At 54.9% G+C, this 63,810-nt stretch overlaps 2 protein-coding genes and 1 non-coding gene across 6 annotated transcripts; 2 read left to right on the top strand and 1 right to left on the bottom strand.

The window, feature by feature from the left end:
• The first annotated feature begins 7,632 nt into the window (after positions 1-7,632).
• Positions 7,633-7,736, top strand: LOC122478106. Its single transcript, XR_006295864.1, has one exon. It is a non-coding gene; the product is annotated as a U6 spliceosomal RNA (small nuclear RNA).
• Positions 7,737-11,327: 3,591 nt separating this feature from the next.
• Positions 11,328-31,687, bottom strand: ABCD1 (ATP binding cassette subfamily D member 1). The gene is made up of 10 exons (XM_043571456.1): positions 30,286-31,687; positions 27,440-27,620; positions 19,564-19,706; positions 19,300-19,468; positions 18,598-18,692; positions 15,673-15,818; positions 14,960-15,105; positions 13,003-13,087; positions 12,624-12,749; positions 11,328-12,495 (listed from the first exon to the last, which is right to left on the bottom strand). The coding sequence occupies exons 1-10, from the start codon at positions 31,183-31,185 to the stop codon at positions 12,285-12,287; spliced, it is 2,202 nt and encodes a 733-aa protein (XP_043427391.1). The 5' UTR covers positions 31,186-31,687; the 3' UTR covers positions 11,328-12,284.
• Positions 31,688-31,979: 292 nt separating this feature from the next.
• BCAP31 (B cell receptor associated protein 31) lies at positions 31,980-62,038 on the top strand. Of its 4 annotated transcripts, none has more exons than XM_043571435.1 (8): positions 31,980-32,079; positions 33,112-33,247; positions 34,770-34,870; positions 41,360-41,507; positions 58,558-58,693; positions 59,548-59,671; positions 60,470-60,570; positions 61,656-62,038. In XM_043571435.1, exons 2-8 carry the CDS (start codon positions 33,156-33,158, stop codon positions 61,692-61,694), a joined length of 741 nt encoding a protein of 246 aa, XP_043427370.1. In that variant the 5' UTR covers positions 31,980-32,079; positions 33,112-33,155; the 3' UTR covers positions 61,695-62,038. The 4 variants fall into 4 exon arrangements, with proteins under 4 accessions (XP_043427370.1, XP_043427368.1, XP_043427371.1 ...); XM_043571433.1 differs by lacking the exon at positions 31,980-32,079 and adding an exon at positions 32,087-32,121; XM_043571436.1 differs by lacking the exon at positions 31,980-32,079 and adding an exon at positions 32,423-32,546.
• The last annotated feature ends 1,772 nt before the right edge of the window (positions 62,039-63,810 follow it).

The following is a 63,810-nucleotide window of genomic DNA, read 5'->3' as shown; positions in this document are numbered from 1 at the left end:
GGCGCCCCCCTCAGGGGGTGCCGTGCCCCTAAGGCCTCAGGAGGTGTTGGATCGGGGCGCCTGATGGCCTTTGCCCTCTCCGGCGAGCGGGCCCTGCAGACCCCCGGCTTCTCCCAGACCCAGCACGCCCCAAGGCAGCACCCCACAACCCAGCGTCCCTTGCACCCCACGTCCTCGCCAGCCCCAGTTCCTGCCTACCTGGGTGGGCCGCTGGCAGGGGTTGAAGAGCAGCTGGCAGTGCCCGAAGCGCGTCCCCAGCACAGCCCTGGCCTCCCTCCCACAACGCAATCGCGCCCAACCCCACTTCTCCTGGCGGGGCCTGCCTGGGCCGCCCGGCCCCTCCCCGCCCACCCCTGTGACTGCCGGTGCAGGGCAGGGCGTTGCTGCCCTCTGCTGGCCTCAGTGGGCACCTGGCTGGAGCAGGTGAGAGCGGACAGTGCCCTCCCGTTGGGTGGGCAGGCAGGCATTCCGTAGCACCTACCGAGTGCCGGTCTTGGGCCTCGCAGTGGCGCCGTTCAGAGACAAAGCCCACTGCCACCTGATCCAAGGGTGTCTGTCCCGGGCCTGGGGGGGGGGACAGAACTACGTGCCCACTGATGAGGCTCCACTGCTGGAACAGCTCATCTCTGGAGGACACCTCGCGTGGGAGGGAGAGGAGGCAAGTCTACGGGGGCTCAGGGCATCAGGGAGAGCTTCACAGAGGAAGTGAGATTTAAGCTGACCTTGAACCACACGTTTCTGCTACTTCTGATGTCCTCCTGACCATCAGGGCTGCTCTAAGTGTTCTGCGTGTGTGAACTCATTCACCCCTTACCATGACCCCAGAAGGGGTACCCTGATTTTCTACAGTTCACAGGTGGGGAAACTGAGGCATGAGAGGTTAGGAAACTTGCACAAAGTTGCAGGGCTAGTTAATGGCAAGGCTAAGAGTCAACTGTAGGGCCCCTGCACTTAACCAGCAGGCCACGTGGCCCTGAACTATGAACCAAGGCAGGCATTGGGCAGCAGGGGAGATGGGGACTGCCCGATGCCAGGCCTGCAGGTGACATAGGCGCACGTGCCTCCCTGTGCCTGGAGCACAGTTTTCGTCGAACGGGATGCAGAGGTCAGCCAATCAGGGAGAACTTAGACTTACGGCAAAAGTCACCATGACCTTGTAAATAGCTCGGAATTTGGACAAGCGTAAGCTGGTGGCCCTGGGTGGAGAGCGTGGGAGAATGTGGACCAGTGGTGGCTATGGGCACGTGGAGAGGTGGGTATGCTCCAGATGTGCCGGAGGGGGCAGAATCCTGGAGACCTGGTGTTCCATGGGGTGTCGGCAGTGCGGGCAGGAGAATCCGGGGGACCCCTGGGCCCTTTCTGCGGGAAAGTGGCTCCCTGCAGGGCAGAGGTGCAGGTGGAGGGGTGGGCGGTGCAGGGTAGGACGAGAGGACTGAAGGGCCTATGAGGTGAGAGATGGCCGATGAAGTTGTTGGGGTGTTAGTGTGAGAAGCTTGGCTCAAGGGGACTGGGGCACTGGGATGGATGTGTGTCACTAGAGGGGACTTGGAAGCAAGACCAGGAGCATCCAGGCAGGTGAGTGACCCTGAGCCCGAGGGCCCGCGGATGCGGAGCACAGGTGCTCAATATGTTACTGCCTCCCTCTCCGCGCCCTCCCAGGGGGAAGACGTGGTGCCCACAGGGGGCCGGGGAGGGATCTAGGAGCCCCAGGAGGGCCAGGCTGTTGGGGAGGGACAGTGTGTGTGGGGGGGACACAAGGGCAGGGCTCTGAACAGTAAGACTGGAAAGACCGTCCCCCAGCAGCCCCGGAGCCAGCCGGCCCCCCAACCTCCCAACCCTATCCACCCCTCCGCCTCTGCACCTCACACACACGTATGTCCTGACTGACCTCGGGAAAGACATCTTCCATCTCGGCAATGGCAACGTTTTTCCTACCTTTCCACAGAAGAAAATAAACCTGTAGTCGCACGGCACCGCTTTTTGTAAGTTTATTTATTTTTGAGAGAGACAGAGACCACAACCAGGGGAGGGGCAGAGACAGAGGGGCACAGAGGATCCGAAGCTGGCTCCCTGCCCACAGCAGAGAGCCCGACCCGGGGCCCCGAACCCGCCAACCGTGAGATCATGACCTGAGCCGAAGTCGGACGCTCAACCGACTGAGCCATGTCGGCGCCCCGCGCAACACGATTTTGAATAGCTTTGCGCGCATATGGCCTGCAAGGCCATCCGGATCAGGTGGCGGCCCCGAGCCTGAATTTGGTGGCAACCATGGAGGATGTTTCCAGGTTTTGTGCGCTTGAAATCTCCTAGAAAGGGAGCCGTGTGGTGGGCTTCCTTCTGCCCACGACCCCTTCCCCTCACCACGGCCCTGGGGAGATGTATTTGTGCTGATCCTTGCCGATGGCACATTTATCAGCATCCCCTCGAGGGGTGGGGAGGCGGCCGTCGCTGGTCCGAGCGCCCGGTGGTGCCGTGCCCGTCGTCCTGGCACTGACTGCTTTCCCAGTGCCAGGCTCTCCAGACGCTGGCAGGAGGCTCGCCGGGTCACAGGCCATGTGTCACCGCCGTAATTTCCTACTCAGGTATCCTTCCGTCCCTCCGGAATGGGTTTGTTTGCATGTACCTTCTCCTTTTCCACATGGGGGGCTGTCTTCCTTGCCCCCATGTTCAGCCCACCCGGCTCCACTGACTGTCCCAAGCCTATGTGGCCGTGGCTCTCTCTTCTGTCCTTTTGGTTGATTTCTCTACCTCTGTTAAACTTACTAAAGCTTGAAAGCTTTTTTTTCTTCTCTTCCTCCTTTTTCTTCTCCTTCGCTCTCCCCCTCAGTTGGCTGCTCCTTCTTCTCATCATCTTTCAAAATTATCTTGCCTATACTAGACCCTTTAGTTTTCCTTAAAAGTTTAAGAAACAGGGGCATCTGGGTGGCTCAGTCGGTTGAGCGTCCAACTTCGGCTCAGGTCATGGTCTCACAGTTTGTGGGTTCGAGCCCCGCATCGGGCTCTGGGCTGACGGCTCAGAGCCTGGAACCCGCTTCGGACTCTGTGTCTCCCTCACTCTGCCCCTGCCCTGCTTGCACTCTGTCTCTCTCAAAAATAAACATTAAAAAAAAATTTTTTTTTGAGTTTAAGAAACAGTTTGTCAAGTTCCAGGAAAAACTCTGTTGGGATTTTTTTGAAGGGGTAAATAGAGATTTTGTTCCATTTCGAAACCCTTTGGAGACTAGCTACCTCTAAAATTTTGTTTCCCCGTCTATGAACATAGCGTATCTCTATTTAATAAGGTCCTTTAAATACACATTTCCCCAAAGGACATGCGCATCATTTGTTACATGTCTCATACCATGATAAATGCTGTCTTCTTTTTAATTTACCTTCTGATAGCGCTGCTGGTATTACGTCTAGTAATGCTTTTTGGAGTCCTTTTGTGGATTCTGTTTGTTTTCTATTTATACAATCATGTCATCTGCTTAGTGACTACTTTGTTTCTTCTTCTGCAGTCCTTTTTTTTTCCCTCAAAATGTTAATTTGAACTCTAGTTAGTTAACCTATAGTGTCATGTTGGTTTCAGGAGTAGAGCTCAATGATTCATCACTTACATACAATACCCAGTGCTCATCCCAACAAGTGCCCTTGTCAATCCCATCACCCATTTCCCCTCCCCCACACCCCGTCCCTGCAATCAACCCTCAGTTTGTTCCCTATCGTTGAGTCTCTTATGGTTTGTTTCCCTTTCTCTTTTTTTCCTCCCTTCCCATATGTTCACCTGTTTTGTTTCTTAAATTGCACATATGAGTGAAATCATATGGTATTTGTCTTTCTCTGACTGACTTATTTAGCTTAACATTATACTCTCTAGCTCCATGCATGTCATTGCAAATGGCCAGATTTCATTCTTTCTGGTGGCTGAGTAACATTTCATTTCATTGTCTATATGAACCACATCTTCTTTATCCATTCATCCATCGATGGACATCTGGGCTCTTTCCATACTTTGGCTATTGTTGATAGTGCTGCTATAAACATGGGGGTGCGTGTGTCCCTTCGAAACAGCACCCCTGTATCCCGTGGATAAATGCCTAGTGGTGCAATTGTTGGGTCGTAGGGTAGTTCTATTTGTAACTTTTTGAGGAGCCTCCGTACTGTTTTCCAGAGTGGCTGTACCAGTTTTCATTCCCACCAACGGTGCACGACGGTTCCCCTTTCTCCACATCCTTACCAACATCTCTTGTTTCCTGAGTCGTTAACTTTAGCCACTCTGACCTGCATGAGGTGGTATCTCAGTGTGGCTTTGATTCGTATTTCCCTGATGATGAGTGAAGTCGAGCATCTTTTCATGTATCTGTTGGCCATCCGGATGTCTTCTTTGGAAAAGTGCCTATTCATGTCTTCTGCCCATTTCTTCACTGGATTATTTGTTTTTTTGCGGGGGGATGTTGAGTTGGATAAGTTCGTTATAGATTTTGGAGACTAACCCTTTATCTAATGTCATTTGCAAATATCTTCTCCCATTTTCCAGTCCTTTTAACTGTAGTTTCTTTTCTTTTGCTTCCTTCCCTGGATAGTACAACATGGAATCAAAGCAGAAAGAATGTTCTCAGTTTAACCGTTAAGTAGGATGTTTGCAGGCGGTGTTTGCTAGACGCCTTTATGAGAGTAAGGAGACTCCCCTTCAGTCCTAGTTTGCTATGTGTTCAATTCTTATCGAATGCTTTTTCTCAGTGCATTGAGATGGTAACAGGAGTTTCTTCCTCTCACCTGTTAATATGGTGAGTTACAGTAATTGATTCTCTAATGTTAAACCACTTTTACATTTTCTGGGCTAAACTCAACCTTGTCATGGTGTATTCTTTTCATATGTAGTTCGGGATTGGCCTTTCTTCCTTCCTCCCTTTCTCTCTCTCTCCCTTCCTGCCTGTGTTCCTTCTTTCCTTTCTTCCTCTTCTTTCTTTCTTTCTTTCTTTCTTTCTTTCTTTCTTTCTTTCTCTCTCTTTCTTTCTTTCTTTCTTTCTTTCTTTCTTTCTTTCTTTCTTTTGTCTTGTATTATCCTTGTTGAGTTTTGATATAGAGGCATCATAAAATGTGTTGGGAGAGCATTTTGCCTTTTCTGTTCCTTGGGACTATTGATCTGAGAGAGAGTTATTAGTTTCTTGAAGATTTGATAGAATTCATCTATAAACCTTGTTTTTGCAGTCTTTTGCCCCTCTTTCCATACATTTTAACCTTAAGAAATGTTTATTTTATTTTTGAGAGAGAGAGAGAGAATGAGCAGGGGAGGGGCAGAGAGAGGGAGACAGAGAATCCTAAGCAGGCTCTGGACTGTTAGTGCAGAGCCTGTCTGGGGCTCGATCTCACAAACCAGTGAGATCATGAACTGAGCTGCCATTAAGAGTCAGATGCCTAACCAACTGAGTCACCCGGACGCCCCTATCCCTACATTTTAAACTACCTATCCAATTTCTTTAATAATTATGGGACTGTTCAGGTTTTCTTGAGTCAATTTTTTTTATTGTGATAGAAAACTCATAAAGTTTACCATCCGAACCATTCTAGGTGTACAGTTCAGTATGTTAAGTACACTTACATTGTTATGAAACAGATCTCCAGAACTTTCATCTTGCAAAGCCGAAACTCCATACCCATTAAACAACTCTCCTTTTGCCCCCCTCTCCAGCCCTTGGCACCTATCATTTTATTTTCCATTTTTATGAATTTGATCCCTTTAGATTCCTTGTAGAAGTGGAATCATACAGTATTTGTCATTTGTGCCTGGCTTATTTCACTTGGCATAATGTCCTCAAGGTTCATGCGTGCAGTAGCCTATGACAGGATTTCCTTCCTGTTTTAGGAAAGTAGTGTTGCATGGATAGACCACATTTTGTTCACCCATTCATCAGCTGGTGGCTGCTGAGGTTGGCCATTGTGAATAACGCCGCCACGATCATGGATGTACAAAAATCTCTGCTTTCAACTCCTTTGGATATATATCCAGAAGTAGGATTGCGGGATCATGTAGTGGTTCTAGTTTAAATTTTTTCAGGAACCTCCATACTGTTTTCCATGGCGCTTGCACCATTTTATAACTCCCAACAGTGCACACGTTTCCAATTTCTTCACATCCCTGCCGACACCTGATATTTTCCATTCTTTTTCAAGTTTATTCATTATATTTTGAGAGAGAGAGGCAAAGAGAAAGAGAGAGAGAGAGCAGGGAGGGGGCAGAGAGAGAGAGGGAGAGAGAGAATCCCAAGCAGGCTCCATGCTGTGAGCACCAAGCCCGACACTGGGTTCGAACCTGTGGACCGTGAGATCGTGAGTCAAAGAGCCAAGTCAAGAGTGGGTCACTTAGCAGACAGAGCCACCCGGGCTCCCTGAGATCACCAACTGAGCCAAAATCAGGAGTCGGACGCTAAACCGATTGAGCCACCCAGGCGCCCCGGGAGTTTTATAGTCTTAGGTCTTACATTTAGGCCTTTAAGCCATGTTGGATGGGTGTATGTGCACGATGTAAGGTAAGGGTCCAACTTCATTCTTCTGCATGTGGATGTCCGGTTTCCCAGCTCTGTCTGTTGAAGAGATCATCCTTTCCCCCACTGAGTGGTCTTGGCACCCTTTCGAAGATCGTCTGACCTTCTCTGTCAGGATTTATTCTGGGGTCTGTGTTCTGTCCTGTCGGTTTGTCTGTCTTCATGCCACACCACACGATTTCGGTTCCTGTAGCATGTTTTGAAATCAGGAAGTGTGACTCCTCCAACTTTGTGCTTCTTTTTCAGAATTGTTTTGGCTGTTTGGGGTCCCTTGAGAGTCCGTGTGAACTTTTGCATGAGTTTTTCTACTTCGACTTAGTTTTTGATAAACAGTATTTTATTAGGAGCATGCCCCTTTCGTCACAATTTTGCATTCGTTAGGATAAAGTCTTTTGGTTTTATTATTATGAAATTTGGTAGGTCAAAAGCAGATGGAATTGCTTAATATCCAGCTATCTTTGGCTCGTAAAAATGGCAGCTTCATCTTATCCGACGTAATAGATACACAAGAGAACACACCAGTTCTGTGCACTGTGTAGAGAATGACGATAAAGCGCTATGCCTACATCCCCGCCATCCCCTGGAGGACTGCACTCCCAAAGCCTCTGAAGACCCCAAGTACCCTCCTCCTCCCTCAATGGAGGTAACCACGATCCCTCCATGTTTTTCTTTTTTTTTTATGTTTATTTGTTTTTGAGAGAGAGAGAGACAGAGACAGAGACAGAGACAGAGACAGAGCATGAGCGGGCGAGGGGCAGAGAGAGAGAGAGGGAGACACAGAATCCGAAGCAGGCTCCAGGCTCCGAGCTGTCAGCACAGAGCCCGACGCGGGGCTCGAACTCATGATCCGTGAGATTATGACCTGAGCCAAAGTCAGACACCTAACCGACTGAGCCACCCAGGCACCCTTCCTTGTTCTTCTTTATACTTATCCCAAATATGAATTATCCCGAAACAGTATGATTTAGTTTTGTATATTCTGCACTTTCTATAAATGGAATCGTACCAGATGCAATTTTCTGTAACTTGTCACTTTAATCCCATATCACACTTGTGACAGAGTCCAGACTGCTGCACGGGGCTGCGGTTTCCTCACTCTTATTGCCGAGGGCTCGCTGCGGCAGCACATACGCTGAAATTGGCGCGATACAGAGATTAGCATGGTCCCTGAGCAAGGATGGCACTCTTATTGCCGAATAGTTTCCTGTCCTATGACTCTAACATACCGTGTTTATTCTCCTGCTACTGGACACTTGGCTCGTTTCTGGCTTTGGCTTGTTATAAGATGGTTTATTTGTAAACCATCTGGTTTATTTGTAAAAGAGCTTCTCCAGGATGTGCCCAGGGGTGACATCCATAGGTCATACATATGTACATGTTTAAGTCTACTGGATAAGGACAGATCGTTTTCCAGAGTGGCTATACCAGCTCACATAGCACCCCCGCTCCGCGCCGCAGTGTAAGAGTTCCTGCTGCCCCATAGCATCGCCAGTGCCCAGGGCGGTCACACTTTCTAATTTCTGCCAATCGGTGGGAATACAGGGATATTTCACCGTGACTTTAGTTTGCATTTGCGCGGGCCTTCTGTCCTAACTACATCAAGGGTGAAGTCTGGTCTTCTGCAAGAGGTGGGGAGGGGCAGAGAGAGTGGGAGACAAAAGATACGAAGCGGGGTCTGCATTGACAGCAGAGATCCCGAGGTGGGGCTGGAACCCTGGAACAGTGAGATCATGACCTGAGCTGAAGTCAGGTGGTTAACTGACTGCGCCACCCAGGTGCCCCTTTATTTTATTTTTAAAAAATATTTATTTATCGAGAGAGAGAGAGAGAGAGAGAGAGAGAGAGAGAGAGAATCCGAAGCAAGCCCCGCGCTGTCAGTGCAGAGCCCAACTTGGGGCTCGATCTCACCATCCACAAGATCAAGGACTGAGCCGAAATCAAGAGGCTGACGCTTAACCGACTGAGACACCCAGGCCCCTGCAGCTTCTTTATGTGTGTGTGTGTGTGTGTGTGTGTGTGTGAGAGAGAGAGAGTGTGTTTAAGATCAAGCAGCTTCCTATACAGATTTTCCATCAATCCCCCCCACCCCCGACCGAGCATGCACACATATTTTCTTCTGAGAGATCTCATGCCTCCAGGTCTTGCGCAAACCAGCCCCTGCTCCTGGCTGCCTTTTCCTGTGGTTTTAAAACTTTGCTCTGGTCTCCTGAATCACCTGTTACTCCCCCACCTGTCCTCCAGCTTCTAAAACATCCTTGGTAGGCACCCATCCCATTTTCTGTGGTGAGTTCATTCCTTTCCACCTTGGTCATCCCCTTGGTGTCATTTGCACCAGATTTGTCGAGCCAGGACTCCCCAGGTGCTCACGCTCCCTCATAACTTCTCTCCTTCCGTTCTGGCCAGAGACTTGTTTACTTTACGAGTTTCAGAGAACACACTTTGCGTTTTATTGATCTTTTTTCCATTTCATTAATTTCTGCTGTCTCCGTGATTTCCTTTGGTCTGCTTTCTTAGCGTTTATTCTACCGTGGTTTTTCTAGCTTCCTGAGTTGTGCTCATCTTAAGCTCTTTAAGGCTATACATTTCCTCCTAAGCACTGCTCGAGCTATACATCCCGTAAGTTTTCATACATAGTGTTTTTGCTGTTGCTCACTTCCGTTTTTAGAATTTCATTATAATTCTTCTTGCGCCAGTCAGTTAGGTGGAAGTGTATTTTAAAATTTACATTTGTACATTAAAATTTCCAAATATATGAGAGGACTTAGTTGTGTTACAGACTTAGGATTTTATTCTCTCACAGTTTGAGAACGTCATTTGTACAATACCAATTCTTTTAGTATTTGTTGCAGCTCGTTTTGTGGCCTGGGACGTGATGAGTTTTAGTAAACGTTCAAGGTGAACTTGACAAGAATGTGTAGTCTCTAGTTTTGCGATGTCCATTAATGAAACGTGTTCAATTTTTCCTATAGTGTTACAAGTTCTTTCTTTAATGTTTGTTTATTTTTGAGAGAGAGAGAGAGAGAGAGAGAGAGAGAGAGAGATGGAGAGAGACAGAGAGGGGGGGACAGAGAATCCGAAGCAGACTCCGTGCCGACAGCACAGAGCCCGATGTGGGGCTAGAACCCATGAACCGCGAGATCATGACCTGAGCCGAAGTCAGAGCTTGGTGGACTGAGCCACCCAGGCACCCCTAGTCCCACAAGTTTTGTCTCTTTGAGCTACCAACCGTAGTGAGGAGCACCTCCTCCCCAGGCTCCTCGTATCTTCACCCGCCACCTGCCCTCCTTCAGCGAAGGCTGCCGTCACCCACCTGGCCACGTCAGCCAGAGCCCAAGGGTCATCTTGACTATCCCTGTCTACCTCCCCCTGAGTCTGATCCCCGCCCCCCATGCTTCTTGACTTTCTTCTAATCTCGCTCTTATATATCCAGGATCTGAAGCGTCAGCACATCTTGCCTGGGCTGCTTAAAGTGGTGCTTTAAGGGCTTTTACCTTTATCTATCATCCATCATCTCTCTGTATATATCATCTCTCTATTACCTATTGATCATGCATCATACAGCTATCATCAATCAATCAATGTATCTATCACGTATTATCTACAGATCTATTTTCTGAGGTGACATTCACATGACCTACAATTCGCCCTTTTAAAGGGCACAGTACAGTGGCACTCGGTACAGTGACCATCACCTCTACAGTTCCAGAACCCCACCCCAAAAGGAAAGCCCACGTTCCTTACGCAGTCCCTCCATTTCCTACCTCCCCGGCCGCTGGCACCCACCCGTCGCGTTCAGCCTCCGTGGATTTGGCCATTCTGGACATTACCCGTCCGTGAAATCACACACCATGCGGGCTTCTGTGTCCGGCTGCTCTCACTCCACCCCGCCCTCCAGGTCCTGTTGTGGCAGGTCCTGTTGTGGCAGGTCCTGTTGTGGCAGGTCCTGTTGTGGCAGGGGTCAGAACCGCATTCCTCATTCCGGCCGAGTCGCCGCCGTCGCCCGGACAGACCGCATTCTGTGTCCGTTCATGTTGATGGGCTTCTGGGTTGTTTCTGCTTGCAGAGTATCATCAACACCACTGCTATGAACGTTCACATCTAAGTGTTTGATTGAACATCTGTTTTCAGCTGGCTTGGCTTTAAGCCAGGAGTGGACGTGCTGGGTGGTATGGGAGCCCCATTTCCCTTGCTACCCGCAGGGGACAGGGACCAAGCTGTGCGCTCTTGCCTCCTTCCAAACAGCCCTCCACACACCTGCCATAAGCGGAGCTGCGGGTCGCCTCCCTCTCTCCTGCTGAAAACCCTTTGCTAGCCTCCGAGGTAAGTCCAGGCTCCCCAGCGTGGCCCCAGCCCCTCCCTCCCTCTGCCCTCTGCATCACGTTGACATCCCGCGTCTGGCTCCTGATTCACCTCTGGGTTTTTGCACCAGCCTTCCCTCCTCCTAGAAGGTCTGGAACCGTCTTTTCCCTGCCGCCCGGAGGCCAGCAGCGTCGGGACGCTTCCTCCTCTGTGGCCCCCTCCCACAGACGCTTCCTCCTCTGCCCACTTTGCAGGGATTGGGCGTCAGTCCCCTCCCCTCCACCCCAGCGCTGTGAGGCCGGGATTGCACCGCACTCTGGTTGGCGCTCAGTCAGTATGTCTGGGAGATGTTGCTAAATCTCCCTCCTCGGCCATGTCCCCAGGAGACTACGCCAAGCTGTGCGTTTGGGTGGGGGTCAAGTTTATTCTTCGAGCCCAGGCGACCTGATGCCCGCTCCGCCTCTCCCCCAAGCCCTGCCACACAAAGAGGCTAGGCGACACCACTGCACTTTCTGTGGGAGGTTTTTACTGAGGGATTGAGGGAGGCTCCCCGGCCAGAGGGCTGAGGGCCTGGAAAGGCACATGCGGTGGTGGCTGTGGTGGGGTCTCCCTCTTGGGTGGGTGCTGGCTTTGCAGAGACAGCTCCCCTGGCTGACCCCTCTTTGGCACTGAGCTGGGCACAGAGGTGCCCTCATGCCCGGCAGCCCCAGCAGTCATCCCCCATTCAGTTGGTCTGCAACCCCCACCCCCCCGGAGGTGGCCGGCAGTGTGGGCTGGTGGGGCACAGGGCCTCTGGGGGCTGGCTCAATGGCTAGGCCACCTGCGGAAGGACCGTGGCCTGGGCTGCCTGCGCTGCTGGCAGGGTGCCCATGTTGGCAATCGAGACGGCTACAAACAGGGATCCAATAAATTAGCTTGTAGAAGGAAAGAAGGCGAGGGGCCGAGGAGGACAGGGACCACATTCTTGTCATCGCTTGCTAAGAAATACCGTGCGCTTCCTCCCAAGGGCTCCTGGAAACGACTGGTGGGGAGAAGGGGTTCACACTGGGGGCCCCTTCTGGCTGTGGGCCCCATTCGCCCGTTCCTATGGCAGGAAGGGCATCCCGTGGGATGGGAGCCTCGGTGGGCCATCCGGGGGGACCTCGTGGGGTCTCCGAGGGACTGAAGAGGAGGGAATAAGGGGGACCACGGTGTCAGGAGGGCAGGGCCCCACAAATGCCAGGCTCTGCACAGTCTGGCCGGCAGTGCGAGCTGGGGGTGTCACCTCCACCCCCACCCCCTCCTGGAAGAGAAGAAAGGACCACCCGCCCGGCCCGGGGCAGGGGGCGCAGGGACAGGTGCGTGCTTTCGCTGGCGGCCAGGAGGCCCGGGAGGGAAAGGCATGCGGGGTGGGCCTGCGGCAGGGCTGGCTGGAGGGGTGAGCGGCCGGGTGCTGCTGTTTCCTCCACGTGGTCCCGGGGCTCAGGGAGAGGCGGCACCCTGGAGGACCCCAGAGCCCTGGCCCAGGATCTGGCAGAGCTCCTGGAGGCGCCGCTGCATCTTGGGAATGCCGGCCAGCTGCTGCTCAAGTCGCTGCTTCTCCTCAGTCAGGCTCAGGCGAGCGGCGGAGTCTAGCTTCTCGAACTTCCAGCCACCCTCCCCATCAAACTGCAGCAAGTGCGTGTGGTACTTCCTAGGCCGGGAGAGGGACGGGGACGGAGGGGCAGAGGCTGTTCGGCAGGAGACACTTGGCACCCTCCTCCCGCCCCACTGCCATGTCCCCGGGGGTGCCGAATGCAGGAGGGAAGGAAGGGCACCTACCACAGGGAGGGCCGGTGGGTGATGGAGAGCAGCGCAATGCCAGCGTCCTTGGCCGCCTGGAAGATCTTGCCTTCCACATCGATGCTCACGGCGCTGGTGCATTCATCCAGGAGAGCATACTTGGGCCTGGGGACAGGGCCCAACGTGCTAGGCTGTGGATCCTCCTTTGCAGAAGCCTTGGCCTGCCCCCCCCCCCGCCCCAGTGCAAACCCCGATTCTGCTTTTGGGGGCCAATCCGAGCCCGGGGTGAGGCCTCCGAATGGTCCCGGGGCACCTGGCTGTCCCACCCAGCGCGCTGGGATCACCCAGGCTGCCCTTTCGGCTCTGCCGCTGGCTCGGTGCGGGAGGGAGCCCGAGCGCCGCGGACAGCCCAGCTCACCTGTGGTAGAACATGCGCGCCATCCCGATTCTCTGCTTCTCACCCCCCGACAGCACATCCTTCCAGTCACACACGGCTTCCCAACCTGGGCGGGGCACAAGGGGGTTCTGTTGGATTCAGCAAGGGCTGGGCATCAGCAGGGGCCCGGCCCCGGGGGACGTGGGAGGGGCTGGAGAGGCTAGTGAGAGTGGAATACGGTGGCACGTTTGACTTTGGAGAAGGCTGGCCACTGGGTACGTGTGTCCTGCCTACTTACCTACCTGGAGGTAAGACTTTAATAGCCCAAAAAGACGTGATCAGAATTGTGCAGACGGTCGTGGCACAGCCCCACAGATGACTGCAGCAGCGTCTCCTGAAGGGTCCTCACCCACGGGGACTGGGTGTTTGTCACTGCCTGTCGCCAGTGCCTTAGCGAGTCTGAGCAGAAGCAACTACCTCCACTCGGTCCTCCCTCGGGACTCGAAGTTTTGTTAGGGCGCACGCCCAGCCACAAGAAAGCCTCTACTCCATACCTTGCCTTGAGGCCGTAGCTTGCCCGGAGGTGAGGGGCGACCGTGTGACTGATTTCTGGCCGACGCGTGTAAGTGTGTTACACATGTGGCAGCTTCTGGAACTTTCTTTAAAAGACACATGGCATGTGCCCTTGGCCCTTCCCCCTCTTCTCCAAGCCACGGCCTGGGATGTTATGTGGTAGCCGGAGCAGCCATCTCTGGACCACGAGGTGGCTTCAGTGGTGGAGGCTAACATAGCTGAGCGACCTGAGGGACCTTTCACAGCGCAGGGCTGCCTCCATCAGTGGTGGCCTGCTTTCCTCAGGACTGTTATGTCACGGTAAGGTAAACTTGTGAATGATCTTGCTGACGTTCGTTCGGGGAAGGGGGTTCTGCTGCTCACAGCTGAACTCAGTGCTAATAGGTTGTGACGGCAGGCCTCAGGGGCCCAGCGCACTCAGGGGTGCCAGAGAAGACAGGAGGAGGGGTGCACCCCTGGCGCGGGGCCGCTGGAACAGAAGAGGGCTGACCAGGACACAGGGAAGCCGGGGATGAAGCCTGGGGGGACCACAGCCACCAGGGTAGGCCCAGGAGGAGCCGCCCCCCCAAATCCACCACCTCCAGCCCTCTTTGTGACACAGGCGACGACATCTGGGAAGAAGCCTCATGAATCATCTGCTGTGCCCTGAACACCTGCTATGAGTCCTTATAAGACGGATTTTGTGTCAGGCTGGTGCTAAGGGAGCTGTCCCCTTTTGCAGGGGAAGAGTCTCGAGAGGTGAGGTCACTGCTTACAGCCAAGCTGTCCCCAAGTGACGAGGCAGGAAGCGCAGCCCAGGCTCTCAGATTTCAGGAAGAAAATTGAGCCCAGCCCCACCTCCCTTTCCTCCAGCAGCTCCGCAGCCCTGGGCTACCAGCTTGTCCCTCCACTCCTGCCGTCTCCTTCCCAGGGGATGGCGCCTCCCAGGCTCAATACGGAAATGCAAGCGTCCCCTCTGGCTGTGTCCTGCTCCCTGTGCTAGAGGCGCTCTGCACGGACACCCTGGGCACACGTTCCACCCGTGCTCTGTCCTCTCGCTAGACCTGTCACTTCCCTGCCTCGAGCCTTCCAAAGGCTTCCTTCACTGTCAGGGAAAGCCTGGGTTCCCTGCCTGGCCCACAGGAGCCTCCCTGCCCCTGAGCCTGACAGCCTGAACAAGGTGATCCAGGCCAAAAGTGAGCACCCCCATCGCACGCTTCCCACTGTGCCTGGTTGCCCTTGCCTCATGACTTCCGCCCACCAGCTGGGGCGTTCCAGGGCGCTAGCACTTTGGACTCCCGGATGCAGGGACTATCTGTATTCCTCAGGGGCGAGAGGGAGGCAGGGGTGGGGGTGGCAGCCGGTTGACAGTCTGGGGCCAAAGGGCAATTGATAAGTGGCTCACTCCCTGGCGCTGATAGGTGGGACGGGCCACCCCCTCCCTTACCCCCTTCCCGCTGCAGTATGTGGTTCAGGTGCACGATGTCCAGAATGGCCTCCAGGTGCTGCTCCGAATAGCCTTTCCTTCGCATGTCTTCCACAGAGTCTGGGTAGATCACCTGGTCTCGCAAGGAGCCCACGGACATGTAGGGCCTGCGGGGAAGCTTCACGTCCGCTAAGGGCAGGGTTGACCGTGTTCCCCGCCCCCTCCCACCGACGGCCTGTGCCCTAGTAGGTCCTGTCACCCCCTCCCCCCACCAACAGCCTGTGCCAGAGTGGGCTCTGCCCCCACCTCCACCGACGGCCTGTCAAGGGCGCTGGCTGCTGGACTCGGGGCTGACTCAAAGCCCACAGGCCCTTCCACAAAGTGATCCGGGCAGTGCTCACACCGTGCCCCCCCCCCATGCACGCGCACCACGCGCTGTGCACAGTCCCCCCGCGTGCATAAGTGCGTGCTCACACACGTGCACAGACACACACCCACTCGCGCACAGACACACGGTCCCCCCCCTTCTGTGCGCACACAGTCACGTGCGGTGGAGTCGCCCGGCGGGCAGGCGAGGGCGGGGCAGTGGGTGGAGGCGCTGTGGCCCTTGGACTCCGGCGCAGAATGTTGCCATCCTCTCCCGATGCCCCAAGCTCTGCCGGCTCCTGGGCGGTGGGTCCCACAGGAGGGGGGCGCAGGGGCAGAGCTGGGCGCCGGGCCCCCTTCCCCCTCACCTCTGAGGGATGTAGAACATGCGCTGGGGCGGGGGCTTGTACAGCACGCCGCCGTATGCGGGCCACAGCCCGCCGAGGATCCGGAACAGAGAACTCTTGCCGCAGCCGTTGGGGCCCGTGATGAGCAGGTGCATGCCTTCTTCCACCTGTGGGGGCAGCGGCGTGGTGTGGGGCCCCGGCAGAGGCAGGGCCGCGGGGGCCCTCCCTCCTCTGACCGTGGCCCACACTCAGGGGCTCTCCCAGCCAAGGGCCCGAGGCATGAGGTCCAGCGCCCAGAGCCCTAACCCGATGCCTGTTTTGGGTCCCGGCCTGTCCCCTAAGCTCCTTTCATGTGCCGGAGAGCATGGGGCCAGCATGAGGAAGGCCTCAGAAAGTCCACGTCGCCCTCTCTGCCATGCCGTCCCGCCTCGCTAGGAGTCCCCGTGTGCTCGCTGTCCTAGTAGCGTCGCTGTCCCTCGCTTTCCTGTGAGGGACTGTCCTGGGAAAAGCAGTTCCCTTCGAGTTCTAGGTGGACGGTAAAAACTCCCAACTCTGTTCCTCATGCCTGGCCAGTCCTCCTGCCTCCGTGGCCCTCTCACTGTCCCTGCGGGTCCTAGGGTGCTGGGAAGATGCCTCTGTGACCCCTGGCCTCAGTGTCAAGGCCTCAGGCTCCCCAGTCACCCGATTCCATGATGCCTGCTGGTCTTATAGAAACGCCTGCTGCGGGCTGGGGGGGGTAGCCTGGGGGTGCGTGTGCAGGAAAGAGGGGGTCAAATGGCAGGGAGACCACCGTCCTCGGGAGGCAGGGGAGAGTACGGGGCATGAAGCCAGGGCACCCGGGCACAGCTCCCAACCTACAACCCCCCCACCTCCCGCCCAAGGCCATGTTAACTTCCACTCTCTCAGAGCGTGACTGATGGTGGCACCGCTCTCCTGCTGACCCATGTAAGTCCCTAGGTGGCCTGGGTGCGCCAGCGTTGTGGGTTGAGCGGGGTCCCTCCAAATGCACATGTTGGAGTCCTACCCCCCAAGACCTCACTCAGAATGTGACCTTATTTGGAAACAGAGTCTTTGCAAATATAATTAATTAAATTTAGATGAGGTCATCCTGGAGTGGGGTGGGCCCCTCATCCCATGTGACTGGTATCCTTATCACACGGGGACATTCGGACGCAGAGACGTGCACACAGGAAGAACACCACGTCAAGATGAAGGCACAGTTTGACGTGAAGCCAAGGCCGGGAACACCGCCGATGGCCTGGGATAGACAGACTCTCCCTCACCTACCAGACACCCTGATCTGGACTTCCGGCCTCCAGAATCCACTCCTGTAGTTTGAGCCCCTCATTCTGTGGTCCTCTGTTACACTATAAAGTCTCTCTAGCAGGGCCTGGGCCCATCAATGTGCACCCAGCAGTCCAGCAGGCCCGGCCCGGCCCCCAGCCAGCGCCAGGCTGCCTCTCTGGTCCCCTTCCCTGCCCCTGTCCCACTTCTGCGCCTGGGCGATCACGACTGGGAACCGCTTCCTTCTCTTCCCCAACGTCTTCTAGTCCCGGAGCCCAGCTTCTGCTTAGCCACCCACCCCTGCTCTTCTCCCCCCCCCCCTCCCGCCACGGTCACCCCTTCTCACCTGGCCATGCTAACCAGCTGCGCCCTGGCTCGCCAGGGCCCCCAGTCTTGGCCTACATGGCTGTCACTGGGCCTGCCTGGAAATTGTTTGCCTTGGGCAAACCAATCATCGGTGGCTTCCTGCCATGCCGCAAGAGTGACCACAGGCAGGGGCGATGGGGATCACACCACGATCCTGTGCTGCCTGGGGTGACGAAATGTGCCCGCCTCCAACTGGCTCTCAGGGCCCTCCCGGCAGGCCAAGGAAAGGAGCCCCAGGCACTTGCCTCTTCTCACTTACCCCCGGCCCAGCCATGGCTCCTGCCGATCCGGCTCTGCGGCCAGGTGCACGAGGCCTCTATGGGACCCGGCCCCGAGGTCCCTTAGTTCTGTGCTCCTGCCACTTCATGGCCTTCTTTCTGCCTGCCCTAGGGGGAGGCCTTCATCATGCAGCCCACCTGTCCCGAAGCTCCTGGGTGAAGCTTCAGGTGACCTCCGTGCACCACAGGGATGGGACTACCCTTACTGTGGCCCGCACGGGATCCTGGGCAGCTAACTGGGGACCTTTGTAATACTTTTGGGGCCCCAGAGTGGGGCCTCCCAGAGGGCAGGGCCCCTCCAATTTACCTCTAGTTCCCAGTGCCCAGCCCAGGGCTTAGGGAATATTGGTTGAACGAATGAAAAAATGAATGAATGAATGAATGAATGAATGACTCCCTCTCACTTCTCACCCTGACCCCCTGCCCCCACCCCTGCCAACAGGTCTCTCCTTCATCCTATCATTCCCTGACCCTGTCCAAAGCTCTGGCTAGGGATAAGGTGACTGGTGGATGTTGGCCACCAGATAGCCTCTGAAGTGGCTGAGAGCCCTCCCAGCGGGCCAGGCTGAAGTCCACACACACCTGCACTGGGGGCTTCTCGAAGCAGATGGGGGGACCCCAAGCCCAGGTCACTGGAGCAATCTATTCTACCATAGTTGGACTTGAGCCAGAGTCCCCAAGTCCCAGGCTTCTCAGGGATGGAGCCGGGGAGGGTGGCAAGGATGGGGCCAGGAGCCCTCGGGTGACCCTCGGCCACTCCTGATAGTCGCTAGTCGCTTTGATGAGCTCTGACTCCACTGCGTCAGAGCCAATAGTCAGGGACACGCTGGCCTCTCAACTTGACCTTAGCCCGCCTGCTAAGTACATCCGGGGACTGACAACATATGCAGGCCTGGCAGGCCAGACACCAAGGACTGGGGGCTCATAGATGCAGAAGGCCAGGCCCAGGGTAGCTCAGCCCAGCCCAGCCCACACTTCTGGGCCAGGCATCCCCCCACCTGTCCCCCACATGACTTACCCTGATGTTGAGGCTGGACACCACCACCTCTCCCGTGGGCGTGATGATGGGGATGTTCTCACAAATAATTCCCTGTTCCACATCTACCACTTGGCCTGGAGAGAGAATGCAACGAAGGAATGGAGAGAGCAGTAGCACTCCCTCTGACTTCTGGTGGATTCCATGTGCCCCCCAACCCGCTCACAGCATGCCAGTGTGTGGTCCGGGGCCCCCTTGGGAATATGCTGGGTCTTCCGGAAGTCCACCCCCAACCAGTGTCTGGTGCCGAGCTCTGGGCAGGGGAGGGGCGAAGTCAGTTCTGTGGCTTCTGGAACCTGGGGCACGGAGTCCAGCCTTGTTCCGTAAAAGCCTCTGCTCTTGCTACCATTTTAATGGCGGCTTCAACACTTGGTCCCCTCTTCCACAGCATCGTGGCCTCTGCTGTAGTCTTGAACTTTCTCTTGCTGCCCACACGGGGGAGTGGTCCCCTCTACTCGGGGACCGCGTCCCCCTCTTTTGCAAAGAGAAATAACAGAAATCTCAGCCAGGGCACTGGGAAGGAGCCGGCAAGTGAGGGGTTGGCCAGTGGTTACTGCTCTGGGAAAGAAGGCTGCGGGGGGGGGGGGTGCACAGCAGTCCGGGGGAAGTCCCTCCCTGGGGCGCAGCTCGAAGATGCTGCCCTCTGGGTGGGGGGGGGGGTGTCTGCGGGGAGGGTGCCCTTACCTCGGATCTGCAGGGGCCCCTCTACACGGACACCAGAGCGCGCCACAGCCCCGGCTCCTGCCTGAGTGCTCTCCAGCTCGCCAGGCCTCTTGAAACGGCAGTGTTGGACATCTTCGAATACCTGGAACATCTCGTGTACTCGGGCCGTGTAGCCGGCCAGCTCTGTCACCTGTGGGGAGGGTGACGCTGGCTCAGACCCTGCCGGCTGGGGGGTAGGGTGGGCGGCACAGCGGAGAGGGGCGCGCGGCTGGGATGGGGGGGTACCTCCTTGTAGGACGACATGATCCGCTCGATGGCATCCGCGGCAGCGGTGAGGAGGTTGCGGGCAATGGTGAAGGCTTCTGTGCGTTCGCTCACGAGCTCCCCTTCCCGCATCTCCAAGGCGGCCTTCTTCACTGCCTCTGAGTCTATGGAGCACAGTGGGAAGAAGGGAGGGGACAGTGGAGAATCAAAACTGACCCACTAGGGGAAAGACAAGTCTCCCTGGCAGACGGTGCGGGACAGGTGGGTACCCACTCGCCAGAGAATGTCCCCTGCTTTGCACCACACACAAAAACTAACTCAAAGTGGAGCACTGGCCTGCACGTACGTGCTGAGACTGTAAAACTCTCAGGAGAAAGCAGGCGTTAAGTCTTTGCGACCTGGGATTAGGTCTGGCTCCTTAAATATGACACCAAAAATACAGACAACAAAAGGAAAACAGATAAATGAGCTTCATCAAAATTAAAACCTTTTGGGCACTGAAAGAAAACAAAAAAAGTGCAGAGACAACCTATAGACTGAGAGAACATATTTACAAATCACGTATCTGATAAGGGTCTCATATCCAGAATATGTAAAGAACTTTTTCTTTTTTTTAATGTATTTTTTAATGTTTTATTTATTTTGAGAGAGACAGAGTGTGAGCAGGGGAGGGGCAGAGAAAGAGGGAGACACAGAATCCGAAGCAGGCTCTGGGCTCTGAGCTGTCAGCACAGAGCCCGACGCGGGGCTCGAACCCAAGGACTGTGAGATCGTGACCTGAGCCGAAGTCGGATGCTTAACCGACTGAGCCACCCAGGCGCCCCTGCAAAGGACTTTTTAAATTCAAAAACAAAGAGAACCCAGTTAGACAATGGGCAAAAGATCTGAATTGGCATTTCTACTGTATTTCTTAGATCTACAAACGGCCAATAAGCATGTGAAAAGATGCTCAACGCGATTAGTCGCCAGAGAATTAGAAATCAAAAGCACAGCTAAGGGCGCCTGGCTGGCTTCGTCTTGGTTTCGGCTGAAGTCATGATCTCACAGGTTTGTGGGTTCGGGCCCTGCATTGGGCTCCGTGCTGACAGCGTGGGGCCTGCTTGGGATTCTCCCTCCTTTCCCCTCTCTCTGCTCCTCCCCCGCTCACGCTGTCTCTGTCTCTGTCAAAAATAAATAAACTAAAAAAAAAAAAAAAACACAGTGAGATACCACTTCACATGCCCTAGGACGGCTAGAATTAGAAAGAAATGATAACAGGTGTTGGTGAGGAAGAGAAAAGATGGGCTCACACACCGCTGTGAGGGCTGTAAAATGGCCCGGCCTGGAAGACAGTTCGGCGCTTCCTCAAAAAGTTCAACCTAGAGTTACCGGAAAACTCAGCAATCCCATGCCTGGGCATGTATCCAGGAGAAACAAAAGTATCCGTTCACACGGAAACCTGTATACAAATGATCGCGGCAACGTTATTCACAATCACCAAAGGGTGCAAACAACCCAAACGTCCATCAGCGGAGGGGTAGGAAAGAAACTGCGGTGTATGTACGTACGTACGTACGTATGCATATGAATATTATTCAGTCACGAAAGGCAGTGAGGCACTGACTCATCCCACAATGTGGCTGAACCTCGAAAGTGCTATGCTGGGTGAAAGAGGCCAGACACAAAAGGCCACATGCTGAATGATTCCGTTTATGAGAAATGTCCCCCAGAGGCACATCTACGGGAACAGAAAGAGGTGTAGGTGCCAGGGGCTGGGCGGGGGGAGGGATGGGGAGTCCAGGGTTTCTTTCTGGGGCGATGACAACGTTTTGGACTTAGACAGTGGCGACGGTTGCACCATTTTGCAAATATATTAAAAACCGCTGAATTGTACCCTTTAAAAGGCTGAATTGTATGGTATGTTAATTACATCTCAATAACGGGGGCGAGAAAATGAGCCACGAGGCATTTGGCCTTCTTCTCTGGCACAGTCTGCTCCTTCCCCCGAAACTGCCCTCCTTCTGTGTCCCGCGCTGATGGCAGCAGCTCCTCTCAGGGCCACACCTGCACCTTATCATCTCACGCCCAGAGCTGTGTACCCCGGGGCCTCTCCAACACGAGCGTCCCTTTTGGACCTCCATCACCACCCCCCATCTCTCCCTCATCTCTCCCCTCGAGGCTGCATTCTTTGGCCTCCGTGAGCATGGCCATCCTTGATGCCTCTGTTTCTCCCCAGGAGCCCGTTTCTGTCTTGACTTGCTTGTCTGTTTCAGTCTAGAGCCCACGGTTGTGCACTTTGGTCCTCTCCTGTCAGAGGACTTGACTCCCTTGATCCTTAGAGCTCTCAGGGGGGCAGGGCTTTTACACAAGGAATGCTCTGGAAATGGTGATGGGGAGCAAGGGGGGAGGCCGAGTCTGAGGGTCCTGGGGTGTGGGAGAGTGAACAGTGCCCGCTGGGGGTATCCAGGGGAAGCAGAGGCTCCCGGGCTGAAGCAGTGGGAAGGAAGATTCTGTAAAGAGCCCAGGGACTCTAGGGTTATGATGGGCGGGGGTGGGGTGGGAAGGGGTGGGAGGCGGGTTCAGGACAGACGGCCTCCAGAACAGCACACGGTGGAAAATGGATGGGATGGATGGCCCGAGAACCTTGCGTTGCCTTTTCTTGGGCCTGGCCCAGGAATCCAGGGGATGGGACTGTTAATACTGATAGCGTATGGTCCCGGGCCTACCTTCCCATCGTGCCCGGGGGGACATAGCCCCCAACAGGCAGGGGGGCCATAAGCCTTCCTCCTCACAGGTCCCGAGAGCTGGGCAGTGACCGCACACACAGGGAAATGGTGTGCAGCTGCCGGGGGCATCCTGGCAACAGCTGGCACCTCCTTGGAGACAGAACTAACCGACCTCTCCATAGGTTACTGCAGAGATTCAGGCAGCTAAGGCCAGGGCCCTGGAGCTGAACACAGGCTGCTGTTCACAGCAAGGCCACTCCTCCTCTGGGCCCTCCAGGCTTGCAGCTCCAGGCCAGAAGGGCAAAGGTATCCAAATTTTCCCTACTTGACAATTGGGAAGTATCTGTCTCCTCCCACTGGTCCCCAGTGCTCTCAGCCTCCTCGAAGCACCTAGAGCCCTCACTTAGCCACCGGGGACTGGGGACGCAGCAAGGACAAAACGGACAAAAACCTCTGCCCCCATTGAGCACACAGCCTAAAGTGGCAGAGTGACAATGAAGCAAATAGAGAAGTAGAGTAGACAGGGTGTTCAGTGTCAGGACAGCAGTGAGGCGGGGAAGGGGAAGAGGACGGTGGGGGGGGTGGGTGCTGTCATCAGAGGGAAGCACATTAGAGCAGTCACCTGCAAAGGCCCTGAGGCACAAGCGTTGCTTCAGAGGAATAACAAGGGGGCTGTGAGTCAGAAGTAGAGGGAACAGGGGGGCAGGAGTATTTTGTTTTCACAGGTGCCGTGAGGCCAGGGACAAGAGCTCACGCTTCTTTGAATTGCTCACAAAGCCTGGTGTAGCAGGGGCTCCAAAAAGTCCTAGGCTTTCACAGGAGGGAGAAGCCCCGGGACCAGACAGGCCCCACGGCCAGCTATAGAGGAAAGTAGCTGCAGGCGCTTCTTCACGGAAACCACAGGTCACCTCGTGGGTGGGTCCCCGTGCTCCAGGCCAGGGGTGCTGACCGGGTCTGGCACCTGTGTCTGAATCAAGGCCGCCCTTTCCGTATGGCCTTTGCGGCAGGAAGCAGTAACCCCCCTCCAATAGATCCTTCCTCTTGGGGGTTACCCAGAGGGGGACAGACAGTGGAGGGTTCAGAAGCCCCAAGGCAGAGACACAAATAGGGAGAGAATCAGAGAGGCTTCTGGTTCTGAAACAAGTCGGCCTCTCTCTCTCTCTTTAAAAAATTTTTAAAGTTTATTTTACTTATTTTGAGAGAGAACGCAAGCGTGCACAGGAAGGGCAGAGAGAGAGGGAGAGAGAGAGAGAATCTCAAGCAGGCTCCGCACTGTCAGCTCGGAGCCTGATGTGGGCCTTGAACTCATGAACCTCAAGATCATGACCTGAGCTCAAATGAAGAGCCAGTCACTTAACCGACTGAGCCACGCAGGCTCCCCTCCCTCTCTTTACATATAACTGAAAATTCTCTTACTATGGAACTGCATAACACATGACACCTTTTACGTTCAGAAATTTTATAATGTATTTTATTTCTTTTTTTGAGCGAGAGAGAAAACGCAAGTGGGGGGAGGGGCAGAGGGAGAGGGAGAGAGAATCTCAAGCAGGCTCCGCACCCAGTGCAGAGCCCACTGTCAGATCGTGACCTCAGCCAAAATCAAGAGTTGGACACTTGACCGACTAAGCCACCCCAGCACCCACATTTTATTTATTTTTTTAAGCAAGCTCTACTCACACCCAACGTGGGGCTCCAATACACAACCCCAAAATCAAGAGTCGCATATGCCACCGAGTGAGCCAGCCAGGTGCTCCAAAATATGACACCTTTTATTTTATTTATTTACATTTAAAAAAAAAAGCTTTATTTTAAGTAGGCTCCATGCCCATTGTGGGGCTTGAACTCATGACCCTGAGATCGAGAGTTGCATGCTCTACTGACTGAGCCAGTCAGGCACCCCAAAGTAGAACTATTTCATTCATTCATTCATTTTTTTTTTAAATTTTTTTTTAACGTTTATTTATTTTTGAGACAGAGAGAGACAGAGCATGAAGGGGGGAGGGGCAGAGAGAGAAGGAGACACAGAATCGGAAGCAGGCTCCAGGCTCTGAGCCATCAGCCCAGAGCCTGACGCGGGGCTCGAACTCACGGACCGCAAGATCGTGACCTGAGCTGAAGTCGGACGCTTAACCGACTGCGCCACCCAGGCGCCCCCATTCATTCATTTTTTAGAGAGAGAGAGTGAGAGCGAGTGTGAGCAGGGGAGAAGGGCAGAGAGAGAGAGAGAATCCTAAGCAGGCCCCATGCTCAGCATGGAGCCCAACGTGGGGCTCCATCCCATGACCCCGGGATCATGACCTGAGCTGAAATCAAGAGTTGGATGCTCGGGGCGCCTGGGTGGCTCGGTCGGTTGGGTGTCCGACTTCGGCTCAGGTCACGATCTCGCGGTTTGTGAGTTCGAGCCCCTCGTCGGGCTCTGTGCTGACAGCTCGGAGCCTGGAGCCTGCTTCCGATTCTGTGTGTGTGTGTCTCTCTCTGCCCCTCCCCTGTTCACACTCTGTCTCTCAATAATAAATAAATGTTAAAAAAAAAAAAAAAAGAGTCGGATGCTCAACCGACTGAACCACTTAGGAGCCCCAGCATTACACCTTTTAAAGCAGAGCTGTGCTCCAAGGAAAACAAGAGAAATTCCCAGGAGCACAAAGAGGGGCCAGCAGCCAGGTACTCCTGTGAAATCTCCAGAGATGGGAGAAGACAGGGAAGCTTCTTCTGTGCAGCTGGGGCTCTAGGTGCACCGAACAAAAGGTCTCTTCTAAGAATCTGTAATTGTGTGTGTGCAGTTCAAATTAATACTGCCTCCAAGTTCAGAAACCTCTCCTCCCCGAGCTGAGAAGCTAACGTGAAATGGCCTCCAAATGGTCAATTAGCCAGGTGTGCAGGCCCAAACAAAAGCACACACACACTACACTGGACAACTACCCCTCCAGTGAGACCACTCGGGGTTCCCACGGAAGTCTGGTTGCAAAGCCCACGGGGAAACAATACACCACGAGTTAGAGCCCCAAGAATTCAGATAATCAAATAGTTGGATAGAGACCGTGGAGCGTAAAAGGAGCAGTCCAAAAGACGAGAAAATCGGACACTTCTAGAAACGGTTTCGAATTCATATTTGAAAAGAAAAATTTCAGCGCGCCTGGGTGGCTCAGTCGGTTTCTTGATTTCACCTTGGGTAATGATCCCAGGGTCGTGGGATCGAGCCCCATGTTGGGCTCCATGCTGAACATGGAGCCTCTTTTAAGATTCTCTCTCTCCCTCTCTCTCTCTCTCTCTCTCTCTCTCACTCGGGGCGCCTGGGTGACTCAGTTGGTTGAGCGTCCGACTTCGGCTCAGGTCACAATCTCACAGTTCGTGGGTTCGAGCCCCGCGTCGGGCTCTGGGCTGATGGCTCAGAGCCTGGAACCTGCTTCGGATTCTGTGTCTCCCTCTCTCTCTGCCCCTCCCCCACTCATGCTCTGTCTCTGTCTCCAAAATGGATATAAACATTTAAAAAATTTAAAAAAAGACTGTCTCTTTCTGCCCATCTCTGCCTGCCTATGTGTACTCTCTCTCTCTCTAAAAGAAAGAAAGGAAGAAGGAAAGAAGAAAAAAAGGAAAATTTCTGTTTTCAAATTTCTGTGTGAAAGAGAATCAAATAGAACTTATACAAATAGTCACTCACGGGCGCCTGGGTGGTTCAGTCGGTTAAGCATTCAGCTCAGGTCATGATCTAGTATTTCATGAGAAGCAGTGCAAAGCCTGTTTGGGATTCTCTTCTCTCCCCCTCTCTCTCTCTGTCTCTTTCTCTGCTCCTCCTGCGTGTGCTCTCTCTCTCTCTTTCTCTCTCAAAATCAATAAATAAACTTAAAAAATTATTAAAAAAAAGAAAGTCATTGAAATTTTAAAAAACTTCAAATCAGCGCTCACTTCGGCAACACATATACTAAAAAAACTTCAAATCAGACGCAGCTGAAAAGCGAAGTGATGGGTGAGCGAGCACAGAGGTCAGAGGAAATCTTCCAGACTCAGCACAGTGCTAGGTGGGGGAGAGCAAAGGTCTGCATGTCTAGCAGAAGTTCCAGAAGGAAAGAGTAAAAGAACGAGACCAGGCAACATATGGAAAGATAACAACTGAGAATTTCCCAGAATGATCAAAAAATGTGAACATACAAAGGCCATACAAGTATGGAGAAACAGAAACCTACAGGTAAACACTTCGTAGGGAACCTGGAAGATGGCAAAGAAGGAAGTTTCCAAGTAACCGGAAAGACAATGCAGGCTTCTAGCGGCGGTTAAGCTGATAGATTTTCCAATGGAGAAAATGGAAGATTCTCAAGGGGCTGAGAGAAAATAACAGTCCGCCTCGACTCCCACACCCAACCAAACTTTGGGGGAAAGAAACAACAAAATAATCTCAAAGATCCCATGATGAAAGCCTTGCAGAAAGAACTTTTAGAAGACGTAGAAATCGGTAAACAGGGATGAATTTAAATCCACATCGACCCGATAAAGCAATAGCCAAGCATAAAAACAACAGGAAAGCAAACTTGACACAGGGCTACCTCAAACATCAGCACGGCTGGTCCCTTCTTGAGTTAGAATGTTCTAAAAGCTGGGGGCAGGGAGGGGCTACTCTTCTCCCGTGCATGGTAACCACGAAAAGACTGTCAGTTAGAGGAACAAAGCAGGAATCCTGATGATCCCGTAGTTAAGATGAAAAGCAAGGAGGCCTTCCTGTCCCCCACCCCCACCCCAGACCACAGGGCAGAGGTCTACACCCACTGCTGCAACCTACAAGAGTTGTTGTAGGCACGGGAAACCCAAGGCCCGAGCGCTGAGGTGGCCCACAGAAAGCCGCTCCACTTGCAGGCTGCAGTGAGCCGAGGACAGGGCCAGGTGGGCAAGGGAGCACGGGCCTGAGAAAGGGACATGCGTTGTCCCTGACTCACAGTCCCCAGGGGCTCGGCTGAGTGCTACCCAGGAGCGTGAAATGCCGGGAAGCGGAGACACACGCAGAGCAGAAGGCAGCCAGGAGCCGTGGGACCTTGGTTGCCATCGAGGATGCCGGGTGGGCCTCACGGCCCTAGCAGAAGGGGTGGGTGGGTCGGCTGAGCTCTTGGTCCTTCCAAGCCTAGCACTCAGTGATCCAGGAGGACAGGACAGGGTCCCTGCCTCCCCCCCCCCCCCCCCCCCCGCCTCCCAGAGCTGGCTCCTACCTGACTCGGAGTAGCCGGTGGCAGTGATGATGGGGACGGCCACCATGAGTAAGCCGGAGGCACTCCACACGTACTTCATGAGGAACTGTTCCAGCATGATGTACCAAAGGCGTTCCAGCAGGATGAGGTTAATCTGCGAAGCTAGGTCCTGGTAGGAGTGCCGCAACAGGGCTAGCTCCACCTGTGGGGGAGGGGCGACAGAGAGACAGAGAGAGAGGCCTTCCGGTGACCACCGTGGGGGGCAAAAAGTCTCCCAGCACTGCTCATACATGCCCTGCCATTTGATGGCCATGACAAGGTCAGGGGCTGGGGGTTACAACTGGGTCACGTTTATAGGGGACAGTTTTCAAACTTTGGGACCACTTGATGTCATAGTACGGGGGTACAGTGGCAAGGAAGAGAAGGGACTTGCCGCCCCCACCTTCGGAGGCCCATTCTTTCCACCTGTCTAGTTGGGACACTTACCGTGCCCCTCTCTTTGCCCTGCGCGGCTTTGGGACATCTTTGGGCAACTGCTGGCGAGTGCCACCCTGAACTAAGCAAAGGTCAGCACAGGAAAGTAAAAGGCAGTACTTGGTGTTGAGGAACTTGCTTAGAAAGCGTCTACCTACTGAGGCCCCGCCTCCCCGACCTGCCCGAGGTTCTTCTGGACAAGGGCCCTCTGCTGTGTCCTCCTACAGAAACCCGGGCGGTGGGCTCCCAAACCAGCCCTGCCCTGCCCTCCCCGTTCCTGCACTGGCCACCACCGGCTACCTCAAGACGGGGACCGCTGGGGAAAGGGGACCGTGCAGGGTCTGTAGAAGAGAGCAGGAGAGGGAAGGGAGGGGGAACCAGGGGTGTCAGGAACCGGTCACAGCCAGGTGGCCATTAGGTTGCAGATTTCTTGGCTCAGTACAGGGGTGTGTGCCGCAGCCCTGCCCTCCCACCCCGGCTGACCACAGCTGCCCAGCCTGGCACCATTTCCTTTGCCAAGTGCTTCACACCCGACTCTCCACTTGATAATCATCGCGTGCTGTCGAACGTGTATTCTCACGTCCGTTGTACCGTAGGACGCCCCAGCCCAAAGTGGCAAAGTGATGTGCGTGAGCTCGCGCAGCTTGGAGGGAGCAAAAGGTGGGGAATTTGGACCACGCTGGCAGAGCCGTTAAAAGAGAACCAGATTCTCATAAATGATGCTTTGACTTACTAAGGGGTTTACCTTGTTGTCAAGCCAGCAAGAGTCTGTGCACGCGTGTGCGTGCGTGTGTGCGTGCACAGGCTCCCACCTCCTGAATGAAATCTAGATCGGCCTCCTCAATGAAATCCCAAAGAGAGCAGAATACTGTGATGTCTACCCTCCAGCCGGCCAGTCACCTGTGCCCCAGTCTGGGCCAGCATCCCTAGGGGCGTCAGCAGGTGAGACTGGGGCGAGCCACATACCCGCACAGCAAAGGCAACCAACCCACCACCCGTGAGGGCTCGTCACCCCACACTGCTGTCCAGCCTAAAGACGTAGGCTGTGGACACACGCCGGGGCTCTCCTGCCCCCACCATCCATGTCTGCCACATCGCTTGGCTTTGCATCCAGCCCAATCCCGGTTCCTGAAGGGAGCACCCTGGCGATCCAGGCTCGTGCTGGGAGCTGGCAGGAGTGCCAGCCGGGGCCGACAATGTAGCTGCGGGTAATGTGCCAAGCGCCTTACCCAAGGCCGTGGCTGCCTGCCAAGGCCCTGCGGCCCAGCGTGCGGGAGAGATGGGTTGTGGCTGCAGACCAGGCATTTTCTCTTAATCTGGAGCCCGGCCTACACCAGGGCTGCCCCCACTGCAGAGTTCAGGGACAAACCCTTTTTTTTTTTTTTTTTTTTTTAAATCACAGCCTCCGCCCCACGTGCAGCCAATGAGACAAGCTCCAGGGACAAGAGCCCACCTCATTTAGGAAGGACACACAGGCCTTCAGGAGGTGGATACCATTGTGCCCCTCCCTGGAGAAGCCCTCGGGAACTGAAACCAGAGTAGCAGAGAGCAGGGCCGGAGGCAGCTGCAGCCCCAGGCACGAGGAAGGGGAGGGGCCAAGGCGAGATAAAGGGAACATTGGCCCCGAGTAACCTTTCCCAGCGCCGGGCTCCCGGCAGGCCTGGGACCCAGGCGGAAGGGCGGCCATGGGGGGGGGGCAGGGTGGCCGCCGGGCGGGCAGGAAGTGCGTCCCGCCGCCGCGGTGGCGGCCTGGGCCGGGCATCCCTGGCCTGGGGCCTGGGGAGGCAGCCGAGCAGGTAGCCGGGGCCGGCCTGGGGGCTAAGGCGGGGGGAAGCTTTGACCCCGAGTGCCCAGCGCTGCCACCGCGCTGGGTGCTGCTCGTTAACCCCCGCTTGGGCTGAGTCATGCCCATAACGCCAGCCTGCCTGGCCCACCAGCTTGGCCAGATGCCGGCCTTCAAAGGGCCCGGGGCGGGGTGGGGGGCGGCCCAGGAGGGGCCAGGCAGCAGGCCAGAGTCCCACAGTCCCTGCTGGCGGAGGGTCGGGAGCCTCCTCCTGGCTGGCTGTAGGAGTGGAGCAAGCAGGGAGCTCTACCATCTGAAACCGCTAGGATCCACAGCTCCTAGGCCAGGCCAACCACACCGAGGAGAGGAAGCAGAAGTGGCCTGGAGCATGTGGGCAGCCCCCGCCCAGCCTTCCTGCTTCTCCATTTCCGTGCCTAAGCCTGGGCCGCCCAAGGCCCTGTCATCCCCAGTCTTCATCTTCTATGACCTACCCACACCTCTGGCATGAGCCCCAGCCAGACCCGAGCTTTCCACGCTGTCCATGGCTGCCTGCTCCCTAGCCTCCCAGCTGTGAGCTTTCCTCTGTGCCCAGCACCCCAACCTGCCCCACCTCGTGGCCCCCATAGAAGGCGATCTCCTCTGAGTTGGCCACCACTCGAGAGTGCATGTAGCGCAGCTCTCCCTTCCGCCGCGCCTCCTCTGCCACCAGCTCGCCAAACTTAGGTGAGAAAGCTCGCAGCACGTTGGCTGTGAGGAACAGGACAAGGCCGGCGATGGCCGAGGGCCAGGCCGTGCCGGCCCCACGGGAGCGGGCCGCTCGAACCAGAGTGTAGGCCGTCACGGCGACGTCCAGGAGCGGCTTGGTGAGGTTGGAGTAGAGGTGGGCCACTGAAGCGGCAAAGGCCACCACGTCCTCCGTCAAGGACTGGTCAGGGTTGCGAAGGCGCCCGTCCATATTGCTGACTCTGTAGTAAGTCTGCTGGGAGAAGTAGAGGCTGTAGGCATGGGCCACTAGACGGCTGCGGAAAGACAGGGCCAGCTGGCCCTCGAGGTACCGGATGGCACTGTTGATGAAGGTGGCAGGGAGAGCGATGAGGAGCCACTGTAGGAGCTGCCAGCTGAAGGCCCGTGGGTCCTTGCGCACGATGCAGCGGGCCAGCCGGCCATCCAGGCGGGCCACGTACACGGACAGGAAAGTCCGGCTCACCAGGGAGGCCGAATGCAGTGCCAGCAGCCCCGTTTCCCGGCACAGGGTCCTGGGGAAGAGCAGCCGCAGGAGCCCCAAGAGCCGCCGCAAGAACACCCTGTTCACGCTGGCCTTGGCCGCCGTGGCCCCAAAGACGTCCTGCGTGGACTCCCCTGCCGGTACCTGAGGGCCCCTGCTTGCAGCTAGGTACTGCCGCACCAGGGGGTAGATTTTGTGGGCTCCATAGGCGGTGAGGGCCAGGACCAGAGCTGTGCGCTTCAGCGTGGTCACCCGAGAGGGCCTGGGCGTGGAGAGTACCGGCATGTCACCTGGGCTGGATGCACGGGGCCGGGACTGGTGCCTGAGGCAGAAGTCGAGGCAGGTGGCCGGAAGGGTTGTTGCTCTGACCCCGGGCTCCTGGTCTAGGCCACTGGAAACCTTGCAGTGGTCCCTGAAACTGTCGCGTTAGACCACCGGGGCGGTGCTGGGGCCCCTGGTGCGGTGGGCTCAGGGCCCTCCAGGGTAGCGGCCTCCTCAGGCAGCCAAGGTGGAGAAACTTGTCAGGCCCCTAGCCCCTGGGGTCAGAGCCTCGGGGGGCGGGGGGACGTCCCGGCAGAGAGGGCGTCTCTTCCTCTACACCTCCTCCTCTACCTCCACTCCTGGTGGCTCCCCTCCCCGGGGCACTAGGCGCGTCCGTCCGCTCCGCAGCCCGGCAGAAGCCGACAGTGACTCCGCCACCCGCCCAGAATCCCCACCCACCCTACCCCTCCCCAGGGGCGAGTCGAGGGAAGGGGAGGAGGCGGAGGAGGGGCGGAAGGCGGAGCCCGGGCGCAGCGAGCCCCACCCCGTTCTCGCCCCACGGCTGGGCCCCGCCCCTTCCCCGGACCAGTGAGACGTGGGAGGACCGCGCGGGCCAGAGAAGCGGCCCCTGGCTTTCCCGCCAAGGCCCCGCCCCTCCTCCCGGAGCGCTCTCGAGGCGCCACCGCCCAGCCTCGAGGCGCCCCTTCTCCTCCAGTCCTGGGCGTCGGAGCCACGGCTCGGGGGCGGGGCGAAAACCGGCCGTGGGCGGAGTCGCCGGGGCCTGGGTGCGGTCGGGAGCGGGGCGGGACGCGGCGGGTGCTTCCGGTTTCCGGCCGCGGGGGAAGGGGCGGGGCCAGGGCTGCGGTGGGAGCGTTTGGTGACGGCGGCGGGGCGTGTGCGTCGGCCGTGGGAAGCTCGGTGAGCGTGGGCCTCCGGGCCTTCGACGAGGGGCAACGGCGGGTAGTGCGGAGGGTCCGCGGGGCGTGGGGACGACGGCCGAGCCGGGAGTGCGGGGACGGGGCTGGGGAGGGAAGTCGGGGCGGCGGCTGCAGTTGGGCTCCGGGGGCTTGAGGGCCTCCGCGGGGGTGAGGGGCGGTGGCGAAGCCCCTGGGGAGGGGCCGCCGGGGTGGGGCCTGTGGGGGGCGTGGCGGGCTAGGGCCGCGTCCCGGGGGGTCGCGCGCGTGGCGCGCGGAGGAGGGCGGGTCTCGAGCCGCGTGGGCGCTGGGGCCGACCAGGGCTGAGGAGAGGGGCTCTTCCGGTTCCCGAAAAGACCGCTTTTTCTAGAACTTTCTTTGGACGGGGCCATGAGGCGCTTAGTCGGGATCTGCGTTTGTTTTTGGCCCTGACTCCCGCCCGGTAGGAGTCGCTCTGCGGGGCTCTCTGAGGTACCTCGAGTTCTCCCACCTCGTGGGAGGCAGACGCGGCGTCGGAAGGCCATTTTTAGCCCCTGCTCGCGCCCCGGAGGGAGGCTGCAGGTTCTCTTTCGGCCCTGTTTGGGAAGGCTCAGAGGCTCGGCAGGGAAGGGTCTTCCAGTTTCCCTGGGGGGCGGGGACGCCGCGGCTCTGGGGAAAAGTGCGTTATCGAGATGCGGCCGCCCCGGAGCTGGCTGGGAAGGGAGAGGGCCCGATGGAAGTCGAGAATTTTGTCTCGTCTGCATGATCAAAATTCAGAACGCTTTCTTGGGTAGGCAGGCCTAAGGAGTGTGTCCAACTCAACCGGGAAAGGAATTCTCCAGAAGGGTGGCTTTTAATGCGCGTGCTAGGAGGCAGCAAGTACCTCCGCCCTGGCAAACGGGAGTTTGTCAGGCCTTTGGGCGCCGTTGGCCAAGTGTCCCTGCCGAGTCGTGCCCAGTTTCAGCCAGTGGTTTGGAAAACGAGTGGAATGCTGGGGTAGAGGGTCAGGAGTGGCCGCTCAGCTCTCACGACTTCTGTCCCTTTTCTGTCCTGCCAGGAAACAAACTCACATCTCACTGCTGGAAACCTTCTAGCAACAGGATGAGTCTGCAGTGGACTGCAGTCGCCACCTTCCTCTACGCAGAGGTCTTTGCTGTGCTGCTGCTCTGCATTCCCTTCATTTCTCCCAAAAGGTAAGGCCCGTGGAGCAAGCGGGCGAGCAAGAGGGTGACTGCGCCGAGCCCCATAGCTTGTGTACGGAAAGCTGGGAAGACCCCGGCATCGGGGCCACGTGGAAACAGGTAGAACCCGTGTGGGGTTGGGGTGGCAGGGGCTGTGATAACTATTGCCGGCCTTCTACACGGTTTTGCTTTGTCACGTCTTGCTGAATTCCCTCCCTGGGCACCCTGCCTTCTGGCCTTAGAATGCCCCAAAAGGAGGAAGAGCTGTCTCTAGTTATGTTTCTGGGAACGCTGCCCTCCGCCTTCCCTTGGTCCCCAAGGGTTCAGGGGATGGCAGTGTGGCATCTGGAAGACACACACCGTGGGGTCATGTTGTAGTTGATTTGGTGACTCCTGTCCTCCTCACTAGTCCCGCTGGCATTGTGTAGGAGCCTCATGAGCATTACTCAGCCAGTGAGAGGTGAAGCCATATTCTTTTTAAAGAATGGAGGGCCTGTTCGGAGTTAATTGGAGATTAATTTTTAATTGCAGGTAATATGGGAACACATTCTGATTTTAATTAGAAAATTACAAATAACGCTAATTCTTCACAGGTATTTTAAAAAACTTTTTAATTGAAAGATACGGACCGCTGATGGGATAAAAAGTATTCAACCTTGTCTAAGAAATGTTTTTGCCAAAGCCAGATCTGAGTCTCTTCACACTTCATACAGTTCAGGAGGGAGATGCAGAGACAGAGGCCCTTTTGGAGCTGCGACCTGGGCAGCTTTGTAAGATAACCAACCTGATTTCTGCAAAAAGTGGTCTGGGAAGGAAGACAGAAGAGGGTGAGGAGAAGTTGAAAATACTAACTAAATGCAGAGTCAAAACCTCATCAGTTCAGATTCAAACAAACGAAGCTTTAAAAAGAAATGCAGCAATTGGACTTTGGGACTCTGGCTCTGATAACGAGGGATTCTTGTTAATTTTCTTGAGGTCTGGCGATGGCATTGTGATTGTATTAGCCATTTCCAAAGGTGCTTTCGTGACAGAGTTACATCCTTACGTACTTATGGAAGGAAACGAAGAGGGGTCTTGGGTCTGCTTCACTATAACCTAGGGTGGTGGGAATCTAGATGAACGCACTTGGGTCACGTGGAGAAGCTGTTTGAAGAAGTGTGCGTGTGGCCAACGTTTTGAATATCACGTAGAGGAACGCAACAAAAGGTCCGGTTTTCCCTTCTCCTGCCCCTGAAACTGGTAGTATGTCGTGTGTTAATTATACCTTAGTAATCAAACAAAGGTTTTGTTTCTTTCACTAGAGATGACCAGAGTTTAAGATTGTGCTTTTTTAGAAAATTTTTATACGTGCACAGGCCCTTTTTTTTTTTTTCCTTTCCGCTCTTGAACAGATGTTCTAAATTGGAGCACTGCAGGCCACTGAGGCCGAGTCTTTTCAAGATACTCAGCCATTGGAGAAGAGTGCGGGACTGGCTCTGTTCCTGGGGCCCGAGTCCCAAGTGTGTTTGTTTCTTCAGCCTTTTTGTCTTCACAGATGGCAGAAGATTTTCAAGTCCCGCCTGGTGGAGCTGGTGGTGATGTACGGCAATACCTTCTTCGTAGTTCTCATTGTCATCCTTGTGCTGCTGGTCATCGGTGAGTGAGCCGTGGCTGAGGGCGGCCACCTGCCCAGACCCTTCGCTGTGGCATGGCCTCTGCTGCAAGGCTCCGTGCCACGGGCAACCTGCAGGTTGAGCTTCTCAGAGGAGACCACTTCGGTGCTTCTGTCTTTCTCTTGGGAAGAGGGTGCTGCTGACTGCCGGCAGGGCCTTTATTTTGACCAGCAGCCTTTATGCACTTTACGACAGCCACCTCACTTTTCTGGGGCGGCTCCTGAGGTCATTCCAGAACTGAAACCGAGAGAAGCTGGCTGGTCCTTGTTGACCTTGGTTTAAGCAGTACTGCTCTTGAGTCACACAGACAGGCTGTGAATAAGGAACTGAGCTACCAAAAGGGAGTGGGGCTGGGGAGGAAGCTAGCTGCCACGTCCTGTGGCTTGGGGGGGGACTGAGAGGTCTGGCAGTATATCCCAGATCTCTCTGGATGGGTCAGGCCAGGTCTCTCTGGGTCCTTCTGGCCGTGAAGTTCTATAAACACATTGAGGTGCACACCAGCAGGGCTTGAAGGATAAGCTGGTTCCAGAGCATGCTCGGGGATGGGGCCTGGGGCCTTGTGGTGTTAAGATGGAAGGCAGGCATCTTGTGATGTGGTGGCGGTGTGATTGTTTAGAGACCAGAGGAATCAGTATGGTTCTCATCCGGCTGTGAAACGTGCGTTTCGCTGTGGTAAGTGATCAGTACGTCCCCCTATTTGGACTTGAAAGCATTGGCTGGGCCCTGCTGCAGACAGCGGTCCCGTTTCCAGAGTGTGACCTGCTTAGACTCAAAACGCTCTTCTTTCCCTTAGTTTCTGGCAGAAATTTGGTAGTGGGTGGAAGGGCAGGGGGCCGTAGTTCAGGGGGAATGTGCAAGGCTCCACCCACTAGCTGAGCATTAGGCATTTCCTTCCTAATGTCTTGGGGCCTGAAGGGATATGTTCAGGCAGGACTTCCTCTGAACAGGCCAGGTGCGGCCTACCCTTCCCAGCAGTGTAGGGTGGGTACTAGCTGCCCTCATATGCAACCGTGCTGCTCTTGAAATACTTGGCAGGGGCCCAGGAGGTAGCTCTTTCCAATCGAGGTTCTTTCCCTGAGTGTTCTGTGAGCACGGAGTGGGTAGGGAATACCTGCGTTAGCCTTTGCGCATTAAAAAGCTGGACTGTAGGGGCGCTTGAGTGGCTCCGTCTTTTAAGCATTTGACTACTGATTTTGGCTCAGGTCACGATCTCATGCTTCATGAGTTCTAGCCCCATGTTGGGCTCTGTGTGACAGTGCTGACAGTGTGGGGCCTGCTTGGGATTCATTCTCTTTCTCCTCTCTCAAAAATAAACTTAAAAAAAAAGCTGGACTTTAGATCGGAACCGAGTGTGTGTGCTTTTGCTTTTGGGTGTAGGGTAGGGGCAAGAATGGGAGTGGCAGGGCTATGCTGGGGTGCTCCCTTAGGGCCTTGCCCCTCTGCACCAGGCTCCACGAGTGCTCTCTTTTCTAGCATCGCTGATGGGCCAGGGAGGCCCTTTGCAGAATCCAGTAGTTGGCAAAGGTGCTATTTTTTTTTGAGGTCAGGGAACTGCTTGGAAGTTGTAGAGAGACACTAGCTATGATGACTGGCTGCTTTCTACTCTAACGGTAAGAAGTGTAACATAGAGAGGTCTGTGGAGGCCTCTAAAAATATAAACGTCAGTTAGCAGGAAATCCTAGTGGAAGGTGATGGGCATAACTAGCTATAGCTTCAGCCCTGGCTGGACTCTAGCCTTATCTGGGAGGGGTCTGGGGCAGGGCTGGGGCTGGGGGTGGGCTTGATGAACTTCCAGGGTCAGCTGCCCTGGTCCAGGGGCCTGATACAGGGAGGGCAGCACTCTGTTTTATGACTTGGGCTAGTGTGGCCTAACACTCCATCCCATCTGTTCCCTGCCATTGGCTATGGTGGTCCTTAGGGCGGTGGGGTTTCTGGATGCAAATGGTGGTGTAGAAAAGTGTGTTTGTTTTAAAAGTTTATTTTGAGAGAACGCACGAGTGCGCATGGGAGAGGGGGAGGGAGAGAGAGAGAGAGAAAGAAAATCTGAGCTGTCAGCCCAGAGCCCGATGCAGGGCTTGGTCCCACGAACTGTGAGACCATGATCTGAGCCAAAATCAAGTCAGACACTTAATCTACTGAGTCACCCAGGAGCTCCAATGTGTGTTATTTAAATCACAAAATAACACATTCTTAAAAATCCAGAAGTTTAACCCAGAAAGTTGAATTCCCCCCCCCCCTTCCCCAGTATTCCATGTCTCACAGAAAACCATTGTTGGTATTTTGTTGTATGTTTCGACAGGCATTTTTCGTTCTCTTCTTCTAAGCTGTTGAACTGCCTTTTTTTAAAACATTTTTGAGAGAGAGAGAGAGCAGAGCGCGCGTGTGCACTAGTCATGAGCGGTGGAGGAGCAAGAGAGAATCCCAAGCAGGCTCTGCACTGTCAGTGCAGAGCCTGATGCAGGGCTAAATCACATGAGCTGTGAGATCATGACTTGAGCCAAAATCAAGAGTTGGATGACTGAGCCACCCAAGCGCCCCTCCACAGCATTTTTCCATGCTGACATCTTTGTTAAAACATCAAGTTTAACCCAAGTGTCTTGGGTGGCTTAGTTGGTGAAGCATCTGACTTCGGCTCAGGACGTGATCACACGGTTCGTGAGTTCGAGCTGCACATTGGGCTCTGTGCTGACAGCTCAGAGCCTGGAGCCTGCTTCGGATTCTGTGTCTCCCTCTCTCTCTGCCCCTCCCCAGCTAGTGCTGTCTCTCTCTAAATAAACAGCAAAAATATATACGTATATTACGTACCACTTGGGATTGGATTCAGATCATAGTACATGTTATTCTGGATTGGTTGTGTGTTTTCTGTGTTGTCTTAGATATCTTTTTACAGCAATCTCATCCTTTTTAAAGATCGTGTGGTATTCTAACACATGGTTTTGCTGTAATTCTATTCTTTCTTTACAGTTGCACTTGTATCATTACACATTTATGCAAATGTTCATGTAGGATAAATTTATAGAGGTGGAATAGGTGAATCTGAGGGTATGAACATTTTTTTAAGTTTATTTAGAGAGAGATTGCAAGCGGGGGAGGGGCAGAGAGTGTGTGAGAGAGAATCCCAAGCAGGCTCTGCACTATCAGCACAGAGCCTGAGGCAGGGCTGGATCTCACAAACTGAGATCAAGAGTCAGATACCTAACTGACTGAGCCATCCAGGCACCCCCAAGGGTATGAACATTTTAAGTTTTTTTTTTTTTTTAAATTTATTTTTGGGACAGAGAGAGAGCATGAACGGGGGAGGGGCAGAGAGAGAGGGAGACACAGAATCGGAAGCAGGCTCCAGGCTCTGAGCCATCAGCCCAGAGCCCGACGCGGGGCTAGAACTCACGGACCGCAAGATCGTGACCTGGCTGAAGTCGGATGCTTAACCGACTGCGCCACCCAGGCGCCCCTAAGTTTTACGTCTTAGATTGGGCTGCTATAACAAAAATGTCATAGACTGTGTGGCTTAAACAACAGACATGTATTTTTCACAGTTCTGGAGGCTGGAAGTCCAAGATCAAGGTACTGGCAGATTTGATGTCTGGTGAGGGCCCTGTTCCTTGTTCATAAAACCTTCTCGTTTTGTCCTCACGTGGCAAAAAGGATGAGAGCGCTCGGGGGGGTCTCTTTTATAAGGGCACTAACTTCATTCATGAGGGCCCCACTTTCATGACCTAGCTCTTCTCAAAGGCTCCACGTCCTAATACCAATCCATTGGGGGTTATAGGAATGGGGGGTTATATAGGAATGGTGGTGGGGGGGGACAGGAACACACAGTTCATAACAAATAGGTATGTTGTTGTCCTGGTTGTAACTCCTGCTCAGTGTTGGAGAATGCTTGTTTCACGTTCCAGATGTAACACAAGGGTGCAATGCCAGTAAAGAGCACATTTCTTTTTTTAAAAAAAAAAATTTTTTTTTAACGTTTATTTATTTTTGAGACAGAGAGAGACAGAGCATGAATGGGGGAGGGTCAGAGAGAGAGGGAAACACAGAATCCGAAACAGGCTCCAGGCTCTGAGCTGTCAGCACAGAGCCCGACGCGGGCTCGAACTCACGGACCGCAAGATCATGACTTGAGCCGAAGTCGGACCCTTAACCGACTGAGCCACCCAGGCGCCCCAGCACATTTCTTATAATGTGAAGTCAGCTTAAAAACCAGCAGACTCGGGGCGCCTGGGTGGCTCAATTGGTTAAGCATCCACCTCTTGGTTTTAGCTCAGGTCGTGATCTCACAGTTTTGTGAGTTCCAGCTCCACATTGGATTCTGTGCTGCAGTGCTTGTGATCTCTGTCTTCCCCTCTCTCTTTCCCCCTCCCCCGCTTGTGCCCTCTCTCACTTGCACTCTCTCTCTCAAAAATAAATGTTAAAAAAATTTTTTTTTAATTGGAAAAAAAAAAAAAAACCCAAGCAGTCTCGAACCAGACATTAAGAACCAAACAATGTCCATATAGTGTTAACTTGCTCCTTTCCCATGGGTGTCTGTTAACAGACCTTTCTAGGTAGATCTTTATGTGCCAGCTTTTAAAAAGATGTCTCGGGTAAGGGAGGAAAAAGCAGTAGGTTATTCCATTTCCACAATAATAGGCAAACAGATATGAGTATATTTGTAAACTGGGGCACTCTACGTCTAACAGTGCTGCCCAGGAGCAGAGGCTATTGGCGATTCAGTAGTTATTTGCATGCCCCCTGTGCACCCAGAGCTGTGCTAGGGCCTGGATGTAGAAGAAAAGATTTCTTCCTTAGTGGAGTTTGTAGTCTGATTCAGCGGAGATGGACAATAAACCTGTAATTAGGATAATATCAGATTAGGGTGTGTGTTACAGAGGAAATAGGGTAACGTGGCTGACGGTGGCTGCTTTAGGTAAGATGACCAACGTATTATGCTTACTGGAAGTGATTACGTCATGGGATTCTTTCTCTTTACACATTTCAGGTATACAGGTTGTATTTGAATTTTTTATGAGCTTGCATTCATTTTGTAATCAGAATAAGACAGTTTTTGGTTTTTCTTTGAAGTTTTTTTTTTTTTTTTATCTTTTCTCATTCCATAGGTTGCCTTTTAGTTTTTGTCGATTGTTTCCTTTGCTGTACAGAAGCTTTGTATTTTGCTGTGGTCCCAATAGTTTACTTTTGCTTTTGTTTTATTTGTCTCAGGAGACATAACTAGAAAAATGTTGCTGTGGCTGATGTCAGAGAAATTATTGCTTGTGCTCTGTTCAAGGATTTTTATGGATTCAGGTGTCACGTTTAGGTCTTTAATGCATTTTTGAGTTTATTTTTGTGTATGGTGAAAGAAAGTGGTCCAGTTTCATTCTTTTGCATGAAGAATTGTCCAGTTTTCCCGGCACCATTTATTGAAGAGACTGTGCTTTTCCCATTGGATATACTTTTCTTCTTTGTGGAAGATTGACCATACAGCTGTGGGTTTTTTTCTTAGATTTTCTATTCTGTTTTGTTGATCTATGTGTCTATTTTTATGCCAGTACCATATGGTTTTAATTACTACTGCATTGTAATATAATTTAGAATTTGAAATTGTGATACCTCTGTTTTGTTTTTCTTTTTCAAGATTGCTTTGGCTATTCCAGGTCTTTCGTGGTTCCATACACGTTTTAGAAGTGTTCTAGTTCTGTGAAAAATGCTGTTTGTTGGTACTTTGATAGGGATTGCATGCAATCTGCCAATTGCTTTGGGTAATGTAGACATCTTAACATTTATTTTTAGGGTAATATTTATATAATAAAACCCATTACGAAATTTAGGAATGGAAAAGCTTGAGTCTTTTTTTGTAATGTTTATTTTTTTAGAGAGAGAGCACACGTGCACATACAAGCAGGGTAGGGGCAGAGAGAGAGAGGAGACACAGAATTCGAAGCAGGCTCCAAGCTTGAGCTGTCAGCACAGAACCCAACGCAGGGCTTGAACTCACGGACTGTGAGATCATGACCTGATCCGAAGTCAGATGCTCAACCGACTGAGCCCCCATGTGCCCCAAAGCCCAAGTCTTTAGCAGGCAGGTGCCCTCAGGGTCTTGACTCCTAGGACACTGGTACCTCCTCAGTGGGGGATTACCCTGGTTTATCACTGGGGCACCTGATGGCCAGTCCGACTTGAGCTAAGCAGAATTGCATGTTGGGGGCGCCATGGCCATTGCCAGCAACACTTCAGACTTGGTTAGCACCTTGATATGAGCGGGTTTGTGGTCTGTGAAGGCTGGGGCCAGGGAGCGACCTGAGAAAAACCAAAGGAGAGAATGGGTCTGAGAGCAGAGCTCTTGAGAAGGTGTCCCCCAAAGTGTGTGTAGAACAGGGGATAACTGGGGTGGCGGATGTGATGGAAGTGAGGTCACCTTGAGTCCTGCTGCCTCTCCCTGGACACCCCAATGTCAGTAGGAGTTAAATGCCCTCACGTCTCTTCTCTGCTGCAGATGCTGTGCGTGAGATCCGGAAGTATGATGATGTGACAGAGAAGGTGAACCTGCAGAATAATCCTGGGGCCATGGAACACTTCCACATGAAGCTTTTCCGTGCCCAGAGGAATCTCTATATTGCTGGCTTTTCCTTGCTGCTGTCCTTGTGAGTGAGGAGGGACAAGGGGCTAGGGGTTGGGAAGGGAGCCCTGGGCTAGCCTGTGACCTTGACTTCTTCAGTCTTTGGTCTTGAACCGGAGGCCTTGTCTGTGTTCTGGAAGCCACCAGATTTCCTCAGAGCCTCCAGCTTTCCTTCTGACCTTCAGAGGCAGTGTGGTGGTGGGAGATCAGTGACTGGAAGGTCAGAAGACTTGTGTTCTGTCTCTGCCATAACTTGCTACGTGCTCTTTTAGGGCGAAACATGCCCAGCTTGCTCTCTGCATATGGGTTGGAGTAAGTAAAGAGGCGTCGTACTCTGGGAGAGTATCTTTGGAGGCCAACTTAATTAAAGGGGCTAATTGAATAGGAGCCTTTTGGACATGGGCACCTGACCTGAGAAGAGTGGGCAGAAATGTCAGGAAGGGGCTGAGACCATGTTTATGCCCAGCGCCTTCCCCAGTGTAGATCTGTTACAGGAGAATATTGTGCTCCACAGCAGCCTGTGTGTTTCTGGTGGTTTTTGTTTTTTTGTTGTTTTGTTGGCGAGACCGAGTGCCTCAGTCAGGGCTGAGGGGGTGGCTAGTTGGGTAAGACCAAACTGATAATAAAGTACCTGTTTGAGTCTGGAGGCCAGTTTGCTGCCTTCTGCTCTTAAGATTTCCCATCAGAAAGGCCCGGCTGCCCTTGGGCGTGCTAACTGGCTGGGAGTAAACCTTGCACTCGGGCCAAGGGCTTCCAGAGGTTAGCAGGGTAGCGTGTGAATTCTTTAGCAGGGCTTTTCTGCCTCTAGTGAGCTGGATATCCTTCTTCACTGGGCATTAGAATGACTACCTGCTTGGGTTTCAGGTTTGCAAAAGAAAAGTCCCTTGTTCAGGTGAGACCTTAACCACTTCAGGTCGAAGTTGGAAGGTGGTAGGGTTGGAGCCGGAAAGGGCAGAGCTTTTCCAAGTGGTCTGTTGGATCACTGAAGGGGTCTGCAGGCTTGCTGTCTTCAAACTGGAGAGTCCAGCAGCGAGAAGGCTGGGAGGATACATACCCTGGAGTTGGAGGGTTTTGGGATGCTCCGAAAAAGAGGCGTGATCTTGTGGTTTGAGACTGAAAGGGAAGCAGGTCCTGGGAGATTGAGTCTAACTGTAGGTGAGCCCCTGGGAGGAGGAAGAGTTGACTGTGTCTGAAGAGCACACAGAGGCCTTGGGGTGTGGGGAGGGACTCCCAGGCCAGCTTACGTTTTCTGTGGAAGATAGGAAGGACAGAAAGAAAACTAAGGACCGCACCAAGAGAGCACACAGAGCTGTAAGAAAAGTGTCGTCAGGAAGGCGAAAGCCTGCAGTGAGCTGGATGGTGAAACACAGAAAGACCTGAGGCAAAGATAGTTACTTTGACCTTTTTATGTAAGGTAAGCAAAGGGTGGGCAGAAAGCCAAGGGTAAAGGAAGCCTTGGAACGAGAGAATGGAAATCCCAGGTGAGAGGCTTAACTTCTGCTCAGACTAACGGCATCCTGTCCAGAGGCTCTTTGAGGCCTTCTGCAGGTGAAATTGCTGGTCCTTGAGGAGCCACGGGGTAGGAGAGGTGCTGGGAGACTCCACACAAACACCCCAGTTTCCAGCCAAGGGAGAGGGCTGGTGAACAACTGACTAGAGTGTGCAGGCCTGACTTCGATCTCAGTTCGTGTTTTAGAAAGAGTAATAGCCTGTATGCTCTCAGAGAAGAGAGAGAGATCATTGGTGACTATGGACTCAGAGAGCATGAGTTCTGTCCGTCTCACCTGCCCTCCATCCATTTAGTGTGTCTGGACTTTCTCAGCACGGTGTTTGCCAGGCTCTCTTTGGATTCCTAGGGACCAGATGCCGAAGTGCGGTCAGGGTGCTGGCATAACAGTATGCAGTCGGGTGGGATCCTAACTCCCATGAGTAGCTGCTGCAGGGACCCGCTCCATTTGGGGACAGGCTCCACTCTCAGCCTGCTCAGCATTTCTCTGCGGAGGACACTTGGGGGCTTGTCATGGTGAGCAGGTGCTGAGAGAGATGGGAGCTGGGAGGGCTTGAACAGCAGGTAGGTTAGCTGCCACTGGGAATCCACAGCTGTCTAGATGGGTTCTCTAATAGGGCCGAGTCTAACAAGACTCGAGGTTTTTGTTTTGTTTTTGTTTTTCAACTTTTTTTTTACTCTTTATTTGTTTTTGAGAGAGAGAGACAGCTCAAGCAGGGGAGGGGCAGAGAGAGAGGGAGACACAGAATCCGAAGCAGGTTCCAGGCTCTGAGCTGTCAGCACAGAGCCCGATGCGGGGCTTGAACCAATGAACCGTGAGATCATGACTGGAGCTGAAGTTGGACACTTAACCCACTGAGCCACCCAGGTGCCCTGCGACTCAAGTTTTTAGTGGGGGACACATTTGTAAATGACTGTAGGTTCACAAAGGGCGGCAGAGGCAGGGCCAGTCAGGATCTCCTACGGACCTGAGGTTGTGGCTTCTTGCAGCCTGGTGGCAGGTAGTGGCAGAAGAAGAGCTCTTAGCCCCCTGCGTGAAGGCTGGGGCTGCCAGGAGGGAGGTGCCAGCCTCGTTGACCTGTGTCGGCTGGTGCTGCCTGGAGGGTTGCATTTGGGACCCCACCTCTTGCTAGACGCTGGCAAACTGCAGATTTGCATATCTAAACTAACGAGATTAGAATTCAGTGGTGGTCACCGTGGAGGGTAGAGTGGTGCTTATTCTCCACGTTCTGTGTCTTTGAAGTTACTCTCCTGACGGTTCTGCTTTCACAGTCTCTTCCAGAGGGACCCTCCGGGACAGGGCTGTGTGGCTGGGCCAGGGGCAGTGGGTAGCCAAGAGTGCCAGGCGAGTGAGTGTGTGCTCGGCTAAAGTCCCCTCTCTCTGCAGCGCTGCGCACCTGGGTGCTCCAGCCTCATTCCTGCAGTTGACTTGTTGACATGGACAGTACACACTCAAGTCTGGTTCTGGGGATGTTTTGGTAAATGCCGAGTCCGGTAACAGCATCATCATCGGGATACAGTTTCCTTTGTAACCTAAGGGGGCGGCTTCAGAGAAGAGCACTCCTCGTTTACATGCTAGGCTGTTCCCAGAAGGATGCACAGAAGTTAGGAGGATGGAGTGAAATTTGAGCTCGCCGTTCCGGTCTGCTCTTATTCTCTGCCCTATGAGCCACCTCCCCCACTTTGCCGTGGCCTGTCCATTTTACAAGCACCGAACACTTGATCTAGTTCCCTTTTAAACGAGTCAGCCGGGACAAGAGACTGTGGTAGCTTCTCGGGCGTGGTTGTTCCGGCAGCCACGGATCTCCTACCTCTCCATTGTAGCTAGGAGATGCTTCACTGCCCCTGCTGCACCCTCCCATGTCCCTGTCCAGTAGCTGATCCAAAAAGATGTGAGGTTGGTCTCGTACAGCTTCTTAGAAGAGGAAACGGTAACCCCAGGGATCAGTGTGGATTCCCCAGTTGCCCACAAATAGTCTGTGTAATTGTTTCTAAAATTTTCCAGAAAGACATACTCCTCCCTAATCTAGGGGTGAGGTCTTATACGGTGGCTGTGGTCCTTGAGGAACTTCTCTCTTTGCACGTAAACCATAGAAGTGTCTTGTCTAGACTTGACGTCCACATGACCCGTATACGTGGCTTGCAGGAAACTCAATAAAAACCAAACTGTCATCTTTGTTACTTTTATTATAAAGTTACACCTGTTCATCACAAAATAAAGGCCCCCAAATAATCTAGAAGTGTCAGGCACCTGGGGCACCTGGCTGGCTCAGTCGGTGGAGCATGTGACTCTTGATCTTGCTTGGGGTTGTGAGTTCAAACCCCATGTCGGGTAGAGAGGTTACTTAAAAATAAAATCTCTTAAAAAAAATGTCAGGCGCAGGAGGGAGTGCCTCGTCTCATCCCCAGAGATGGGTAATAATTGGGATGTTTCCAAAGTTTTAAAATAACGTTTTACGTAACGTGTAACTTTTCTCTTACTAGTGCCGTGGGTTCTTTTGCTCTGCTCTGACTTGCCCTTTTCACTCAATGATCTATCTTCGTGATTTTTCCAAATGACTCATGCAGACTTCTCTTGTTTTTAACGGTCGTGTAGTCAGTCATGTGAGGGGACCATTGTGCGTTTAACCAGTTCCCTGCTCCCAGATACGTGAGCTGGTTTGAAATATTTAGTATTAGAAACCACTTTCCCACGTCAGTCCTCCCAGGCACTGTGTTCCTTTTTGCCTCTGAACTCTCTCGAGTCGTGGGAAATGGATCTGTGGTGTCCTGTTCCCCTGGCGCCTCCCTGCTCTGACCGCCTGTAGCCCAGCAGCCTCAATAGGAACTGAGAACCTGGGAGCTTGTTGGAAACGCAGATCCCCAGACCTGCCCCCGGCCTTCTGGTGAGGGCCTGCGCTTGAGCAAGCTCCCGGCTGCTCCCCGCCCCGTGCACATTAGTGCTTGGACGGCACCGCTCTGGCACATCTACCCAAGCGCAGTACCCCAGAGGTCACCAGCGGATGGCAGTTGTGGCCGTGTTGTGCAGTTTCACTACCTGGGATAGGAGTCCTCTGTGTCTGGACACAGTCGAAGGCATTTAAAACACTTGGAGAGCTCTCTTGCTCTCCTCGTTTATCTGCTTGGTTCAGAAACCATGCTGTGCCTGCCCTGTGACGTTTGAAGCACTTTCCCCTTTGAAGAACGGCTGTCTCGTCTGTTAGCACCTACTGTGTGCCCTACGTGGAGGGCTGCCTCCTTGTATTGTTTTGTTCTACGTGTCTTTGTCTGTGGGCCCCTGAACATGTTGTTTTAATATTTTTAAATTCATTTTTTATTTTTTTTACTTTAAAATTATTTTTTTAGGGAGAGTGCACACATACACACACAAGTGGGTGGGGGGGGGGAGAAAATTCCAAGCAAGCTCCACACCCAGCACAGAGCCCGATGCTAGGCTTGATCACAACCACGAGGTCATGACCTGAGCCCAAATCAAGAGTTAGACGTTCAACAGACTGAGCCACCCAGGCGCCTCTAAGAATTTTCTTTTCTTTTTAAGTAGTCTCTGTACCCAAGGTGGGGCTCGAACTCATGACCTCAAGATCAGGAGTTGCATGCTCTCCCAGCTGACTCAGCGTGGTGCCCCGGAACCACTTAACTCCTGTCAGCTGTATGCAAACCTCCAAAAGAATGAGCAAGAGAGATCTCTCTCTGCAGGGTCAGGTTTGGTTATATTATGGCAGTTGCTTTGTGTGTTCCCACTCACAGTCGTCACTCAGCGGACACGTGAGCATTACTTGCCACGAGACGGTGCCGGGTTGTTGCCACGGAAAGGAGAAGACGACAGGCAGTTGGGGGAGGCCTGCACATGAGTAGCCCTTCCTGCCCTGTGTTGGAGTTACGGCTGGAGAGGATGCCTGGGGTGCCACGCCCGTACAGATCCACACTTAGAGTCGCAGCGTCTGAAGAAGGACTCAACATTGGAAGTCAGGAGACTGGATCCCCCCAGGTCAGGGCGTGGCTTTGGATAGGCTCCTCCCCTCTTGGCACTCTGTGTTCTCATCTGTTAAAATGAGGGCTTGTCTCTAAGACTGTGTGGCCCTGTGACCTCACCTCTGTGTGTGAGCTGTTTGTGTGGCTCATTAGGGTTCTGGTTCCGTTCAGACCCAGGAAGAACTTTAATAATCGGCTTTGTTCTGTGGGCCTTATCAGTGGAGAGACAAGTGGCCCGAGTCGCACAAGTTCTAAGTGGCCCGAGCCCAAGCTCACACCTAGTCTGATCCTCTGCTCAGATAGCCGCTCATCTGGTGGGAGCTGTCAATATCAGATTGTTGGTTTTCAGCCCGCCTCTGACTGTAGACCAGATGGTGGGCTGGTTTTTTCCCCCAAGTAGTTATTGCCCAGCTTTTGGTAGAAAGGCTCCTGTGCCGTTTATAAGCTAAAATCTACCTTCCTGCATGTCCTCCTTGTTAGGGTTGCTTTCACGAGTCTGACTACTCTCTCGGTCCCTTTCATACAGCTGAAGATTATTGCCATCTGGTAACACATAGTCCTTGGAGGAAGATGAGGCTTTAAATACATAAAATAAGTTTTTTGAAATGTTACTATTCCCGTAACCACTGTTGACCTATACCTTTGCTGTGTACCTTCCTAAGAGTTTGTTACACCTGATAGCAGCTACCACTTGCTAAGCATTCTATATACCACACCCAAGCAGGGGTGCCTGGAGGGTTCAGTTGGTTGAGCATCAGACTTAATTTTGGCTCAGGTCATGATTTCACCGTTCATGAGTTTGAGCCCCACATCAGGTTCTGAGCTGACAGTGAGGAGCCTGTTTGGGGTTCTCTCTGTCTCTCTGCCCCTCTCCTGCTCACTTACATGTGGGTGTGTTCTCTCTCTCTCTCTCTCTCTCTCTCTCTCTCTCAATAAACATTTAAAAAAAAAAGAGGCAGGCTCTGGGGCGCCTGGGTGGCTCAGTCGGCTGAGCGTCCGACTTCGGCTCAGGTCATGATCTCATGGTTTGTGAGTTCGAGCCCCGTGTCGGGCTCTGTGCTGCCAGCTCAGAGCCTGGAGCCTGCTTCGGATTCTGGGTCTCCCTCTCTCTCTGCCCCGCCCCTGCTCACAGTGTCTCTTTCTCTCTCTCAAAAATAAACATTAAAAAACTTTTCTTTAAAAGGCGGGCTCAACCAGTAGCTGCCATGTGGGAACTTGCATTTTCTTTCTACCAAGTTTATCATGAGCATCGTTCTAGAACAACTGATCTGCCTCTCCAGCATTATTGCGTGTCTAACCAGTTATCCACTGTTGAGCATCAAGCCCATCTTCCCCCATTTTTCTGGTCATAAACCGTGAAAACACCCCTCAGTTGCTATTTTGCACGCACCTCAGGCCAGGTGCTGTGGGTCTCCTGATCCTGTTGGAAGCCTCTGCCTCTTTTGTTCGTGTTTGCACATGTTGCACTGGCAGGTGCCGGCTTGGCCCCTGAACCCGAGGAAGTTCGTCTGAGTGTGGGGTGCATGGGTCAGGTGTGGTGAGAGCTAGGGTAGGGGGCTTTGAGTGCTGCTTCCTGAGTTTGCACCCGACCTCCGTGTGGTAGAGGGCACTGCATCTTGGTCAGAGTCGCGTGTCCGTGTTTGACAACGGCGCAAAGGTTGGAGTGGGTGGGAGAGTCCAGATGGAGGGAGACCGAGTTGGAGTTTGTGGGAGAGCGAGCTGCCGGTGGCCTGAGGCAGGGCACAGTAGCTGGGGTGCTGAGGGAGGTCGGAGAGGTGCAGGTGAGAAGGGGAGGAGCCAGTGGGGTTTCTGAGGCTGAGGGGCTGGCAGTTGTGCTGGGGGCGCTTGCAGAGTGGCGGTGCCAGAAGACCCATGCCTCGGAAGGAAGGGAGCTGGCAGGGCTCGCTGGAAGGAATGAGGACCAGGCTCAAGGAGGCAAAGGGTGGCCGGTCAGCAGGATGGGCCGTGGGCGGCTTTGTGGAGGGGTTGACGGATGGGTAGAGGGAAGTGCCGGCAGGGTGGCCGCTCCCTGGGATTGAGATGCAGTGAAACGGAAACAGACGCCAGGAGAGGTAAGACCGGGATAGAGACCCAGAGGCTGCAGTGCAGGTTAGTGGATGCGGGGACCACGGAGGAAGAGAGCGATGCTCAGAAGAGAGGCTGCTCATGGCACTCGCTCCGAGCAGGGTCAGGAGCACGTTGGGTGGCTGGAATTGGGTTGAGCACTCCTCATAATTGGGGAAGAGGGCCTTGGGCTTAAAGAAAGCATCACATCCTTAAATAAGCCTGCTCTTCCTGTCTCCGATTCTGTCTCCCTCTCTGCCCCTCCCCCGTTCATGCTCTGTCTCTCTCTGTCCCAAAAATAAATAAACGTTGAAAAAAAAAATTAAATAAGCCTGCTCTTCCCTCCAGCAGTGGGCTGCAGGGGGTGAGAGCGGGGTCTGGGCTTTCGTCCCCTCTCTGCTGCATGGGTCCCCTCTCTGCTGCATGGCAGCGCTGATGTGGGCAGCTGCTTCCCTTCCCGGGTCCTCGTGCTCCTTTCTCTTTGGGCTGGGCCACAGAGTAGAGAACTGCTGTCCCAATCCAGAAGCCTGGAGGTGCTCTGCCATTTTTCCTTGTCCCCTGTGATCTGTCCCTGTGGGCTTTTTTTTTTTTTAATCCTGGTAAAGTACACGTAATGTTAACCGTCGGAACCATTTTGAAGCGTACGGTGCGGTACTGTTGAGGCTGTGCACGCTGTCGTACAGCCACCTTCCAGAACTCTTCACCTTATAGAACTGAGACCGTCCCCCTTTGATGGCCTAGGGATCCCACCTCCCGAGCCTGCCTTCCTCATCTTTGGAACCACTGCCATGGCGGCACTGCTCTCATCCCAGCTGGGCTTCCTGATGCCATTTGTGCCCCCGTAGCCCCAGACAAGTGATCTTCTCGACACGGAGAATTGATCCCACCACCCCCTCCTTTCAGTCCGTCCCTCCACAGCACCTTTGGCCTAGAGGCTTGACAGCCAGCTCCTTCAGGATGTGACCCCTCCTTTGCAGCCTTCTATAGTCTCTGCCTTGGCCTCTATATGTCATGAGCTGGCTCTGTGGTTCCCCTTTCCCAAGCGTTTCTGTGGCATCTGCTTGGAAGCCCCCCTCCCCATTCTCCCCTGATGGCCCAGCTAACGCCTGCTGCCTCTTCATGCTTTCCTGAAGCTTCTCTCCCGACTCTGCTCTGTGAGGCCCGCTCCGCACCGTTCGCTGGCCTTGAAGGCTGTCCTCCAAGGCCCCGGGCAGCCTGTGAGGTGTGGCACGGGAACCTGGGCTCGTCCGCTGCAGGCTGGTCAGCTCTGTGCTGAGGGGCTGGGTGCACACCACGGGCTGGTTAAACCACTAGGGACTGAATAAGGCGTTGTGGGCAGGTGAGGACAGTTTTAGGCCTCTGGGTTGAGCCTGGCAGACTGCCACGGCAGGCGTTCTAGATTGGAAGCCCAGCTCTCCGGTCTCCTGAGCTCCCGCAGTAGAGACCCCAGGGGCGTTATGAAAACAGCGTGTGGACCCCCAGAAGGTGCGGATGGCTGTTGGCCCCGGCACCACACTTGGGTCCTCTGGTCTGTGGCAAGGATACCTGCAGGTTGCTGCTTAGTAAAGATTTGGGCAATTGCAAGCTCTGTCCAGTCTATTAGTATCTCACACCCCTTTCCTCGGTTCTTGCTTCCCCACTTGAGACTGGCAGCTGGCCATCATCCCTCTGGAGTCGCTGGGACTGTGGCCGCACAGCAGCTCCTGCTGGGCTGTTTTGAGTGTTCAGAGGGCCACACTGTCTCTTTTTTTTCCTCTGCTTTTGCTAAAATGTCAGTCCGGGTCGGGACCAAAGTAGTGCTCACCATCCAGACCCAGGACCCCTGGACCCCACAACGTGTAACGACCTGAATTTGGTCCACAGGGATCTCTTGTCTTCTGTGTACCCCTCTGGGTTGGATTGTGTTGCTGCATTTAGTCCAGATGGGGCTACCCCTCTGCTTCTCTGCCAAGTTTCTCTCCTTAATGGCCACTGACCTAGGGGCTGGGTTGCTTGTTTGAAGCTGATTGAGTCCCTGTTAACCCCCAGGGTAGAATTCATCCAGACCCTCTGAGGCGGGCAAGGGCTCTGCTTTGCCTTCAGGCCAGCCCTGCTTACCGCCGGCCTCTAGCTCTGCAGACAGTTGCTGCCTGCGTGACTACCGGGGCTTGTGCTGAAGGTGAGGGGAGCCGAGCCGCCTGCCTGTGCCGGGCAGGGGCCCGCGTCCGGCCTGGGCTCTGTTGCTCTGCCCTGACCGTTGGCCACTTCCCCCTCCCCCCGTAATGACCCGTGGCGGCCCTGAGAGGCAGGCTGCTGTGACCATAGTGGGTTTGGGAATCGGATATGGCTTTGGAAACCTGGGTCTGTTCCTGGCTGTTCGGTGACCTCGGGTAAGTCACGTAAGCCTTTCCCCGGATCTGTAGAGCGAGGATGAGGGTACTCCTTGTGTGCTTGGGGTGGGGGTTGAGGGGATTCAGGAGATGTTCTCAGCCTCGTTTCTGGCACGTAGGGAGTATTTTGTAAATAGTAGCTGTTCTCTGCATCACCTCGAGGAGGGCTAGACTCTTGTGGGCTTTTCCTCACTGTGTGGTAGGCTGTGCCAAGCCCAGGTGGAGAGTCAACGAGAAGGCCCAGTCTTGGTCCTCAGGGACCTCGTGTCCCTGGTCGGGCACGGGGCTGGTGGAGTGGAGCGGGAAAGGCACCGCAGCCGGAGCAGAAGGTCGGGGGAGGGCATCCTCAGGGCACCCAGTGAGGTGGTGCTCGGGGGCTCTCAGCCCGGGCCAAGTGCTGGAACCGCCCCGGCTGCTGCTCTTTTTCTTGACCATTTATAGAGGCGGACTAGGAGTCTGGCCGTGCCCCCGCCCCAGCGCCCCAGTGTGATTTCAGCAGTGAGCGCCTCATGGCCGCTCCCCACTGCCAGGGTCCCCTCGCCGTGAATTACTTTGAAGCAAATCCCAGATCTCATGTTTATGGGCAAAGCAGAATTTAGGTTTGTCTCTTTGCAAAGAGAGGAACTTAAAGTCATAAGCAATAGTAAGGACTTTATGGTAACAGCTTTGTCACGTAGTCTTGTTAGTGACTATTCATGTATTCTTGATTGCCTTGTAGGTTTGGGGTTGGGTTTTTTTTTTTTAATTTTTTTAACGTTTTTATTTATTTTTGAGACAGAGCATGAGCAGGGGAGGGGCAGAGAGAGAGGGAGACACAGAATCTGAAGCAGGCTCTGGGCTCCGAGCTGTCAGCACAGAGCCTGATGCGGGGCTTGAACTCACAGACTGAGATCATGACCTGAGCCGAAGTCGGACGCTCAACCGACGGAGCCACCCAGGTGCCCCGGGGTTGGGGTTTTTTATAGTTTGTTTAAATTGGTATCTAGGTGAGGCAACTAAGGGATTTTTAAAATCCTGATGCTCAGGCCTGCTGAAAGATGGAGTGATTTAGGTGGCGGCCTTGTCACAGAAGGCCGGGCACGGCTTTGGTCCTCAGTTCCTCTTGCCCCGCTGCTCTATCGGTGGCTGTATTGGCTGCGGTCATTTTTCTGAGGGTACAAACAGATCTGGACACCTGGACACCAGGACAGCACTGCAGACCTGGACACTGAGGAAGTCTTATGGAAGCGCCCCCTCCAAGGCCCACTCCGCCCACTTGTAGGGGCATGCAGTGTCCTGTCGGTGCTGGGCCGGGAGGGGCTCTGGTGCAGGGGCTGTGCTGAAGCAGGAGACAGGGAGTTCTTCACACACTGTCCCAGCAGGAGCGTCTGACATGCCTCGGAAAAAGCCTCGCGGAACAAGCGTCCACTTTTAAAATCCAGATTGTCTGCTTCAGCTACTTGATTTGGCTTGAAGAATTCCCTTCCCTTGTGCTCTAAAAGCAAACGGTGAATGATTTCCTCCTTTGGGGCAGAGCACCAAGTGCGCAGAGGTTCCTTCTTCTGGGCTCCAAGGTCATTGAAAGCCTGGCCTTCCAGGAGGGCCCCTTTCTGAGGCAGAGGGTGTGGGAGCCGGGAGCAGGGTTCTGGATGGAAAGGGACCAGTAGGGCTCCCTGCACTGCCCTCTACCAGCTGTCTGCAGGGTGGAACTGCTCGTGCTTCCAGAGCATGCTGGTGGCACTGAAGAGCTGGACTTGGCCATTTAATGTCATTCTAATTCATTTAAACTGGAAAGGACATGTGGCTGGTGGCCTTCGCACAGGACTGTGTAGCTGAAACCACTTCTCATCCTTTAATTCGATGCCCTGGTCCAAACATGTTTCCCACGCTCCCAGCGCGGCACATTGCCTGCTGGAGGCACTACCTTGTTTCCTTTGGACTTTAGTTACTGCCGTGCTGGGCACATCCAGGGCTGACGGCTCCCTCCCTCCCGCTCCTTTGACTTCTGTGGTCACCAGGTGGACCACCGGCATGTTTGAGTCCTGGCTGTCTGCCCTCATTCAGTTGCTCTCTGTTCTCCAGGTTACACAGAACCTATCAGATAGCTGGTTGCAAGAAGGCAACACGATAGCCCCCCCACCCCCCAGCAGCACAGCTCACTCCTGTCCGTTGCTTCTCTTTAGTTCTATGGGGTGGACAGCCACATGCTTCCACCCGGGTCCCCTCTAGCTGGCTTCACTGGCCTCAGGGTGGGCGAGCACCACCTGGCTGTTGCTATAGGCGCTGGCATTTACCCTGACCCTTGTGCCCCGCCTCCCCATTTTCTGTAGCCTCTGTGCTTGAGGGCTAAGAGGAAGGTCAGGCACGTATGCAAGGGTGTTCACGGGTAGGCCCTCTGGAACGACTGTCCTTGGATCTTGAGTCAACTCTTCCTGCTGTTTTTTAGGCCTTCTTTTCATGACTCCAGGCTTCTTAGGGTGTGAGTTTCCTGGGGCCGCTTCTGCACTGTTACTTTCATTCTACTTTCCCCGGAGCCTTTTGCTAGGGCATCACTTGGCTTTTGGTTCCTCTCCATGATGGCCTTTTCCTCCTGTATGTATTTTCCTGGACAGGTGGGCAGGCTGGGGTCACCCAGAATCCACCCTGTGGAGCTCCTTTCTGGCGCCAGGCTGCAGTCAGTCTGGAGAGTCAACAGGTGGCACTGTGACACTAGCTTGTGCCCACTTGCACAGGGGCAGCGGAGTGAAGGGGAGTTGCCTGCCTACTTGTCCCCATAGTGGGGTCCTGGTGACCCAGTGATGCAACTCACCCGAGGGCATGGCACCAGGAGATGCCTGGTAAATGCTAAGTGGGCAGGATCAGCAACAGGGTCATGGGGGGTGGGGAGGGGGTTGCCACAACCATGGAATATTCCATTTGGACCTTGGGAGGACCCTCCCCTTGCTTGTACCCCACTTCCTGTTAAGCCCCTGTCTGCCTCCCCCATTTGCCCAGAAGAGGGACACAGGATTGGTGCAAAGCATGTAAGAACCATGTCTTCCCCACTTGATATGGTTGGCACTGTTTCTTTAGTGTCCACACAGAGAGTCTGTTTCTCCCGCGTTCCCTGTTTACTCAACCTTTTATAAAAGCACGAGAGCACTGCTCAGTGTCCAAAAACATTTTATAAGAAAGCTGAGTTGAATTCAGGTATTTGGGGATGACGTTTATCTGCCAAGGAGACATCTGGATTTTCTTAAGGTTTGTGTGCCGGCTTTTCCCCTCTGTCGCTGGGTGCATTTATTCCGGACGCTGGGCCTGTCAGCCTTGTGCCTTTGGGAAATCCCTTTGGCTCCTGGGTTCTCGTGTGTTGTCCAGACGTGGATGGCTAAGAACAGTCACGTGGCTGCATCATAGTTCTTGGGTAGTGGAGCAGAGTGTGATGGAGGGTAAGGGGCAGGAGACAGAAAAGAGTACATCAGTCTTTTGTCCTGCCTGGCTATGGAGATTTGGAGATTCTGAAGCTGAGCTCTTCTCCCGTGTCTGCTCTGTCCTGGGTCTGGGGCCTGATGGAGACTCAGAGCACTGAGGGAACTCATAAAAGAGCACGTTGGTGTGCCATGAAGGGCCGCGGGGGTAGTGGCGCAGCTGGATCTTGACGGGCAGGTTGAAGGCAAGAACTCGGGCCCAGTATGCGGGGGCACTTCCAGAAGGCCAGCTCCTGGGCTCACTGCTCTTGGCTTGGCCCTGGGCCCCCCGGCTTTGGTGATGAGTGTTTTTCCGCCTGCCTCTTAGCTACCACTGCAGTCACGAGCCTGGCTTGCTCATCAGCACGGTCTTACATGGCATCTCTCCACCGCTGTTTCCTGTCACCCTATTGCTCGACTGAGTGGCAAGTTCTGTGCCTGTGTCCTTGTCAGTGTGGCTGGGTTGAGGGACAGTGGAGTTGGGCGGGGGGGAGCCAGGGCCCCGGGGAACAAATGATGATTTGGAGAGGTGGTAAGGGGGAGAACAGAGTGCCACGCAGCACGGCCACGTGGGGGTGTGCAGAGGCGCTGTGGGAGAACCAGGAAAGGAGGACCCAGGAGGGTCAGGAAAGGCTTTTTGGGAAGGTGGTGGTTGAGCTGGATGTGACTCGGCGGTGGGCGTTCTGAGACAGAAGAGGAAAGGCTGCTGCAGGCTGGGGTGCGGTGGCATGGAGAGCAGGCGAGCGAGAACCTGGCGTGTTCCAAGAATGCCCGGCCATTGGGTGTTACTGGAGCAGAGCCTCCGTGGGTGGTGAGGGGAGAGGGCCCACGGTGGGTCTGGCATCAGAGGGCTTGAAGCAGAGGGGTGACATGATCAGATTGTCCTGGAGAAAGACCACTCTAGTTTGCTTCTGGGGTGTGGATTGCAAAGTCAGATGGTCGTGGATAGGGAGGAGGCTCTCAGGAGCTGTTAAAATCACCCAGGGAAAGGAGTATTGAGGCCATCGCCATTGGCAGTGGGGACGACTGGGAGATTGTCTGGAGGTGACGTGGACGGGACTGGGTGGGGGCTGGGGGTGGAAGGAGAAGGGTGCAAGGTGCTGTGCAAGCAGAGTGTGGGTAGATTGGCAATGTCCTTCAGCACAGTGGGGTGCAGGGACGGCCCGCCCAAGGACATGCTGAGCGGGGCTTGTTTCGGGGCCCCTCTGGAGCCGCCCTTTAGCAGGCAGTTAGATGTAGGGGTTTAGCTTGAGATCAACCCCGTTGGTGGTGAGTTCAGTGGGTGGTGAGGGTTGCTTGAGTCCGAGGCGGGAGAGACTCCTACAAGGAAGGCAACCTGTCAGCTGCACCGTGTGCCACGAATAAGCGCCCCAGGGATTCCAGGGCACTCCTTTGATCTGGTGGTTAGGCCAGAAGCTGTCCTGCCCCTGACTTGGCCAGGGCAGGTCTTAGGTTAGTGGGCTGCCGAATGGAGGGAGGAAAGGAGGGAGGAGAGGAGGAGGGGCTTGGGCCAGCAGGAGGGAGAGCTCCTTGAGAGCCAGGTTCCTGGAGGGAGGAATTACCAGAACCGACCAGGGAAGGGTTGGAGGAACAGGTCTGACAGGGAGCCAGAGGATGAGAGATCAGGGGCTGGGGCCGGGTACCGGAGGGTGCCTGCTCTGGTGGTTTCTGTCCCGCACCGAATGGGGTGATCCTCACTAAGGGCGGTGAGCTCGGGTGGGGCTGGAGCAGGTTGAGGTTTCGGGAAGCTCCTTGCAGGGCTCTTGTGCTAGTTTCTGGGTTTTTCCCTGGCCTGTGTTAGTTACCCTGCTTCTCCGTAGCTGGGGACATGCTGGGAGGGTGCTGAGGAGAGCTGGGCTCCTGCTGTGTCGCTAGCGTCATCACCACAGTCACTCTGGACCCAGCCTCCCTGGATGACCGGGGCGGGGGTGGTAGCCGTGGTCACTTAGAGCGCTGCTGGAGTCCCTCTCACGTCAGCTCCCTGCCTGGCCTTGTCGTGACACAGGGGGTGTGTCACTCTTGGGCTTACTTGCCCCATCTTTGCCTGCTGGGTCCACCAGGTGGCACACGTGCCCTCCCCCCAGGCCGTGTCCATCTGGGAGGAGGGGCTTCCTCCACATCATCAGAATCTGCTCAGAGCTGCCTGAGTACTCCTTGCTGGGAGGTATAAGAGGTTGGGGCTTAGTCAGACTTGCCTTTCTTTCTGGGTCCTTCCAGTGATTTCCGCCCTGCTGACATGAGTCAGGTGTGTTGCTTTTCTCTGGCTTCTGGGGTGCTTGGGAGTTCCTTCCACTTCCAGGGCTCCAGCCCTGTATAGTCAGGGGCTGAGACAGGGAAACCTGAGCCCTGGGCCACGAGGTCCCAGCTGCTAATTTTAGAGAGCACATGTCATTGGAAACTCTCCCTTCCTGCCAGGAACCAGCAGCCTGGCTTTCCCCATACTGCCAGGGGCCCCTGGAGCCTCTCTGCAAACCAGGAAGCACGAGGGGTATATGAGGGCCCCTGTGTGCCCACCTCCCCTACCCCTTACCCAAGTGCTTGTTCATGACAGGGACTCTTCTGGGGGCCAGCGCCAGCAGGGCAGCTCACGTGGTTTCTGTCCCCATCCCTTCGGGCCATCTGAATAGCAGGTATCCACGAGAACCCTGCAAAGGCTGGCAGGTGCTTGGAAAGGATGGTCTGGGAGCAGGCATCCAAGGCTGTCTTGTCTCTTCTGAGCAAGCACTTTGTTGTGGAAACACCCTGCACAAAGCGGAGTCTTTCCCTGTTCCCCAGGGGTGCCCGTAAGCGCCTTCCTCATAGCTGTAGCTGGCCTGGGCCTGTGTCCCAGGTGTGTGGGACCCGTCTCCTTTGTTACTGTTGGAGCCGTGCCTTTTCCAGTTCCCCTCTCCTCCCATAAGGCAACATAGCAAGCGCAGGGGTGGCCGTCGGGGGAAATGCAGCAGCCCGTGACCCCCAGCTGCCACCTATTTGCCATTCGTTGGCGGGTCTGGACCTGAGGTGTGTGTCTGGGCCCTGATTCTTCCTTTTCTGCTTCCCTAGCCCCGGGAGTCCTTTCTGTGTTTCTCTCATTTGGCGTGGGAGCAGTTCCCTCCAAATGGAGAACGGGTGGTGGTTCCAAGCTTGGACCTTGTGGTCAGAGAGACTGGAGTGGGGATTTCTGCCGTGTCCGTTTTTGGCTCTTGACGTCGAGCGGTTGCTTTAGCCAGTTTCCCCTCTATGAAACGGGGGCAGTGATCCTGCTACAGTATCAGGTGGGTGTGAGGATTTGGCCCAGGAGTTGGAAATGCCCCCAGATGCTAGCTGCTCTCATCGTTTATCACGACGAGCCTGACTTCACGGCAAGGCAAATGGTGCTGTGGCTTCTCTGGAATACCCAAGCGCCGACCTGGAAAGGGGCAGGTTCAGGGTCCTCCGGCCATAGCTAGGCCTGGCCTAGGGTACCCTGTCACTGTGCTGCTTCCCACACCATCGGGACTGAAGGACGGCCTTAGAGCTTCAAGCAGCCATTTTGGGGCAGTATTAATCATTCTGGTGGCAGAAGACAGCTCGCAGGCTCCACCTTTTCCCTTGTGTTGCCAGATCCAGGCTGGCGGCATCTTGCTTGGCTGCCCTGGCAATCTAAGAGGACAGGTCTAGGCTGGAGGCAGGCTTGGGGCAGGAGCAACCAAGAGAAGATTGTGCCAGCCATTTTTCCTCCTTTCTTTTGTTCACTTCTCCTTTCTTTTTCAATTATAGCCTGCTGAGACGCCTGGTGACTCTCATCTCCCAGCAGGCCACACTGCTGGCCTCCAACGAAGCCTTTAAAAAACAGGCAGAGAGTGCTAGTGAGGCGGCCAAGAAGTACATGGAAGAGAATGACCAGCTGAAGAAGGTGAGCTCTGCCTGCTGGACTCTGTCACGTGACATTCCTTACGGGCCACAGCGTCACTGTTGGCCTATTGGGCTGGGGAACGTGTGACAGTGCTGGTGTTGGCAAAGCCGAGGGGTTGGGTAGAAGGGAAAGGTTCTCAGTGGGGGCGTGTATGGGAGGGGCCTGGGGGACTCCGCAGGGAGAGGGACACCCTTGTTGCTCCCTTGTCTCTACGTGCTACATCTGGGCCAGACTTTTTCCTGGTAACACTGACTCTCTAATGAGCTGAACCCTGTGCTGTGAACCATGGGCAGGCTAACAGAAGAATGCAAGGTAAGGTCTGTGGTCTCTGGAGGACTGTATCAGCTGGGGACAAGGCAGGGATGGGGGGCGGGCAGCCGGTCTTAAAAGGTTTGTCTGAGGAAGTGAGGTGTCTGTGGAGCTGGGAAGGAGATGGATGGATGGACTTGGGCTCATAGACAGGATGGGATTGCATGGGCAGGGATGAGTTTGGGGCTCCATGGCCGGAGCGAGCTGTGGAGCCTGGGCAGAGGCGGGGAGGGCCTTGGTCACTTAGGGGTGATTGGCAAAAACAGATGACAGCGGGTCGAGTCACTGGACGGAGGTAAACTCTGCAGAGCTGCTGGGAAAGAGAGGTTGGGTGTATGGCCTGTGGAGTGTAGCAGGTGGCCACGCTGGCCCTTCCCTCTGCCTGTGGCTGGGGAGAAGCAGTGGCCCAGTTCTGTGCTGACATTTCTGAAGGGGCAGGTGCCCGGGACAGCTTGAGGAATCACACTCAGTGGGGAAGACAGAGCTGGATTGCCTCCCTCCCTCCCTCCCACCCAAGTAACCCGTGCCTTTGGCGTTCTTCCTAGGAAGCTGCTGCTGGCGGAGTCAAGTTGGATGGTAGGGATGCCGAGGAGAAGGTGGGAGAAGAGAACAGGAGCCTGAAGGCCGAGCTGAAGAAACTGAAGGACGAGCTGGACATCAGCAAGCAAAGTGAGCATTGTCCTCAGGTGTCCCCCAGCCCCTGAAAGTCTAGAACTTCCACTCATGGTGGCTGTCCCCCTCTTGCCAAAGTGTTAATAACAAACGCGCGCTTGGGCTCAGGAGCTGGTTGAAAACAGACCAGTGATACCCTGATTGTCCAACCCCGAGGGTTGGGGCTCGGTGGTAGAGTGTGCGTCTGGGGGCCCAGGGAGCTCTGGGGGGCCGGGGAGCTCAAGTCAGTGCTTGTAGACTGACTCCGGAGCACCTCACCCAGCACCAGGCCTGGGGACGGGTGCTCTGTGCAGGCGGTGGCATCCCCAGGGTCTTGGGGGCGGGGATAGAAAGAAGCCATGCCAGAGCTGCTTGCAGCGTTCCTGAAAAACCTGCTGTGAGCTCATCTGCTCCCTTCCTGAAGGCCCCACCTGACACGCCTTTTGCCGTCAGCTCTGAGGATGGGATTCTGCTCCCTGCCTCCTGCTCTCACCTCAGCACTCTCAGACTGTTTGCCCCACACCCTCGGCCTCCCTGAAGTCAGCCATGCTGAGAGCCACTTGGAGTCCCTCCATCAAAGGGTTAGGGGGTCCTTCGTGTTTCTCCGCTTCCCCCAGCTGTGGTGGCCACCCCCCGCCCCCAACTTTGGGGGCTCTCATGACAGCCGGCAGGGAGCTTTCTTGAGAGGAGCCGTCTCCTAGACAACCTCAGTGAGGACAGATTTCGGCCTGTGTCTGGTGTCTCCCGCAACTGGGTTTTTACTCCCTAATCCCTATCTTTCTGTTTCTCTTTTCTCCTTACCTGCGTCACCGCCAGAACTAGAAAAAGCTGAAAATGAGGCTCTGGCCATGCGGAAGCAGTCTGAGGGCCTCACCAAGGAGTATGACCGCCTGCTGGAGGAGCACGCGAAGTTACAGGTCAGCACGCTGGTCTGCTCTGTTGCATCGGATCAGAACCTCCCGCCTCCCCCCACGCCCCGCGCCCTGAGCAGGCACAGAGCAGGCCCATCCCCAGCCTAGGCTGCCCGGCAGAGCCTTTGAGAGACCCCGGTGGCAGACTGGCTGCTCTGTCTCCCACTGCCCCCCCTCTTCCTCCATTGCTGCTGAGGCTGGGTCTAGAGAAGAGCCTGCCAAGCGGTGCCAGTCTGGGCCCAGCAGCTGGAACCTGTTTTCAGCCTAGAGGGGTGTGGCTTGGCAGATGGCAGCCACTTGCTAAAGTGGCCTCAGCCATGGGTCCTTTGCACTGTGGCCGGCCCAGCCCCGTGCCTGGTGTCAGTTCCTTTGAGAGGAGCTCCTCTTACTTGTGCGCCTGGTCTGTGGTGTGGGGCCCCTGATTCTAGTTCAAGTCTTCTACCGGGAAGCTCCAGGACTGGCAGCTCTCCTGTACACGGGGCTGTGGGGTGATACAGGGCCCTCCACTTACCCCCCCCCACCCAGGTCCTCTCTGAGTCCTCAGATGATCTGATCTGGAAGCTCAGGTGGCCCAGAAATTGGGCGTGAGGGGCAAGTAAACACCCCTGAGTTCTGACAATTTGCCGTGTTGCTTGGCTGTCCAAGTTGGGCCGCAACAGTGGGTGATGAGAAAGGCCCCAGAGGAGGACCGATGGCCCCATTGTAGGGCACGCTTACCAGCAGGACCTGTAAAAGGCGTGCAGAATTGGGAAGGACCTGAACTGGGACCTGGGGGGGACTTGAATGCCGAGTCCGCCATGGGCCCGAGACGGGGTTGGTGTGGGGTCCAGCACCTCTCAGAGAAGAGTGACAACAGAGGCTTCCAGCTGCACCCCTCTGCTTGGCATTAGGGTCACAGCTTTTGGTAGAGCAGGGCCACTCCCACCCTGGCAGGACTTGGAGTGCCCTGAAGGGTGGGGTTCCTTGGTCACCTGGTACCTGTCATTTGGGGAGAAGGCAGCAAGCTGGGCCTTTGGGGTGGAGGGCCTAGAGGGTGAAGGGGAGGGGTGCACCCTGCCGACCCCTTGCCTTGTGGTTTCTGTCCCTTCCAGGCAGCGGTAGATGGTCCCACGGACAAGAAGGAGGAGTGAGGCCGCTCCTCCCTGCCTGCCACCTGGCCGGTGCCCGCTGCCGCCGCCTGCGGCCCGGCCTCACTGGTTACTTCAGTTCGCCCCCTACCGCTTCCCATCCCCTTGCACAGCTTACAGTTCCACGCTGTCCCGGCATACCACAGGGGACCCGGTTCTGCCTGCTCAGGATGGGTTTGCTACCTCCTGGCCGTCCAGGCACGAGGCAGGCATTGCTTCCCGCTGGGTTGAGCCTCTTTTGTGTCTTATGTTGTTTGGGGCCCCTTGTCTCTGGTCCTGCAGGCGGGTGGTTGGAGCAGGCAGAGTATATTTTTCTCTCGGGGGCAATAAAGGTTGTTGTTACACAACCGCGCTTCATGTGTGTGACTGAGGCCACCAGAAGGCCGTCTCCTCCTCCCCTCCTGGGAGTGACCAGGAAGGTAGCAGCAGGTGGCTCTGATAGAGACCCCCAGGCTTTGGTCCTGGAGGCCTTCAGGTTATTTTCTTCCCGAAGAAAAATTTTCTTCCTTAAGGGCTCCCTCCTCCCAGGCTGCGCCCAGGCCCACACTTGCTCTCTCTGTCCCTCTGCCTCCTGCTCCCCAGGCAGGCCTTATTTTATGGCCGGTTGGGGCGCGTCTGACCTGTTGGGTTGGCCACTGGGCCCGGGGAAGCTTGAGAGACTCAGTAAACCGGTGGGGCTTCCGGGTGGCAGGCTTGCCCGCCTCCTCTGAGCCTGTTCCATCACATTGTAGGACAGACGGAACGTGGCAGAGTGCCACAAGTCGCTCCCTGCCCCACTTCCTCCTGAAGGTTTGCGGGATGACCTCTGACTAATGCCTGCTAAGGCAGGAGACTTGCCCTTGACGGTCACCTATGACTGGCCTAGGGTAGAGCTAGGTGGTGGGGAGGGTGCCCCCTCTGCTGCTTGCAACCCTGGGCCCATGTGGGGTGTGCTTACCTGCTCGGAGAGCCCACTCTTGCAGTGGGCTCCACCTTGGCGTTTCCCCCCGCCCCTGACTGGCTGTGGCAGGTGCCCTCTGCTAACAGGGCCTGGTCCTCGAGCAGCCTGAGGGCCCAGGGCACGGGTGGCGGGGCAGCTGTGGCCCATCTCCCATGCGGTGCTCATCCTCCGCTGGCCCTGAGGATGGTAGGAGGGCAGGAGGAGCAGGCCGGAGGGGTTTTCTTTCGGAACTGGGGGGACCCCTGGAGATGTTAGTGCCGGTGGCTAGCTGGTGCTCGCGCTGCTCCTGACCTGGCCGGGCCTGGGCCTGGGCTGCCTTCGCCAGTGTCCCTTCCCCATGCTCTCGTGAGTGGTGAGGTGGTGTCTGATGGGGGGGTGGGGGCGGGGACTATGGGTGAGGCTCTCTGGTTGCTGTGCCGAGGCCGAGGGATAGGCCCGCTTTTCCAGGAAGTGTTCCCTGACCACTTTACCCTCCCTTGAGCTCGCCCTCCTGCGAACTTCTAGAGGCCAGAGTCCAAGCATTGTGTCTGTGGGTTCTTCCCTGGCCAACTTCGGGCAGCCCCTGGGCCCCCTCAGTGTCAGGCTCTGGACCAGGCAGAGGAGAAAGCAGCACCAGACTGCTTTCAGAGTACCCTGTCTGGACAGGGAACGAGACAGTATCGGGGGTGGTAGACTAGCCGTGACTGGAGGGCCACCATGGAAACTTTGCTAGCAGCCTTCTGCTCCAGTGGGCCCGTGTGCCCCTTTGCCCCATGGTGTCCTCTCCCTTGCCTCTGGCTGTGGTAGGCCATGGTGCACCACAGTCCTGGGCTGATTCCTTCCCTTACCTGCCTCCCACTAGGTTGCCAGACCCCGTGTCCTGAGCCCCTACCACAGAGGCAGACTCCGGAGTAAATGGGGACTGCCCACTGCTCTCAGGGTCCCAGCCGAGCAGTCCCGACTTCCGTGGACTTCTTTTTGAATGATGTCGATGTTTCCTGAGTCTTCGGTGGCATTGTGGCAGGTGGCTCATAGACCATTTGGGAAAAGGTGCCGAAGCCTGGGCCGAGGCCTGGCCGTGGTGGGGGGAGTGGAGATGGTAAGGAGCTGGGGTGAGCCCAGGGTAGCGAGCAGAGCGGGCCAGAGGGTGACGCTAGGCTGCGGGCTCCGATCTGTGCGTGCGGAGGCAGAGACTGTCGA

The sequence above is a fragment of the Prionailurus bengalensis genome, chromosome X (genome assembly GCF_016509475.1).
Source record: "Prionailurus bengalensis isolate Pbe53 chromosome X, Fcat_Pben_1.1_paternal_pri, whole genome shotgun sequence".
NCBI classification, from domain to species: Eukaryota; Metazoa; Chordata; class Mammalia; order Carnivora; family Felidae; genus Prionailurus; species Prionailurus bengalensis.
Note: the sequence above shows the minus strand (reverse complement) of the source record. Positions and strands in the feature narration are given on the sequence as shown.

Coding starts and splice junctions, on each gene's coding strand:
- ABCD1 (XM_043571456.1), bottom strand. CDS start 31,185: ATGCCGGTACTCTCCACGCCCAGGCCCTCTCGGGTGACCACGCTGAAG. Junction 27,621..30,285: donor CCTTCTATGGGGGCCACGAG/GTGGGGCAGGTT, acceptor CCTCCCCCACAG/GTGGAGCTAGCCCTGTTGCG. Junction 18,693..19,299: donor GGGGCCCCTGCAGATCCGAG/GTAAGGGCACCC, acceptor TTCTCTCTCCAG/GCCAAGTGGTAGATGTGGAA.
- BCAP31 (XM_043571432.1), top strand. CDS start 32,817: ATGATCAAAATTCAGAACGCTTTCTTGG. Junction 32,845..33,111: donor AATTCAGAACGCTTTCTTGG/GTAGGCAGGCCT, acceptor CTGTCCTGCCAG/GAAACAAACTCACATCTCAC. Junction 60,571..61,655: donor AGGAGCACGCGAAGTTACAG/GTCAGCACGCTG, acceptor TGTCCCTTCCAG/GCAGCGGTAGATGGTCCCAC.